Source organism: Loxodonta africana, chromosome 4 (genome assembly GCF_030014295.1).
Source record: "Loxodonta africana isolate mLoxAfr1 chromosome 4, mLoxAfr1.hap2, whole genome shotgun sequence".
NCBI classification, from domain to species: Eukaryota; Metazoa; Chordata; class Mammalia; order Proboscidea; family Elephantidae; genus Loxodonta; species Loxodonta africana.
In genome coordinates this window covers 24,855,839-24,927,927 of record NC_087345.1, presented here as the reverse complement: position 1 = coordinate 24,927,927, position 72,089 = coordinate 24,855,839, and the positions used below count along the sequence as shown (strand labels likewise).

Below are 72,089 nucleotides of genomic sequence, written 5' to 3'. Positions count from 1 at the left end.
ATTGTTGCAGTCACTGTGCCAATCTATCTCATTGAGGGTTTTAAATAGACTTTCTTAAAAAAAATTATGTATTTTTTAAACTACAAGGGAATACGCTTGCAAAGTGTTAAACAATATTGAACTATAATAAAATATAAATTGTCCTCTTCCACTTCTGCCTGTCCAGCCTGGTGACCGGTTGGTACGTATCTATCCACACCTTTCCTTGGCTCACATAAACAGATAACACATTTTGATTTCATTGTTTACAGCAGTGAGATCATATTGTATGCATTACTCTGAAATATGCTTTTAAATTGACTAATATTCAATTGGAGTCCTGGTGGCACAGTAGTTTAAAACTACGGCTGCTAACCATAGTTGGCAGTTCGAATCCACCAGGTGCTCCTTGCAAACCCTATGAGGCAGTTCTACTCAGTTCTATAGCGTCGCTATGTGTCAGAATTAACTTGATGGCAATGGGTTTGGTTTTTTGAAAATTCAAGTAATTAAAATTTTTTTTTGCTGAAATTTCCCATTAACGTCTCTGACTATAGAGTAGATGTTTTTAGCTTGGGGATCGTGGACCCCTAAGAGTTTATGGGTAGAATTCAGAAAGTCCAGGAACTTGGATGGGAAAAATTATATATTATCGCTCACCTCTCACTGAAATTTAGTGTGTTCTTTATTTAAGAGTGTAAACCCTGCTGGCGTAGTGTTAAGACCTGCGGCTGCTAACCGAAAGGTCAGCAGTTGGAATTCCTCAGGCACTCCCTGGAAACCCTATGGGGCAGTTCTCCTCTGTCCTATAGGGTTGTTATGAGTCAGAATTGACTCGATGGCAGTGGGTTTTTTTGGTTATTTAAGAGTATAGGCAACAATCCATAGCAGTATTAGCAAAAACTAGCAAGACTTTGACACCAACCTGAATCACAGGATATAAAATTTTATATCATATCATATTAGAGTGTTTGTACTTACATAAAGGATTTCATGCCCATCAGCACTTTGAAATCACTGTAGTTGTCAGATCTGCTACTAGAGTTTGCTACTTAACTTGTTAATGAAGAAGCACACATATTACTATATTGCAAATTTGCTTTTATCAAATATTTTTGATAACTATTTCCATCTAATTGGTTTTCTTTGGAATCCTATACATTTTCTTTCAAGTATTTAAAAGGATTATTTTGAGAAGGGATCAGTAGGCCTTATCAGACTGTCCAAGGGAACCGTGGTATGAAAAAGGTTCAGAACCCCTGCCACAGAGGGCATGACAGACTAAGGGTGTAACAGTTGGTTTGGAAGTTGAAAAGGACGTGGAATGTGGAACAATATAAAGTTTTTAATGCCCAACCAATTGGGAGGTTTATAAGAGTAAGAACACCCCCCATATGTGAACATCTGTTGGGACTGTACGGGCAAAGTGGGGAAGTGATTTGTTGTCACTTATTTCTATAAGCTTCGTAGAAAATAACATTGAGAATTCCAAGTACAGTTAGTATTTACTGTTAAAGATAATTTTCAAAAAAGGTAAATTTATGACTTGCATGCAGGTATAAAATAGACACATTTCAAAGACTTTATTGAACTCATTAATTTAATGAGAGAACTGGAAACGTCACGAGAACCAAAGTCACAGCTTTCTGTCTACATTAACATGACTTTGGACTATTCTTCTGTCTTCATTAGTAATTTGAATCTGTTGTTTTTTGTTGTTAGGTGCCATCGAGATGGTTCCAACTCATAGCGACCGTATGTACCACAGAACAAAACACTGCCCGATCCTGTGCCATGCTCACAATCATTGTTAGGCTTGAGCCCATTGTTGCAGCCACTGTGTCACTCCATCTCATTGAGGTTCTTCCTCTTTTCCACTGACCATCTACTTTACCAAGCATGATGTCCTTCTCCAGGGACTGATTCCTCCTGACAATATGTCCAAAGTAATTTGAATCTAGGATAGCCTTTATCCCACTCTTCTTCCTGCATCTTATACTCTTCCATTCCCTTCTGCCTCTGTCTCTGCCTCTGATTTGCTCCTCTTCCCTGCTTGACGACTAGAATCTCTTTAAGCTCGATTGTTTCTTAAAGTTAAGCTTTCCTCAGAACAGACAAGAACCCCTTTCTGTTGATTTTAAGTCCTAGTCTCATTTTTTTTTAATAACGGCATATGTTTTATTTTTCTCTTGAAGAAAATTTACATGTAAAGAAATGTACAAATTGCAAGTGTATATTCTCTGAGCCTAGTCTCACTCTAGTTGAAAACCATTCTCAAAGACTTTCCAAAGCCCAGACAGGATAAGGAGAAATTTTCAGGGGAATTTAGAATAATTTTATGAATGTGTAATGCAGGGCTCCTGATCTACACCAATTAGTTCGTGTGTTGGTGGGAACCTCTGATGCTAAGGATTGAATGAGCAAAGCAGAATGGAAAGTCCTCAGGATGATTTAAAGGACCGCAAATTTCACAGGAAGTCAGAGGGGTTTAGAAAAGCTGTAAAGGCTGGAAAAGTCTTTTGAGACATCCCCCAAGTCTCCCTGTGAAAATAGACTCTAATTCGGTCCTGCAAGCAAAGGAAAGATAAGGTCATTGGAGACTTCAGGGATAGGCTCTTTATACTTCAGAGAGTATCATGGCTTGATTTGTGTCCCCCCAAAAGATAGTTCCTCTGAATGTGACCTTATTTGGAAATAAAGTCTTTGCAGATGTAATTAGTTAACATGAAGTATGCTGGAATAGGGTGGATCCTAATCTGACTTGATGGTGTCCGTTTAAAAAGAGAAGAGACACAGACATCACAGAGGGCAGATGGCCACGTGAAGATGGAGGCAGAGATTAGAAAGATGCTGCTACAAGCCAAGGAATGCCTGGAGCTACCAGAGGCTGGAAGAGACAAGAAAGGATCTTCCCCTAGAGCTTTCAGAGAAAGCTGACAACCTGAATTCAGACTTCCAGCTTCCAGAACTGTGAGACCATAAATTCCTGTTGTTTTAAGTCACATAGATTGTGGTAATTTCTTATGGCAGCCCTAGGAAATGAATACAGACAGTATTCGGGAGTAAATCTGGAAGCAGATGTGGCCCCAGCTCTCTCCTCACTTTTTGTAAATGTTGCTAAGCCAGAAATTTAACACATAAACATGGATTAGGATGGAAGAAAATCCCTTTGCCAGAATTCCAGCACCTTGCTGAACATTTTGAAAACACCTTAGAATGAAAACAAAGTAGAAAACAGAATAAATTTATGGCCTTATCGATAAAACAACTTAGATCCTGTGACTTCGAGCACTAAACCCCCCAAGGAGGAAGTTTCTTGATCACATAGCTGTAGATACTGTAAACAGAAAGAACACCGAAAAAAGAATCGCTGTGTCCTGTCTAAGAAAACAGAAAATACGTAAAAAATAAAATGATCGATGAGGTACTCAGAGGGAACCCTCAAGAAGTTTCTCTAAATGTTAAAGGAACTCTTCTCATTGGCTTATAGACATAAAGAAGTGCTTATATAAAGTGAATATTACAACAAAATGCAGACATTAAAGAAATTGAACTAAGACTTTTGATATGTTAAAAAAAAGTATCTATAGAAACTTAAATGTTTTGAATCCACATTCACATACTTTAGGTAAAATTTTGCAATTGAGGATAGTTTATTATTTTTGGTTCAATAAAAAAAAAAAACTGCTATTCTCTAATTTATCAGGGTTAAATATAAAATGGCGCTCTGGTGGCACAGTGGTTAAGAGCTTGGCAGTTTGAATCCACCGGCTGTGCCTTGGAAACCCTATGGGCAGTTCTACTCTGTCCTATAGGGTCACTATGAGTCAAAATGAACTCGACGGCCACGGGTTTTTTGGTTAAGTATAATACATGCTTACATCTTTATTCTACTTAGATATGTTCTTAAATTTATACAGTTTCACTAATGAAATAAAGTAGCATTACTTAAATGTCTAAGGTGAAAAATGTGGATTTGTGTTAAACCAAATTGATGCATTCTGAAAATTGTATTTCAACAGTAATTATGTTTTATAGTACTGTTACAGTCTGGGACCCATGGACCTCAAAAAGTGAGTCTTTCTCTTGCCCATGAGAGAAGAATTATTTGTGGAGACTTGGCTGACTTTTTAAAGCAAAGCCTTTATTAGAAAATGAAACCACTGCGCAGTGGGGCAGCAGCCTAGCGTATAGCACTCTCGCAGGCTACTCCCTCGCACAAGTCTTTGCCTCCAGCTTTTATTGTTCGCCAAGATACGGAAGTAGGATAATAACGAATCAGCAGCTAGGATTTCAGGTAATTTCTTTTTTGGTATAAGCGGTCCTACATGACTCGTTAGTTTCTTATCTGCACGGGCACACTGCCGGTAAAATGGAGCCCGTGAAAAAGGCTTCTGGGAAGGTTCGCAGCACTTATCATGGGGTGTCGTGCCTGCGCAGCCGCTTGTTCCCCCGAGTTCGATTCCCAACTGTGCGGCATCTCCTTACTGCCTCTGGTGGAAGGTCATATAACCGTTGCAGGTGGATGTTCTGCGCATGTCTCTAGAACTGGTTCCATCTGGCTGCTTCTGAAAAACAATTTTAGGGAACTGTATCTTAGGTAATCTGAAACTCTGACAGCCTTTTATGGAGCTTTTTTTCCCGATTGTTCCAGGAAACAGTTTGGACGTAGCCAGATGCTGCGGGGTTGCTTGTTCTAGCCTGCCTGTATGTCAACTAGAAGATTAATTTCCAAGATCTTTAAGACTGATATTAAATTGGATATAATTAATGAATATTCATTGGATGGTATTATGGACTGAATTGTGTCCCACCCACAAAATATACTTAGAAGTTCTAATCCTTGTTGTTCTTAGGTGCCGTTGAGTGGGTTCCAACTCATAGCAACCTTATGCAGAACAGAATGAAACACTGCTGGGTCCTGTGTCATCTTCACAATCCTTGTCATGCTTGAGCCCTTTGTTGCAGCCACTGTGTCAATCCATGTCATTGAGAGTCTTCCTCTTTTTTGCTCACCCTTCACTTTATCAAGCATCCTTCTCCAGGGACTGGACCCTCCTGACAACGTGTCCAAGGTATATGAGACATACTCTTGCCATCCTTGCTTCCAGGGAGCATTCTGGTTGTACTTCTTCCAAGACAGATTTGTTCTTTCTTTTGGCAATCTGTCATAGATTGAATTATGTCCCCCCAAAAATGTGTGTATCAACTTGGTTAGGCCATGATTCCCAGTATTGTGTGGTTGTCCTCCATTTTGTTATTGTAATTTTACATTAAGAGGATTAGGGTGGGATTTTAACACCACCCTTACTCAGGTCACCTCCTTGATCCAAGGTAAACGGAGTTTCCTTGGGGTGTGGCCTATACCACCTTTTATCTCTCAAGAGATGAAAGGGAAGCAAGCAGAGAGTTGGGGACTTCATACCACCAACAAAGAAGCACAAGAAGCAGAGCACGTCTTTTAGACTTGGGGTTCCTGGGCAGAGAAGCTTCTAGTCCAGGGGAAGATTGATGAGAAAGACCTTCCCCCAGAGCTGACAGAGAGAGAAAGCTTTCCCATGGAGCTGACACCCTGTATTTGGACGTTTAGCCTACTTTACTGTGAGAAAATAAACTTCTCTTTGTTAAAACTATCCACATGTGGTATTTCTGTTATAACAGCACTAGATGACTAAGACACAGTCCATGGTATATTCAATATACTTTGCCGATACCACAATTCAGAGGCGTCAATTCTTCTTCAGTCTTCTTTATTCATCGTCCAGATTTCACATGCATATGAGATGATTGAAAACACCATGGCTTGGGTCAGGCACACCTCAGTCTTCAAGGTGACATCTTTGCCTTTCAACCCTTTAGAGATGTCCTTTGCAGCAAATTTGCCCAATGCAATGTGTCTTTTGATTTCTTGACTGCTGCTTTCATGGGTGTTGATTGTGGATCCAAGTAAAATGAAATCCTTGACAACTTCAGTCGTTCCTTCATTTGCCATGATGTTGCTTATTGGTCCAGTTATGAGGATTTTTGTTTTCTTTATGTTGAGGTGTAATCCATACTGAAAGCTGTGGTCTGCATCTTCATCAATAAGTGCTTCAAGTCCTCCCCGCTTTCAGGAAACGAGGTTGTGTCATCTGCATATCAAAGGTTGTTAATGAGTCTTCCTCCAATCCCGATGTCCCATTCTTCTTCATATCATCCAGCTTCTCGGATTATTTGTTCAGCATACAGATTGATTAGGTATGGTGAAAGGATACAACTCTGACCCACACCTTTCCTGATTTTAAACCACGCAGTATCCCCTTGTTCTGTTAGAATGAGAATGACTGCCTCTTGATCTATGTACAGGTTCCTCATAAGTACAATTAAGTATCCTGGAATTGCCATTCTTCGCAATGTTATCCACAATTTGTTATGATCCACACAGTCAGATGCCTTTGCATAGTCAATAAAACATGGGTAAACATCTTTCTGGTATTCTCTGCTTTCAGCCAGGATCCATCTAACATCAGCGATAATATCCCTCGTTCCATGTCCTCTTCTGAATCCTGCCTGAATTTCTGGCAGCTTTCTGTCAATGTACTGCTGCAGCCACTTTTGAATGATCATCAGCAAAATTTTACTTGCATGTGATATTAATGATACTGTTCAATAATTTCTGCATTTGATTGGATCACCTTTCTTGGGAATAGGCTTAAATATGGATCTCTTCCGGTCAGTTGGCCAGGTAGCTGTCTTCCAAATTTCTTGGCATAGACAAGTGAGCACTTCCAGCGCTGTATCTGTTTGTTGAAACATCTCAATTGGCATTCCATCAATTCTGGAGCCTTATTTTTCAACATTCCCTTCAGTGAAGATTGGACTACTTTCTTCAGTACCATCAGTTCCTGATCATATGCTACCTGCTGAACTGGTTAAATGTCAACCAATTCTTTTTGGTATAGTGACTGTGTATTCCTTCCATCTTCTTTTGATGCTTTCTGCGTCCTTTTGTATTTTCCCCGTAGAATCCTTTGCTATTGCAACTCAGGCTTGAATTTTTCCTTCAGTTCTTTCACCTTGAGAAATGTTGAGTCTGTTCTTCCCTTTTGGTTTTCTATCTTCAGGTGTTTGCACAAGTCATTATAATACTTCACTTCGTCTTCTGGAGCCTCTCTTTGAAATCTTCTGTTCAGCTCTTTTACTTCATCATTTCTTCCTTTTGCTTTAACTACTCGATGTTCAAGAGTAAGTTTCAGAGCCTCTTCTGACATCCATTTTTGTCTTTTCTTTCTTTCTTGTCTTTTCAATCATCCCTTGCTTTCTTCATGTATGATGTCCTTGATGTCATTCCACAACCTGTCTGGTCATTGGTCATTAGTGTTCAACATGTTAAATCTATTCTGAGGTGTCTCTAAATTCAGGTGGGACATACTCAAGGCCATACTTTGGCTCTTGTGGACTTATTCTAATTTCCTTCAGTTTCAACTTGAACTTGCATATGTGCAATTGATGGTCTGTTCCACAGTCAGCTCCTGGTCTTTTTCTGACTGATAATACTGAGCTTTTCCATTATCTCTTTCCACAGATGTAGTTGATTTTTTTCCTGTGTATTCCATCTGGCGAGGTCCACGTGTATAGTTGCCATTTACGTTATTGCAAAAAGGTATTTGCAATGAAGTCATCGGTCTTGCAAAATTCTGTCATTGAATTTCCAAATTGTTTCTGTCACCAAGGCCATACTTTCCAACTACTGATCCTTCTGTTTCCAGCTTTCACATTCCAATCACCAGTAGTTATCAATGCATCCTGATCGCATGTTTGATCAATTTCAGACTGCAGATGTTGGTAAAAGTCTTCAATTTTTTCATCTTTGGCTTTAGTGGTTGGTGCATAAATTTGAATGATAGTCGTATTAACTGGTCTTCCTTGTAGGCATATGGATATTATCCTATCACTGACAGCATTGTACTTCAGGATAGACCTTGAAATGTTTTTTTTGAGGATGAAAGCAATGCCATTCCTCTTCAATTTGTCATTCCCAGAATAGTAGACCATATGATTGTCTGATTTAAAATGGCCAATCCCAGTCCATTTCAGCTCACTAATGCCTAGGGCATCGATGTTTATGTGTTCCATTTCATTTTTGACAGTTTCGAATTTTCCTGGATTCATACTTTGTACATTTCATGTTCTGCTTACTAATGAATATTTGCAGCTGTTTCTTCTCATTTTGAGTTGTGCCAGCAAACGAAGGTCCCGAAAGCTTGATTCCATCCATGTCATTAAAATTGACTCTATTTTGAGGAGGCAGCTCTTCCCTAGTTGTCTTTTGAGTGCCTTCCAACCTGAGGGGGTCATCTTCCAGCACTGGATGAGACAGTGTTCCACTGCTATTCATAAGATTTTCACCAGCTAATTCTTTTCAGAAGTAGACTGCTGGGTCCTTCTTCCTAGTCTGTCTTAGTCTGGAAGCTCAGTTGAAACGTGTCCGCCATGGGTGACCCTGCTGGTATCTGAACACCCGCAGCATAGCTTTCAGCATCACGGCAACACATGGATTATAGAATGTGCAAAAAATGAACCAGAGAATATTTGAAAGTGGCCAATGAGCACATGAAAAGATACTTAACATCAGTAGCCATCAGGGCAATGCAAATCAAAACCACAATGAGATATCACTTTGCAACCACTAAAAAAAGCAAACCCACTGTCCTAGAGTCGATTCTGACTCCTAGCAACCCTATAGGGCAGAGTGTAACTATCCCACAGGACTTCCAAGGAGCAGCTGGTAGATTCAAACTGTCAACCTTTTGGTTAGCGCTCAAGCTCATAATCACTGCACCCCCAGGACTGGCAAACACTAGGATGACAGATAATAAAGAAGACAGATAATTTTAAGTGTTGCTGAGGATATAGAGAAGGTGGAACCCTCATATACTGCTGGTGGAAATCTAAAATGGTACATTGCTTTGGAAAACAGTTCAGCAGTTTCTTAAGAGGTTAAACACCAAGTTCCCATTTGATTCAGCAATTGCATGTCTAGGTTAAAGACTCAAGAGAGTTGAAAACGTATGCACACACAAAAACATACATGAATTTTCATAGCAGCGTTATTCGTAACAGCCCAAAGTGGAAGCAACCCAAATGTCTGTCAACTAATGAATGGATAATAAAATGTAGTATATTCATACAATGGGATATTATTCAACCATAAAAAGGAACGAAGCACCAATACATGGTATAACATGGATGAATCTTAAAAACATTATGCCTACTGAAAGAAACCAATCACGAAATACTGCGTATTGTATGATTTCATTTATATGAAATATCCAGAATGGGAAAATCTATAGGGACATACATTATTAGATTACTGGTTGCCTAGGGCTAGGGGAGAACTTAGGGAAGGGAGAAGGGAAGTGACTGCTAATGGGTATAGGAAGTTTTTTGGGGGGAATGATGAAAATATTCTAAAATTTGTAGTGGTGATGTTTGTACAACTCCAAATATACTAAACCTCATTGAATTATACATTTGAAATGAGTGAATTGTATGATATGAATCGTATCTCAATAAAGATGTTATAAAATTAGTCTAAAAATCTATGAAATATGTTAAAATTTTAGCAAAGGTTGCTCAATTTTGATGGTCTTGTTTCCTTGGTTTACTGTTTATTGTAAATAAACAATATAAGGTTTTTTTGTAATGTGTAATCTGCCTAGATACAGAAAGTTGTATGTCTTGCCAGAATAATTTTCTGTGTATAGTTTTGGCTTTATTATGTTCTCGGTTATTTAAGAAAACAAAGCTTCTTCACTTAGGTTCTTGTTAATTATGTTACTTTCTGTATTAATTTTTAAATGTTTTATTGTCACTTTTCAAATGAGTAACCAAATATTATTTCTCAGGCACCCACAACCTATCTTAAATATTCAAATCTCTTGACAACTTTAGATCACTTTTTTCTTCCTAAGATTGAATTCTACATATAAAATGAAGTAAAATAACTTTCGGGATATCGTTTGTACCTCAAACTCTTTTTGGGGATTTTCCAGAATCCCAAAGTCTCTTGACAGAGAGATAGAAGTTTGTATATAAAGCAATGTGTTTTTGCTAAGGGAAAGAAACAGTCCCTGGAAAATCACAAAAACTTGTTATATTGCCTTACAAAGAGGTGCCAGGAAGAAGTAGTATTGTTTGATATCACTATTGAAGTGTTTCATGGGAAGAGTTGCCAAATTGGAAAGATATGTTCAACCTTCTCTAGGATAAATTTGTCAAGGTAAATGTTTAAATATTTCAGAAATTGTATTCTGTGTAGGGAGTTCTTAGAGATTTGTCAGCGTCCTTGTGGTCCATGAAGTGTTTCTAGCTATCGGAGTTCTAGTGGTGCTTCGCATCATGTCAGGTAACAACATTACAGTTACCAGTCATCATTTCAGTTATCATTTAACATTTTTACTTGGTGACAATCTTCTTTAGTTTGAATCTAGCATCATCCAGGTCAGTGTTTTTCAATTTGGAATGTACTTCAAAGTTACGTATGGAATTTTATTAAAATACAGATTTTTAGGACCCGCTCCCAACTCACTGAATCTCTTTATTTGACATTCTTGGTATATTGGTATATTCTTATTTTATCTTGGTATGTTCTTAGAGTGTTATGTACATCATGTATCTGGATAATTATGTTATCTCTCAAGACATTTTCCTCTGTAAAAATTATGTTTGCTGTTGTGCTTATGTGCCATCGAGTTGGTTCTGACTCATAGTGCCCTAATGCAAAACATCCTCACAATCGTTGCTAAGTTTGAGCCCATTATTTCAGCCACTGTGTCAATCCATTTCACTGAGAGTCTCTCTCTTTTTCACTGACCCTCTATTTTCCTAAGCATGATGTCTTTCTTCAGTGATTGGTCCCTCTTGATGAGATGTCCAAAGTACATGAGATGAAGTCTTGCCATCCCTGCTTCTAAGGAGCATTCTGGCTGTACTTCCTCCAAGGATTTGATCGTTCTGATAGTCCACGATATAGTCGATATTCTTCACCAACACCATTATTCGAATGTGTCAATTCTTCTTTGGCCTTCCTTTTTCATTGTCCAGCTTTCACATGCATATGAGGTAATGGAAAGTACCATAGCTTGGGTCAGGCACTTACAAAGCAGATGTAATGCTCATTGTCTATGCAAACATGCCTGATAATTATAGACATTTTGTGTTTTTGTCCATAAACACATTAGATTGCCTTTTGTGTTTGTTTTGCCTGCTATGGAAATAACCAAATTTCCTTGCCAGTTGAATTATTTTAATAAAATTTCATGAGCTCTTTCATTTTTAGAAATTATCAGTAACTCAACCACAACCATTTTAAGTCTGTCATCTACAGATACAGTTTCACTCTGAGGCCTCCCTTAAGCCTCAGTCAGAGTTTTTGTCATCAACAAAGGACTGTCTCAGAACCCAGATTAAAAGGGCTCTTATCAAGTACTGTTAACTATCAGGTACTAATAACAACTAGAAGAGTAGTCAGACTCTTAAGGGGTTGGTCCTTGAATGTGTGTCCCTGGACTAAAGAGACATAAACTACCCTTGAATCACTGAAAGACCATCTTTATTGGAGACCTCAAGTTGAGGGTTCTTAGGAGCCTGCTTGAAGCAGAAAGTCTTTAGATATGGATCACTTCCCCCAAAGATCCACAGAAGAAGAAAGACCACAGATTGTCACTCTTTAATCTGCATTTTTGTTCTCTATTTCACCTGTCTTCTATCTTCTTGTTGATTTAGGCTTCTTTCTTTGACTACCTTACTTACAAATTTTCTATTTCTAATATCGCTTTTTGCATCCTTAGTCACTCCTTGGTATGAGTTCAATACCTAGTTAAAATTTACTCACCAACTGACTATACAACCAAACTGACTAGATTTGTACACATTTTCCTTTGAGAGCCACCCAGCTCCCTTTGGATCCAGTTCCTTTTTATGGGTACTGGACTCAACTATTGGGTGATTTTTTTAGAGGGCAAACACTACAACAGGCCAGGCAACCAGAAATCTAAAACCCCCATCACCTTGTACTTATGAAAGGAGGTACTTGCCTACAGTGCCTACAGTGAAATACTACCTGTAGGCAAGTACCTGAGAACCTTTTGTGGGAGCTAGTCTTTGTAGCCAGACTTTCACCAAAATAGAACTTGGAAGGGGGCTGGGGACAGGTGAGGCATATTTGGAGACTAACTGCTTTCACAGATCTTACAGGCAAAAAATATTAGTTTTTGTTTTTTAAGCCTACCTAATGATCTTGATTTTATTCTACCTGGTTTTAGAGACCATCTCAAGAATAGATTTGACTCATTGAACACTAATGACCTAAGACCAGGCCAGTTGTGGAATGGCATCAAGAACATCATACATGAAGAAAGCAAGAGGTCATTGGAAAGACAGTAAAGAAAGAAAAGACCAAAATGAATGTCAGAAAAGACTCTGAAACTTGCTGTTGGAGTAGCTGAAGCTAAGGGAAGAAATGATGACTGTCATTGATTGAATTATGTCCCCCCAAAAGTGTGTATATCAACTTGGTTAGGCCATGATTCCCAGTATTGTGTGGCTGTACTCCATTTTGTGGTTGTAATTTTATGTTGAGAGGATTAGGGTGGGATCGTAACATCACCCTTACTCTTCCCTGGGGTGTGGCCTGCATCACCTTTCATCTCTCAAGAGATAAAAGGAAAGGGAAGCATGGAGAGAGTTGAGGACCTCATACCACCAAGAAAGCAGTACCAGGAGCAGAGTGCGTCCTTTGGACACAGGGTCCCTGCGCCTGAGAAGCTCCTTGACCAGGAGAAGATTGAGGACAAGGACCTTCCTTCAGAGCTGACAGAGAGAGAAAGGCTTCCTCTGGAGCTGACGCCCTGAATTTAGACTTGTAACCTACGAGACTGAGAGAATAAATTTCTCTTTGTTAAACTTGTGGTATTTCTGTTATAGCAGCACTAGATGACTAAGACAATTACATAAAAGAGCTGGAAAGATTTCAGAGGGGGTCTTGAGAAGACAAAGTATTGTAATGAAATGTGCAAAGACCTAGAGTTGGAAAACCAAAAGGGAAGGACACACTCAGCATTTATCAAGCTGACAGAACTGAAGAAAAGATCGAAGCCTCAAAATGCAAAATTGAAGTATTCTACAGGAAAAATATTAAACGACACAGGAAGCATCAAAGAAGATGGAAGGAATACACAGAATCACTATATCAAAAACAATTGGTTGGTGTTCAGCCATTTCAGGAGGTAGCATAGGATCAAGGACCAATGGAACTGAAGAAAGAAGTTCAAGCTGCACTGAAAGCACTGGCGAAAAACAAGGCTCCAGGAACTGACAGAATACCAACTGAGACGTTTCAAGAAATGGTTGTTGTGCTGGAGTGCTGAAAGTGTTCACTCATCTATGCTAAGAAATTTGGAAGACAGCCACCTGGCCAACTGACCGGAAGAGATCTACGTTTGTGCCCCTTTCGAAGAAAGGTGATCCAGCAGAATGCTGAAATTATTGAAAAGTATTATTAATATCACACACAAGTAAACTTTTGCTGAAGATTATTCAAAAGCCGTTGCAGCATTACATAGACAGGGAACTTCCAGAAATTCAAGCCAAATTCAGAAGAGAACGTGGAACGAGGGATATCATCGCTGATGTCAGACGAAAAGCAGAGAATACCAGAAAGATGTTTACCTGTGTTTTATTGACTATGCAAAGGCATTTGACTATGTAGATCATAACATATTATGGATAACATTATGAAGAATGGAAATTCCAGGACACTTAATTGTGCTCATGAGGAACCTTTATATAGTCCAAGAGCTGGTCATTCAGAGAGAATAAGGGGATACTGCATGGTTTAAAATCAGGAAAGGTGTGCATCAAGGTTGTATCCTTTCACCATACTTATTCAATCTGTATGCTGAGCAGATAATCCAAGAAGCTGGACTATGTGAAAAAGGACAGGGCATCAGGATTGGAGGAAGACTTATTAACAACCTGCATTATGCAGATGACACAACCTTGCTTGCTGAAAGTGAAGAGGACTTGAAGCACTTACTGATGAAGATCAGACTACAGCCTTCAGTATGGATTACACCGCAACACAAAGAAACAAAAATCCTCACAATTGGACCAATAAGCACCATCATTATAAATGGAGAAAATATTGAAGTTGCCAGGAATTTTGTTTTGTTGGATCCATATCAACACCCATGGAAGCAGCACTCAAGAACTCAAATGACATATTGCATTGGGCAAATCTATGGCAAAAGACCTTATTAAAGTGTTTCAAAGCAAAAATGTCATTTTAAAGATTAAGATAAGCCTGACCCAAGCCATGATATTTTCAGTCACCTCATATGCATGAGAAAGCTGTACACTGAGTAAGAAAGACTGGAGAAGAATTGACACCTTTGAATTATGATATTGGTGAAGAATATTGAATGTACCATGAACTGCATATGAAGAATGAACAAATCTGCCTTGGAGGAAGTACAGCCAAAATGCTCCTTAGAAGCAGGGATGGCAAGATTTCGTCTCACATACTTTGGACATGTTATCAGGTGGGGGTAGTCCCTGGAGAAGGACATCATGCTTGTAAATTAGGGGGTCAGCGAAAAAGAAGACGACTCTCAATAATATGGATTGACACAGTGGCTACGCAAATGGCTCAAGCGTAGCAACAATTCTGAGGTTGGCGTAGGACCTGGCAGTATTTTGTTCTGTTGTACATAGGGTTGCTAGGAGTTGGAAGCTGACTGGATGGCACCTAAGAACAACAACAGCAACAGCAATGATCTTGATACCACAAAATTCACTGCCTGGAGCCAAACTATTCTTGGCTGTAGCACCAAAACAGTACATTATTATTTAGCAATTTCAACTGAATATTTTGGCCAAAAACAGATCACTGGGTAGCCCCCAATGACTGGTATTTGTTCTTGGCACAAAATTCTACGAAACTACTACCTGAAAACGGGATAATGACTTCTCTGACATACTCAGGGTCCCTTTTGGCCTATCAATTGTCCCCTAGGAAAAAGAGGTCAGTAGATGTGTAACTACTCCAGCGGAATTCTGGATTTCTTTCTTCTCTCCTTAGACCTCTTCATTTCATACTTTACAAGAGCTCCTAAAAGTTGGGTGAATGCTACATGCTACGGTTGAAAGTATACAGATGATTTAGACAATACCGCTAAGGCTACAGAACTTCTCACTTAAGAGGATCATGAAATTGGACAGGTGGTTCAGAACAGAGCTGATTTAGATAGAATGTTGGTCTCTTGAGGACAATCGTGTGCTGTTTTAGGGAAAGAACGTAACACACCACTGTAGGCATCTCTTAGATCGTTAATATTACCAAAAAGAAATGGGCAGGAAATGTAAGAAATCAGAAAATTAGGTAATTTGGCTAGTGACTACATACCTAGTTCTGTGAACTCTTCAGGTTGGGGAGGGGATCTCTTCTCTTGGTTTAATCTGGGTACTCTTGGCTCCTGGCTGAGAAGTAGACCACCAACTCTGATCAAAATACTTCTTTTAGTATTTGTCTGTGTTGCAGTTCAGATGTTTAATCTCCAAAGTCATAAATGCTGTTGAGCAACTGCTAACACATCAAATGATCCAACAAATAGTCATTCAGCTGAAAGAACTAGAAAATCTGACACATACAGAATCCGAAACAACTACTGCTGGAAACTAGGACAGAACCATTGATGAAAACTTTTTTTTCCTAAATTTTATTTATTTTGTTGTCGTTGTTGAGAATATACGCATAGCAAAACATATACCAATTCAACATGTACAATTTAGTGACATTGATTACGTTCTTCGAGTTGTGCAACCATTCTCACCCTCCTTTTCTGAGTTGTTCCTTCCTCATTAACATAAACTCACTGCACCCTAAGGCTCCTTACCTAATCTTTTGTATTTCTGTTGTCAATTTGATCTCATATACATAGTTCTTAAAAGAGCATAATGCTCAAGACAGGCCTTTTTTTTTTTTTTTAACTAATTAAGCTAAACTATTACTCAGTTTTAAGATGATTTCAGGGGTTATATCTGGTTTAAGATTTAAAGATTATCTCAGGACAATAGTTTCATCTACCCTCCATGGATCCTCAAAGTCTGGAGTTCATGAGAATTTTAAATTATATTCTCTATTTTCCCCTTTTTGATCAGGGTTCTTCCATGGAATCTTTGATCAAAATATTCAGTATTGGTAGTGGGGCACCATCCAGTTCTTATGGTCACATTGCAAAGGAGCAGCTGTTCATGGAGACAATAAGCCACACAGTCCATGTCCTCTTCCTGTTCCTGACTCTCCTTCCTCTGTTGCTCCAGGTGAGTAGAAACCAACTGTTGTGCCTTGAACGGCTACTTGCAAGGTTTTAAGGCCCTAGGCACTATGAAACAAACTAGGAGATATAACAGATGCACTAAACATGTTATTAGGCCAATTAACTGGGATGTCTCATGAAACCCTAACCCTAATCCTCCAAACCAAGGAATCTAATCCCATAAGGTGTTTAGTTGTACGTAAGCAGCCTCAGAAGTTACTCTTTTTTTGTCATTGTTATAAAAATATCCAACCCACAACTTTTGCCAATAAAGCTTTTTAGAAGTCTACGACTTATTATTAACAATTGCAATAATTGGCTGTGCAACCCTACCCTTAATCAGTGTGATTTTTCCATCACCTTTAACTTCCCATTTCCCCTTCCCTCAGAATCCTTGTAACCATTAATATAAACTTTGGTCTCTGTACATTTGCCTTTTCTTGTCTTTTTATATAAGAGAGGTCATACAATATTTGTCCTTTTGTGATTGGCTTATTTCACTCAGCATAATGTCTTCAAGCTCCATCCATATATTAAGACTTCCTTTCTCCTACTGTCTGAGTAGTATTACATGGTATGTATGTACCACATTTTTTTTATCTACTTATCTTCATGAGCATTTATGTTGTTTCCACCTTTTGGCTATTGTGAATAGTGCTGTAATAAACATTGGTGTATAAGTCTCTTTTTGAGTCTCTGCTTTCAAGTCTTTTGGGTATATACCTAGGAGTGGAATTACTGGGTCCTATGGTAATTCTATTTTTAGTTTTTTGAGGAACTGCCACACTGTTTTTCACACCAGCAATGAATAAGTGTTCCAATTTCTCCATATCTTTGTCAAAGTTTGTATTTTCTGTTTTTTTTTTTTTTTTTTATCTTAGCCATTGTTATGGATTGAATTGTGTTGCCCCAAAATATGTGTCAAGTGCTCGCTTCGGCAGCACATATACTAAAATTGGAACCATACAGAGAAGATCATCATGGCCCCTGCACAAGGATGACACTTAAATTCATGAAGGGTACCATATTTTTAACTTTCACTTAAAGCACAACACAAATTAAAAAAAAAGAAATATACTAAAAAAAAATGTGTGTCAACTTGGCTAGGCCATGATTCCCAGTATTGTGTGGCTTTCCACCATTTTGTTTTCTGATGTGACTTTCCTATGTGTGGTAAATTCTACCTCTATAATGTTAACGAAGCAGAATTAAAAGCGGTTATGTTAATGAGGCAGGACTCAATCTATAAGATTAGGTTATGTTTTATATCAATCTCTTTTGAGATACGAAAGAAAGAAGCAAGCAGAGAGACAGGGGGACCTCATACCACCAAGAAAGTAGTGCCAGGAGTACACATCACTTGGACCAAGGTCCCTGTGCTGAGAAGCTCCTAGACTAGAGAAAGATTGATGACAAGGACCTTCATCCAGAGCCAACAGAGAGAGAAAGACTTCCCCTGGAGCTGGCGCCCTGAATTTAGATTTCTAGCCTCATTAACTGTGAAAGAATAAACTTCGGTTTGTTGAAGCCATCCACCTGTGGTATGTCTGTTATAGCAACACTAGATAACTAAGACAGCTATCCCAGTGGAAGTAAAATGGTATTTCCTTGTGGTTTTGGTTTGCGTCTCTTTAATGGCTGATGACACTGAACATCTTTTCATGCGTTTGGTGGCCATTCCAATGTCCTCTTTGGTAAAATCTCTATTCAAGCCATTTGCCCATTTTGTTGTTAAGTTGTTAATATTTTATATATAATTTTGTTATTAGATTTTTATCAGATATATGGTTTCTGAAGATATTCTCCCAGTCAGTAGCTTGTCTTTTTGCTTTTTTTGTAGTCTTTTGATGAACAAAAGTTTTTAATTTTTATGAAGGTCCCACTTATTTATTTTGTCATTTGCTGTTTGTGCTTTTGTTATTAGATAACCCATTGTTAAAAGCTGGGCCTGACAGCGTTGTCCCTGCATTTTCTTCTGAGAATTTTATGGTTTAATTTTCACATTTAGGTCCTTAATCCATTTTGAATTACTTTTTGTGCATGGTGTGAGCCATGGGTCTTGTTTCGTTTTTCTGCATGTGGAAATCCAATTTTCCCAACACCATTTATTGAAGAGACTCTTTTTTCCCCATCGAATGGACTTAGTACCCTTGTCAAAAATCAGCTAACCATAAATGTGTGGGTTTTTTTTTTTCTGGACTCACAATTCTATTCCATTGGTTTGTGTGTCTATTGTTGTACCAGTAACAGGCTGTTTTGACTACTGTAGCTGTATAGAATGTTTTAAAATCAGGAAGTGTGAGTCTTCCTACTTCGTTCTTGAATTTGGACTTTGCTTTAGCTGCATTGATGGAAACTTGATGTGAGGCTATCATTCCTCAAACAGAGGTGAAGATCTAGATTGATTACACAGATATTAAGGTCTGTCCTTCAGCTCAGGCTGAGGATGACCACCAGGGGAGCTGAGAATGGAAATTGTCCACCCTCGCACTCAGCATGGACAGTGAGAACCAAAACCACAAATTACACTCTTCTTTAACATGATTTTATGATACTCCTGTCTTCATTAGCAGGATTTTACTGTTCCTCTGTCTTCATTAGTGTAACTTTTTTCTTCCAGGAGTCTTCTGCCCAGCAGATGATTTGATTGTTCATTGGTTCATTATAGGAACTTCCTGAATATTCTTTGAATCCTTCACCTTGAAATCCTCATCTTGCTGTTTCTACAAATCCTGGATTATTGTACCGTGATCCTTGTTGTTGTCAATGGCCATCAAGTCTGCTTTGATTTATGGCAACCTTATGCACAAGAATGAAACATCACCTGGTCCTGCACCATTGTCACAGTCACTGGTATGCTTGAGTCTATTGTTGTGGCCACTATGTATTTTGAGTGCCTTCCAACTTATAGGCTCATCTTTTGGCACTATCTCAGACAATATTTTGTTGTGATCTACTTTTTTTTTTATAGGGTTTTCATTGGCTAATTTTCAGAAGTAGATTGCTAGGCCTTTTTCCTATTCTGTCTTAGTCAGGAAGCTCTGCTGAAATATGTTCACTCTGGGTGATCCTGCTGGTATTTGAAATACTGGTGGCATAGCTTCCAGCATTATGGCAACATACAAGCTGCCAAAAATGACAGACAGATGGGTGGTGGACTGTGATCCTTACCCAATCCTAATCAAGCCCTTGATTTGGAAGACCTGCTGTAAATCAAACTTCCAGTTCTCAGTAAATTCTGACTTTACCTTCTCTCCTCCAAGACACTGCTAAAGCTTTGTGAGGTGGTGTTTTCCCTTACTGCAGTAAGTGAGGAACTCAGCTTTGTCTTATCCAGAGGTTGTGTTGGGGATATTTGAGGAGCCAGCTTTTGACAGATGTTAAAACTGGTTTATAAAAGCAGAGACTTTCATAGATTAGAAATACTGAAATGAATTTGCAGATGACTGCAAAACTGGCATTTTTGGGGGGGAAGGGGAGGTCATCCCTCCACCAGACAGAATTTATTTGCATGTGTATAGACAAAAATTACTTGCACTGCTATTAGTTAAGGTACAATGTATAGGTTGTAAAAGTCCTCAAAGGCAATGGAAGTTTCAAAGCCCACAGAACCAGAATCAGATGATGTAGAAGGGTGTGCTCTAGACAATGCATAGTATCCCATTGAGACACAAGATTTTTCCTGAACTACTAGGTGTAGGGTGTTTACTGCAGATCCATGGTATTTCCCAAACATTATTGCATTTTGTCTTTACCATATCATGCAAATGAATATCACAACTTCCTTTTGTTGAAATTTGGAAACGAAGACTCACTGAGGTTTTTCAAAAACCACACAAATGTTTAAGTAGCATGTGTAACATATATTTGGTTAGTGAAAACATATACTGAGAGGAAAAATTGTGCAAATCTTAGAAATTTCAAAGAGAAGAAGATATTATGGTTATTGTATGGAATACTGGGTGTTATCCAGTGCACACTTTTGAGTTCTTCGATTTTATACTGGTCAGCACTTTTCATTGTCTTTGAGCTATTTGACAACTCCATAAGTTGAAGACAACTGGTAGTCATGGAAAGGGTTCTTGTCTACAGTCATGCAAGTGAATTTTGTTTGGTGGAGGAAGCCAGTTTTGCATCTATTACCAAATTCATTTTAGCATTGCTGAGAATTTCTGATTGCCTACTTATGTGTCTGCTCTTTGAATTTTCCTTTGAACCAGTTTAACACTGTAGAGTTCTCTCATTAACTGATGAACTAAATACAATCTTTGATAGGTGTTCATTTTATGTTTATATGAGAGTCATGATTTTACTCCTTAAAAAATATCTTTTAACAGAAGAAATGGCTTAGTCTTTCATTTAGTAGCTCTGCGGCCACTTAATGTTTTAGGCCACAAAGGAGAAGATTAGTGGCTCATCTAAGACTCTCTCTACTCTGGAATTATTAGATTTTATGACTACATACCTGACATTCCTAGAGTTGCATGTTAAGCCTTCTGTTGTTTGCTTTCTAGAGCTACCTCATTGCACAGGCTGTCTGTTAAATAGAGTCTGAGCAATTAGGCCTAGCAAACATCTTCCTGACTAAGATGCCAGCACAAATACCTAACAGCAACAAGCGATAGAAAATAAATAGGAGCCAATTAATGGGAACTAATTTGGTGTTACAATGGAAACAGGGTTAGCTGCATACATTCTACCTCCAGTTAAATGTGACTTATCTCCAGAGATATTTGAATTTCAGATACAATTAACTTTAACCATTTGAGTCCTTGGAAGTTTTACAAATGTCACTATAGTTCTCATAAAGCCATCTAGATCCTCGCATGTGTCCCTTGGGTCCTTTTGAGCTTGTAACTCCTACTTCAGTATTCTGAGGCTTGTACCATTAATTACTCAGTAGAGTATATTGAAGTTGGAATTATCAGGTTCAAAGCATCAAACAACTCCGATGTATTTAAAAGATAGAGTATTAGGACCCTCTTGCCTGCAGGTGATAGAAAACTCAACTCACACTAGTTTAAGGAATAACAGACTTTATTAATTAGTTCACATGACAAAAGTCCAGTGACAGGTTGAGTCTGGTTATAGCTAGACTCAGGGACTTCAAAAAAATGTCATCAAGACCTGATCTTTCTCCTCCTTCTGGTTCTGCTTCCTCTGCGTCTACTCTGTTCTAAGAGGCCTTCTCCCCTTGGGCCTCAGGCTGCTCCTGCTCTCAACATTTCTTCCCCAAGACCACTGGAAAACAGAGTGCCTTGTTTCTGATTGTTCCAACAGAAGTCTCAGGATTACCTATTACTGGGTGGAATTAATAGACCCCTCACTGAACTAATCACCATGCCCAGGAGGATATGATGTTTTGGTTGGCCAGGCTTTGGTCACATGTCTAATATTGTTGGCAGAGGTGGATATCTACTTCTGTGTCTCCCAAAGCACAAAGAGTGAGAGTGGGGGAGGGGAGGCTGCCCAGAGGAAAAGTGGGGGACTTGGCAGCTGGACAGCTCAAAACATCACATAGGCCATGTTGATCAAAGCCCTCTTGTTCAAAACCCTTGTCAAGTGGCAGTACTTCTGGAGGACTCTGTCTGTGAAACAGCTGTATTGTTCATTGGTATCTAAAAACATCTATTCATTCTATCAATAAATATTCGTTGAGAAGTTTCTATGAGCCAGGCCATAAACTAAACGTTGGGGATACAGAAATAAAAACCATCGCATATAATAAAGAATTTGATCTCAGCCTACAGAGAGGTCTGGCCATTGTCCCTGGATCCTGGGAGGTAGTCTCTGAACCATACAATATAATCTATTTGCTTTTGCCCTGCATTGTCCAAGTTTCTGTTTCACCCAGCACATCTGTAGTGTCTCTCTTTCATTAGTAATTATCTGTAGTCCATTGTGAAATTGTCATGGTGAAATACTTCTGACAGTGTCATTTTTGATCTGTCAGTTATGACCCACACCATCTGTTCACATTATAGGGAGTGAGTTGATACAACATCACCAATTTGCCTAGCAAATCACTCCATTCCATTCCAAGGTGTCATGCACTTTGAACATTTTTCTCCAAGTGTTTATCAGTAGCATTAAAGAATGCAGGATCATTATATGAAAACAAAATCCATTAGAAGGAATTCCAGTGTTTGGATGTTTCACTATTGGATAAGGGATTGCTTCAGATACTCACAGACTGGTTAGAGCTAGGAATGAAGGGGACCCTGCAATTCTCTAATAGGAGCCCATAAGCTAGGCTGATGACTAGGGTAGGCTTCCCTGAAGGAATTGGAGATAATGTCTGAAGGATGAAGAGGAATGAATCAAGTGAAGGGTGTGGATAGAGGGCTAGCGTGAACAATTTCTTGTGATGGGAGAGGGCAAGGTTGTTCGAAGAAGAAGATGATGTTGCTATTTGGGAATATGCCTGATGCTATGCTAAACGATTTAATCAGGTCATTTAATACTTACAATAGTTCTGTAAAGTGTGAATTATTATTACCATTTTCCAGATGAGGAAATGGACACAAATATACCCCCCCTTCCCCACACACATACATACAGATTAAGTAAATTGCTCAAAGTCACACACACCAAACCAGGATTCAAATGCAGGTGTTTGACTTCAGAGGTCCTGATCTTCACTGTTACATTACAGGGATTTCTGAAAAACAACACTGTGGCTGAGCTCAAGATCTAGGGGCAGAATGGTATAAGATAAGGCTGAAAAAGTACGTGGGGGCCAGGTGATGGGAGAGTCTTATAAGCCAAGACGAGAGCTGGGCCATGTGAGGAGAGTGAAGGGTTTTAGCAAGGCCATGATGTTTCTTGATTATATTTAAAGAAAATCACTGTAGCAGCTGGGCTGAGAATACACTGTAGAGGGCAAGACTTGCACCAGGGAAATTGGTTAGGAGGCTACTGCAATAGTACAGGTGAGAGCTGAGGGCAGCTTGGACTAAGGTGGTGGCAGGAAAAATAGAAATAAATAGATGGACTTGAGATATTTAGGATATAAACTTGCCTGGATTTGGTGAGTGATTGATTATGGGGGCAAAGTAGAGGGAGTTGTCATTGATGATATCCAGGCAGTTAGTGTATGGAACTGGATGGATACTGGTACTGTCCACCGAGTTGGAGACACAAGACGTTGGTGGGGGGGTGGGTGGGTAGGGGGCAGGTAGGTTTGAGAGGATAAGATGTTGAATTCAGTCAGGGATCTGTTGAGTTTAGGTGCTTCTGAGATGTAACATTGTCAGTTGTAGGTACTTGTCTGGAACTCAGAGAGAGGCCATAGAGCTTAGATACACATTTGGGTCCTATCAATTTAGAGATGTCACCAAACCCTGGAGCATAGATGTGATTGCCTCAAGAGAGAATATAGAGGGAGAAGGAAAGAGGGTTAAGGGCAAAGTCTTGAAGGACTCTACCATTTAATGGCTAGGCAGAGGTGGATGAGCCTACAAAGTAGAATGAGAAGAAGAGGCCAGAGTGGTAGAAGGAATACCAGGAGAATGTGGTCCAATGGAAGCCAATAGAAGAGCACATTTCAAGATGGAGGGAGCAATGCCTACAAATTACTAAAGAAGTGTTAGACTCAAAGTAATATTAATTATTGCTGATTTAAGGCTAATATTATAAATTTATTTTAGTTTTCCTCAACTGAACTTGAAGCAGAACTCCAGGCTGAATGCTAACTTTATAGACAGTTCAGTCAGACAAATATATATTTAGTTGGCAGAGCAATTTTTTGGACTCATTTTCCTTTTTTTGATGGAAAGAATCCAAATAGCTTAATCACTTGAATCTTCCCAGCTAACATTTAATTTTCATGTAGTAAGTTAATTTATCCTTTAACCCTAGAGTGAACAAAATATAGTCCTCAATCTTGACTTCATAGCTACATTTTAGGAATAACCCTCTTCTTTTAGTGTCTTTGTGGCAGAATGATATTTATTACAAGTAAGAAGATAAGTTTAGAATATATAAAAATAAAAACAATAAAAACGAACCACTAATCTGTACCAATATCAGTGGACTCAGAAAAAGACTTAACAGCACGTTCCTTTTGAGATAACATACAGGCAAAAATTCTTTGGAAAAATACCACCCTGCTGCATTTACCAAATGAAATTACTTGTCACCCGGTGGCTTGAAAATTGTTCTGTCTTAGCCAAAGGACTCTTCCTCTTTAGAAGTCCATTCGACATTTCCTACCTTTTACTGTAGTGTTTTCCTGGATGTGGAGGGAGCAGAGGAGGGTGAAGAACATTCTGGCTGGAGCAATGCTGGGAGCCGAGGTAGACATGGCATGTGTGAAGGCAAAATCTAGATCTGTCTTACGGGGTCAGAGGGTTCATGTAGGGAGTGGTAGGGCAGAAAGTTGGGAGGGTTGGGTCAAAATCTGGAGGACCTTGAATATCAAGTTCAAAACCTCCCAATGGAGACAGTGGTATCTGTCCCAAAACAGAAAACTCCATTCTCTACTTCTGTAGCTGTGATTCATCCTTGGTTTCCAATGCAATGCAGAAGTAGTTATTTGTGTTCCCTCTGGGCTAATTTGGGAGTTTCTCTGGATTGAGGTCAGATTTTCATAAATCAACCTGGAATTCCTTGGCTAGGAACTGGGAAAAGTAGCTCAGGTAAAGAGCAGCTCGATCTGGGGTCTCCTGCTGCTGCAAGCCCTGTGGGGTCTACCCCCAACATCCTCAACCTTCACATCACGCAGTGTGGCCTGGATTAAATGGGCCACAATGGCAAAGTCCCCTGGAGCCTGTGGGTGTTTTTGTTTTCCCCCCTTCTTTCAGCTCAGGGAAGCTCTGGAGAGCTGCGTTCCTTCTGTTTTTATTAAGTTCCTCTGGTTTGGGGAGTGAAAGCGAAGGGGATCAGGGAGGGGGTTGCAGGGGAGATAGGCTTCAAGGCTGGGGTTTATAAGAACATCCTTCCAGTGGGTGATGTCTGCATGAGGTAGAGGTATGGTTTCAATTCTGCTCTGGCAAGGCGGGCCAGTCCATGTTGCCAGCACATAGTTCTCTTTCAAGTCTCACACTGATTTGAGAGTTTGTAGACAACTTTGTTCTTTGGGTCTCTGCCATGTGTCCTGAAGAAACAACTCCCTTTGGCTTCACGTTTTCTCTCTCACCCTCCCTGCCCCCAACCAAACTTAGGGAATAAAAACTGTTTTCTTAACAAATACCACCCCTACGTAAACCCAAAAAGGACCTAAGCAACTGTATTTTGGGACCAGTTGTAGTCTTTACACATCTTCATGACTTCCTTCCTATTGATCACGTAAGAACGTCTTCTGTTTTGTGCTACCCCATAGATCTTCTGTGGGGAGAAGGTCGCAGTACACTCAGATGTCAGGTCTGGAGGAGTGGTTTTCTTTTTTATTGTTTTATTTTTCGTCTTTTAACTACTAATCCTGTAATTGCCACCACTTTTTCTGATAGACCAAAGAAAGAACAAACAAAACAAAAAACCATGTTTATGTTTCATTTTATTCCCCCAAGTGCCCTTTATTATTAATTAAAATGGTAAACACAGCCCCTGTAGGATCTGATTTACCTGTTCCGTAGCTCTAGTGGTGTGGAAAGGAAGGGAAAAAGGGCAATGGATCTTGTCCCTACATCAGCACATCCTCGACTAGCAGGAGGAAACTGGGTAGAATGCAAGTCTGATCATGTAACCCATTAGCTTAAAACAGAGGCTGGCAACTTTTCCTGTAAAGGGTCAGAGAGTATTTTAGACGTTGCAGGCCATGGAGTCTCTGTCACAGCTACTCAACTTTGCCATTGTAGCATGAAAGAAGCCACAGATAATATATAACATAAGTGAATGGATGTTGTTGTGTTCCAATAAAACTTTATTTATAAAAGTAGGTGGCTGGCTGAATTTGGATTGAGGGCTATATTTTCCCAACCCTTGGCTTAAAACCTTTTAGTATTTTTAGTGTGGCCTTTGATTGAATTCCAAACTCTGAGCAAGGTGTGAAGAACCCAGCATGTTTTGCCCCCCCCACTTTTGGTGCACTTTCCCTCAGGAGCGCTGTGCCAGCCACACTGATTTTGCTTCTGTTCCTCAAACTTGCCTTGTTCCCTCCCACCTCGGGGTGTTCACACAATTGTTCCTTCTGCCCTAAACCGTTGTCCATTCCCTTCTCTTCACCTGCACACATTTTATGTCCAACTTTCCCTTCAGATCTTGGCTTAATCTTCTCTTCCTATATAGTCCTAACCCCTTGAAAACTCAGGGATGAGTTTCAACCCCTTGAAAGCTCCCAGGTGATTCTATTTTGCATTGAGATTGTGAATCACAGGCCTAAAGCCCAAAAACAAAAGCCAAAACCTGTTGCCATTGAGTCTATTCCAATTCATAGTGACCTTATAGGACAGAGTAGAACTGCCCCATAGGGTTTCCAAAGAGCAGTTGGTGGATTTTAACTGTGACTTTCTGGTTAACCACTATGCCACCAAGGCTCCACTTCTCAAATTTCAATATCCACAAAACTCGTCTGTGTTAACATACTAGTTTTGGTTAAAATGCTGATTCTGATTCAGTGGGTCTGGTGTGGGACTTGAGATTCCGCATTTCTAACAGGTTTCCAGGTGATGTTGATTGGTGCTGATGCTGCTTGTTCCTAAAGAAACAAGCTCTGGGCTGAGAGTCAGGTAATTTTTTTTCCACTTGTGATTCGTCCCTGAATTGGTGATAGACTAGGCCTATCTTTTGATCTTTCTTTCTGCCTTTTTAAATAATCTTCTATTCATTTGTTCATATATTCATTCATTCAGCATTCAATAGCTGATCATCCAATAACAGCTGATACTAATTTTTTTTGGTACTTTAGATGAAAGTTAACAGAACAAACTAGCTTCTCATTAAACAGTTAGTACACATATTGTTTTATGACATTGGTTAACAACCCCACGACATGTCAACACTCTCCATTCTCGACCTTGGGTTCCCTGATACCAGCTTTCCTGTCCCCTCCTGCCTTCTAGTCCTTGTCCCTGGGCTGGTGTGCCCCTTTAGTCTTGTTTTGTTTTATGGGCCTGCCTAATCTTTGGATGAAGGGTGTCACTCAGGAGTGACTTCATTACTGAGCTAAAAGAGTGTCTGGGGCCCATACTCTTGGGGTTTCTGCAGTCTCTGTCAGGCCAGTAAGTCTGGCCTTTTTTTTTTTTGTAAGTTAGGATTTTTTCCTACATTTTTCTCCAGCTCTATCTAGGGCCCTCTATCATGATCCCTGTTAGAGCAGTCGGTGGTGGTAGCTGGGTACCATCTAGTTGTATTGGACTCAGCCTGGTAGAGGCTATGGTAGTTGTGGTCCTTTAGTCCTTTGGACTAATCTTTACCTTGTATCTTTATTTTTCTTCATTCTCCCTTGCTCCCAAAGGTGTGAGACCAGTGGAGTGGTACTAATTTCTTAAGCCCTTGTTTTATCCTGGTTACAAAAGCAATAGCTATTCTTGCCTTTTGGGTTTGGTTTAGATATCACTTCCTATGGAAAGCCTTCCATTACTCTTAGAGACTGCCCTCAGGTGTGTACACATAATACCTTGCGTCTCCTCATTAATGCACTCATCACATTGTATGGTAATTGTTCAAGGCCACTGCTACCCCATTTGATGGGTTTGTGTGAATTTAAAAAAGGCATCCCCTTTTTAAGACACTATGCTTCCATCTGCAGGGAAACTGTCAGACCAAATATATAAGTCTGATGCACATGATGGGACCATGACCTTGAGGTTGTACAGGGCAATTTGTCTTTGTACTTGTCCCATAGGTACTTGTACCATTGTATGTGGTAAGTGTGCAAAAACATGTATGAATGAATGTTCAATGTAGAAAATATTGAAAAGCAAAAAAAAATAAAAACACTGAAAGTGAAAAAAAAAAATCATGTGCAGTCCTCTTACACAGAGAAACCCGTTGCCAATATTTTGATTTGATTCCTTTAGTCTTTTTTCCTTTCATAAATATTTGTGTCATTCTTATCTACATTTGCATCCATAGCTGTAACTTCTTCTCTCCTTCTTTTGAAGGAAAATAGAGGCATTTACTGACATTGTGTAAAGTGCTTGGAAAGATCCAGTGTAATAGGCCCTATTCTTGCTCCTGGGAGCCTAGTGAGAGAGATGGAGTCATGGCTGACAAGGCACAAATTCATGCCTCAAATTTTGAGATTTAACTTGGCATCTTCAGTGTGAAGTGGGGAGAACAGTTGGTCTTAACCCTGCCCGTAATGGTGGGACAGACCTCAGTGGACCTGACCTGATGCTGCCCTTACTGAGACCTTCTGGCAGGCCATATAGTTCTCCACCTTATAAAGGTAATACTTTCCTGAAAATCCCTTGTTATGGTTGTTGGGCTCTGCTGAGTCAATTCCTATTCATAGTGACCCCATGCGACAGGGTAGAACTTCCTCATAGGGTTTCCTAGGTTATAATCTTTACAGAAGCAGATTGCCTGGTCTTACTCCTGCAGAAGGGGTCAGCGGGTTAGAACTGCCAGCCTTTCAGTTAGTAGCCGAGTGCTTAACTATTTTGCCACCAGGTTTCCTTGAAAATTCCTTGTTGTTGTTAGGTCTTATCAAGTCAGTTCTCACTCATAGTGACCTTGTGTACAATAGAATGAAACACCGTCTGGTCCTGCGCCATCCTCACAATTGTTGCTATGTTTGAGCCCATTGTTGCAGCCACTGTGTCAATCCACCTTGTTGAGGGTTTTCCTATTTTTTGATGACCATCTGCTTTATCAAGCATGATGTCATTCTCCAGGGACTGGTCCCTCCTGATAACATGTCCAAAGTACTGTGAGATGAAGTCTCTCTATCCTTGAATCCGAGCATTCTGGCTGAAAATCCCTTATGATAGAGAAAATCCTCCTAAATTGAAACATATTATTAATTTCAGGAGGAAAATCTTTTACATCTCAAGCCCTCAAACTAACCCCCATTCTGCTGAATAAAAGAGCCTTGATGGCACTGTGGTAAAAACATTTGGCTGCTAACTGAAAGGTCCGTGGTTGGAAACCACCAACTGCTCCAAGGGAGAAAGATGTGACAGTCAGCTTCCATAAAGATTTACAGCCTTGGAAACCCTATGGGACAATTCTACTCTTCCTTATAGGGTCACTGTGAGTCAGAATCGACTTGATAGCAGTGGGTTTGGTTTTTGGTTTGCTGAATAAAAAACAACAGCAACAACAACAAAAAACTCCACAAAATCTCATTAAGATGGACACAGTTACTTTAATTGTAAACCTAGCCTGCTCATTAATCTAATACACAAAGCACAAATAAGACTCTGTTTTCTCATTAAAAATTATGAAACTACATTTTTAAATAATTCAAATTTTAGTACAAAAAAAACCCAAACAAAACAGTCAAGACAGCAACAATCAATTAAAGCAAAATAAATGATATTACACTCTCTGAAGAGGCTGATCTCACTGGCTGTAATGCACAAGGTGGTGTGTTTTGTAAATAAGTAAACCACCAGGACCCTGAGAGGAAAACTTGGTGAAACATGAGCTAACTGTATAAATGTAAAAACGACCCATGGTGACTCTGAACTATGGCGCTTGTAGCCTGTGATGTGTGCAAAAGATAAATGGATCCTCAATAAATATGTTGAATGAATGAATTTATTTATTAAGGCTAAGGTAAGATGTGATGGCAGTGGGTTTTTGGGAAGGTAAGATGGCTCTTTTTATCTTTTAGGTTGATCAAACATTTTCTCTTTTGTCATGGATTAAATTATGTTCCCCCCCAAAATGTGTCTATCAATTGGGCTGGGCCGTGATTCCCGCTATAGTGTGATTTTCCTGTATGTGGTAAATCCTGCCTCTATGACGTTAATGAGGGAGGATGGGCGGCAGTTGTATTAGTAAGGCAGGACTCAACCTACAAGATTGGACTGTGTCTTGAAGCAATCTCTTGAGATATAAAAGAGAGAAGGGAGCAGAGAGACAGGGGGACCTCATACCTCCACGAAAACAGCACTGGGAGCAGAGTGTGTCTTTAGACCCAGGGTTTCTGAGCACAGAAGCTCCTATTCCGGGAGAACATTGATGAGAAGGCCAAAAGAGAGAGAATACCTTTCCCCTGGGGCTGAAGCCCTGAATTTGGACTTTTAGCTTCCTTTACTGAGGGAAAATAAATTTCTCTTTGTTAAAGCCATTCACATTTGGTATTTCTGTTATAGCAGCCCTAGATGACTAAGACATCCCTTAATCAAGAAGGAGTCTGGGGAGAGGGTGGAAGCAAGAGAGGGGAAGTAGGAGACACTGGTTAGAAGTAGATTGAAGGCTGGGATTCCCCTTTAATCATTACCACTGGGTGGTGTTGTCAGGTGCTGTTGAGTAGATTTTAACTCATAGTGACCCTAAGTGACAGAGTAGAACTGCCCCACAGGGTTTCCTAAGGAAGATCAAAGAAGAAGAGATGCATTTGAATTATGGTGTTGGCGAAGAGTATCAAATATACCATGGACCGCCAGAGGAATGAAAAAATCCATCTTGGAAGAGGTTCAGCCAGAATGCTCCTTAGAAGAGAGGGTTAGCGAAAAAGAGGAAGACCCTCAACGAGATGGACTGACGCTGTGGCTGCGACAATGGGTCAAACATAGCAATGATTGTGAGGATAGCAGGACTGAACAGTGTTTCATTTAGGTGTCCACGGGGTTGCTGTGAGTCAGAACCAACTCGATGGCACCTAAAAACAACAACAACGATCTTCGCAGAAGCAGTTCACCAACCAAGCTCTTCACCGTTGCACCACCAGGGCTCCTACCTCTGGTTGGTACAATGGTAGCACTCAAAGACAGCTTATTACCAGAAGCTCTACTGGGAGCACTAAGGTTTTATCCTGACGCCAGAAAGAGGGGATTTCCACCAGGATTCTGAAGGAGGGAGAAAGACAAAATTGTAATTCTAGCTTTTGCCAGGAAGGAGAAGAATGAGAAGGTGAGATGAGGCACATTTGTTCTGAGTGGCTGGGAGTTGGGGAGTGGGAATGACTGGGATTTAGGTGGTGGGAGAGGTGGCACCCCAGGTACTCTGTCCTTTTCCCATCTCTTATCTCTGGAATATCCCATCTGGGACCATTTGGATCCCTGTAGAACAATGTGAGGAGATTTGCACAGAATGGTATCTCTGCACTTTGCCAAATAATTGCTAAGCCCCAGGGGGCTGGCCCAGCTTCGTTTTTGACATGGGCTTTCATTTGTAGGCAGAGAAGGAAAGCTCCTCAGTGGCTCTGCATCCCTATCTATGGAGTGAAGTACCAAAGCACCTGAGGCTGGCTGTGCCAGAGGCAGGACGCCAAGTCTAGGGCTGCTCAGTGGCCAACTCAAGTTCAGAAGGTATTGCTGGGATGTTGTTGTTCAGCCAGGAATCACTAACCTGACTTCCTTAGAGGTCTGGGTAGCTCACCTGGAGAAAGCCTTTTCCCTGGGCATGGTGTTAAAGCACCATTTTGAAAAGTTAAAAAAACATGTTTCTTAAAAAAAAAAACAAAAACTCATGGAAGTACAAAAATAACAGGCCAAAGATTTTATTCAGCGCATTAATTAACTAGTTGCCATCAAGTGAATTCTGACTTGACTCATGGTGACCACATGTATACTCCATAAGTTTTTCAATGGCTGATTTATCAGATGTAGATTGCCAGGCCTTTCTTCCAAGGGTCTTCTGAGTGAACTTGAACCTCCAACATTTTGGTTAGCAGCTGAGCATGTTAACCATTTGCACCACCCAGGAGCTTCCATCAGTTAATTAGAGAACCAGTAATATGTGGAAACCTACACAAAGAGCATTTGAGAAGCTCGCTCCCTCTCTTTCTATGTATATGTGTGTGTGTACATATATATACATTGTGTATGTGTATATGTGTGTATATATATACACATACATATAAATAAATATATATAAAATCTATGTAAGAGCCATAGGTCTTAGCCACTGCACCACAAGGGCTCCGTATGCACAGACACAGACACACACAGACGCGCACAGACACATACACACACATACACATACAGAGGGAGAACAAGCCCTGGTGATGCAACTGAATGAAACACTGCCCGTTGCTGTGCCATCCTCACAATCATTATGTTTGAGCCCATTGTTGCAGCCACTGTGTCAACCCATCTCATTGAGGGTCTTCCTCTTTTTCACTGAACCTCTGCTTTACTAAGCATGATGTCCTTCTCTAAGGACTGGTCACTCCTGATAACATGTCCAAAGTATGTGAGACAAAGTCTCGCCATCCTTGCTTCTAAGGAGCTTTCTGGCTGTATCTTCCAATACAGAATTTTTGTTCTTCTGGCGTCCGTGGTATATTCAATATTCTTCACCAACACCATAATTCAAAGGCATCAATTCTTTGGTTTTCCTTATTCATTGTCCAGCTTTCCCAAGCATATGAGTTGACTAAAAATACCATGCATGGTTTAGATCAGGCACACCTTAGTCCTCAAAGTGACAATATTGCTTTTGGACGCTTTAAAGAAGCTTTTTGCAGCAGATTTGCCCAATGCAATATGTCGTTTGATTTCTTGACTGCTGCTTCCATTGTGGATCCAAGGAAAATGAAATCCTTGACAACTTCACATTTTCTCTGTTTATCATAATGTTGCTTATTGGTCCAATTGTGAGGATTTTTTTTTGTGTGTGTGTGTGTTGAGGTATATAATCCATACTGAAGGCTGTGGTCTTTGATATTCATCAGTAAGTGCTTCAAGCTCTTTTAGCTTTTAGCAAGCAAGGTTGTGTCATCTGCGTATTGCAGGTTGTTAATGAATCTTCCTCCAATCTTGATGCCACATTCTTCTTCATGTAGTTTAGCTTCTTGGATTATTTTCTCGTCATACAGATTGAATAAGTATGGTGAAAGGATACAGCCCTGACAGACACCTTTCTTGATTTTAAACCATGCAGTATCCCCTTGTTCTGTTTGAACGACTGCCTCTTGGCCTAGGTACACGTTCCTCATGAGCACAAATTAAGTGTTCTGAAATTCCCATTGTTGTCAATGTTATTCATGATTTGTTATGATCCATACAGTTGAATGCCTTTGCATATTCAATGAAACACAGGTAAATGTTTTTTTGGTCTTCTCTGCTTTCAGCCAAGATCCATCTGACATCAGCAATGATATTCCTCATTCCAAGCCCTCTTCTGAATTTGGTTTGAATTTCTGACAGTTCTTTGTCAATGTACTGCTGTAACTGTTTCTGAATTCGGCAGAATTTTACTTGCGTGTGATATTAATGATATTGTTTGATAGTTTCTGCTTTCTATTGAATCACCTTTCTTTGGAATGGGCACATATATGGTTCTTTTCCAGTCAGTTGGCCAAGTAGCTGTCTTCCAAATTTTTTGTCATAGATGAATGAGTGCTTCCAGCATTGCATCCATTTGTTGAAACATCTCAATTGGTGTTCCTTCAGTTTCTGGAGCCTGGTTTTTCGCTAATTCCTTCAGCGCAGCTTGGACTTCTTCCTTCAGTACCATCGGTTCTTGATCATATGCTACCTTCTGAAGAGGTTAAACATTGACCTAGTCATTTTGGTACAGTGACTCTGTGTATTCCTTCCATCTTCTTTTGAAGCTTCCTGTATTGTTTAATATTTTGCCCATAGAATCCTTCAAAATTACACCTCGAGGCCTGAATTTTTTCTTCAGTTCTTTCAGCTTGAGAAATCCCAAGTATGTTCTTAACTTTTGGTTTTCTAACTCCAGGTCTTTGCACAGTTCATTATTATACTTTACTTTGTCTTCTTGAAAACCCCCATGGAGCACAGTTCTACCCTGCAACACATGGGGTTGCTGAGAGTTGTAGTCGGCTGGAAGGCAACTAACAACAGCAGCAACACCACTCAGGTGTGATCAAATTAACATAACAAAGATCCCTATCTCTAAACAGGATTATATCCAGAGGGCAGTGGTTAAGTGCAAGGCTGCTAATTGAAAGATTCACGGTTGAAACCCATCAGCCACGCTTCAGGAGAAAGATGTGGCAGCCTGCTTCTGTAAAGAGTTATAGGCTTGGTAACCCTGTGAAGCAAGTCTGCTATGTCCTATAGGGTCAATAGGAGTCGGAATAGACAGCAATGGGTTTGGGTTTGATGGGAGTTACTATTCCAAAACATATTTTGGGGGGACGCAGTTTAATCTGTAACATTCCTACCATTGGAACTATTTTGGCTGTTGCTCCGGAGTGTATACTCATAGGCTGCTCCGTTTGTGAATTTCTGACATCAGACAACTAGAGCTGTTGCCCTTGTATACTGTTTCCTCAGGGGCCTGCCTCTTCAGGGGTGGGGAGTGGGGGATGGGGGTGAGGGGGTAGGGATAGCGATGAGTTACCTCACTGGGTGATGGGTGACACCAACCTTAGTGACGCCACTGCCTTGGTGGCCCCTCACCTAGCAGTGTGGGTTCACCCAACGCCACTGCCACAGGCCATGGGTGTCATTTTGGTATCACTCCCTCTGACAGGGTCAGAGGGTACAGTCCATGCCCCCCACACCCCGCTAGTGATGCCACTGGATCCAGATGGCCAGAGTAGTAGGTAGGAGAGGGTGGGGGCAGCCCCGGTGCAATATTTAAAAGACAAATCTGGCCATGTCACTCCCTTGTTTGAAACTTGTTACAGTGGGACCAGCACAGGGTCAGACACACAGTGAGTCCTCTTCCCGGTTCTAATATTTATATGTTCTTGGACAAGTTGGAGCCCTGGTGGTGCAGTGGTTAAGAGCTTGGCTGCTAACCGAAAGGTAAGCAGTCCAAATCCACCAGTCTCTCGTTGGAAACGCTATGGGGCAGTTCTACTCTGTCCTATAGAGTTACTGTGAGTTGGAATTGACGGCAATGGGTTTGGTTTGGTTTGGGTTGGACAAGTTACATAACTTATTGACCCTCAGTTTCCTCATCTGTAAAGTGGGACTAAGCGTACTACCTGCCTCATAGAGATGTCACAAGGATTAAAAAGAAAATGAATGTAAAGCGCTTAGACACTGGCACATATAAATCATAAAATAAATATTAGACTATTATTGTTCATGTCAATATTGTAATTATTGTTATGGACTCTGAACTCCATCGCATGGCAGAGAAAGCCCTCAGTGATCTCAGTTTTGTCTATTCTTCCTGCCTTATCTCCCCCCTTTCTCTGTCTCACACTCTGTAAATCCACTGAGGATCACTTATACTACCTCCCAACCCACACACACCTTGTGTGACTAGGATGGCCTTTGCTCATGCTGTTTCTTCTGCCTGGATTACCCTTCCTACTTGCGTAGATCTTATTTACCCCCTTTACCAGCCTGGTGTACCCAATAGCCACAAATCTTCATCTTTCCTAACACTAATTATGGAGTAAACATTTGAGTACTTTCTATGTGCCAGGCCCTCTGCCAAGAGATTTGCACTGACTATGTCCTTTAATCCTTTCAGCTATCCCTGAGAGACAGATATTACCATTGGCCACAATTCGCAGATGAGAAAACCAGGAGTTAGAAACACAAGTAACTTTTTCAAGGATCTCATATAGCTGTTATGTGATAGAGACTGGAGGATTGGAACCTGGGCATCCTGGCTCCACAGCTCATGTAAGTAACCATTTCACCTTACTGCCTCATTTTCTGAGAGGACCCCACTCCTAGGAGTCACTTCTTCCATACCTGTCTCAACTGCCGTCTCCTCCATGGAGTCTTTTGGTTACTTCAGCTAGACGTTTGTTCCCCTTTTACTCATAGCCCGGCACTCTCTAATTCTTTCTTATAATTCCAGCCACTTTCTTCCATTTCTTATAGTTTATTGTGTGTATAGGAGCCCTGATGGTACAATGGTTAAGTACTGAGTTGCTAACCGAAATATGGGCTATTGGAGCCTGCCGGTGGCTTTCCCATAAAGATTAGAGCCTAGAAAACCATACGGGGCAGTTCTATTCTGTTACATGGGACCGCTGAGTCGAAATAGGCTCTATGTCACTTAACAACAACAACATTGTGTGTATATTCCTGAAAACAGGGCTCTCTTCTAATACAGCTTCTCATTTCCCTTAGAAAAGCACAATGGGCTTAATTATAGAAAGGATTCAATGCATTTTGGTTGAATGAAGGGAATTGACTTGTCGCCCTTGAGGTCTAAGCCTTCTGCTTCTGTGTACATGCCTTGCTCAGCATGGTGTGGAGCGAGAGCCTCGGTCAATAAACCCTGCTGACTGACTGACCAGAGAGCTGAGATACCTCCTGAGTAAGGACTGCTGGATTTTACCGTCTTTGACATGTGAAAGGCCTTGCTTTTTTGGTGTTAAGTTTCTCAGTACAGAAGCTAAGGATTTTTTCCCTTCATAAGGTAGGAAATACCTTGTGGAAGGAAAATAAAATCCTGTCAAAACCTTAAGACAATTCTCAGCAAAGTTCCCATCAGAACTCCTGGGAGTTTATCCAAGCCTAAATGCCCCAGGTTGAAACTAGCTACTCCAATAGGCCTTCTTATGGGATCTCACTGTGTCAGATTCTCCTCATGTGTGTGTGTGTGTACATATAGATAGAGGTGCCTTGGAAGAAAGGCCTGGGGATCTACTTCTAAAAAATCAGCCACTGAAAACCCCACGGAGCACAGTCCAACTCTGACACACATGGGGTTGCCATGAGCCCGGATAGGCTCAATTGCAACTGTTTTTATTTTTGGAATAAGGATGAAGAAACAGCAAGCTAACATGTTCTTACCAAAAAACCAACCCCCTTGCCCTTAAGTCGATTCCAACTCATAACGACCCTATAGGATGGAGTAGAACTGCCCCATAGGGTTTTCAAGGAGGTGCTGGTGGATTTGAACTGGTGACCTTTTGGTAAACAGCTATAGCTCTTAACCACTGCACCACCAGGGCTCCTGCCACTTGAGAGTGGTTAATTTTAATAGCAATGAGTTTCATGGGGACGTGGTAGACAGAAGCTGGGGACTTGGGTTACTGGAGATTCTAGAGAAGATGAAGGCATAGGTGCCTTCTGACTCTGGCATGTCTGGACTTTTGCTTTCAGGACTCTTGGCCGTTTCGTCCCTTCCTCACCAAGCCCACCTTCCATTGTCTCCTTGCTGGCTCCTTTGTTCAAAAGGCCCCATACTGAGTGGCCCAACCCTCTTTCCTCCCTGTCAGGACCTTTCTGACCCTCTTCCCTCTCTGCTGAAATGTGGACATCCTGTCTCTGTTTTCTGAGGGCCTGTCTTGGAGTCTAGCTAATCTGCTAATGTGATAATGAGAATGCCTCCGTTTCTCCTTACCCCAGATAATGTATTTGTATTTTATTTGACTCACACACAGACAAGCAGGGAGGTTGCGGGAGCAGGGTCAGAGCTATTCGATAGCATCAAAGTTACTGCAGTTCAGCCTTCTTGTTATTGTTTTGTTTTAAGAGAGCAAAGAACAAGCCAACCAACAAACACAGCAGAAGCTCCTTTGCAAATTCAGGTCCAACTGATCACTCACTGTGGCTCTGAAGTTTATTCCTGGTTACATAACAAAGTTTTCCCTCATTTGTATGTTGTACACCATGCTTTTCTGGATGATTGGCATAAACAAGAAAGATGTGTTAAAAATACTGCCCCCCCATCCTAACAATGCAGATAAGGTGCCCGTTTCTGTCCATCTCCTTCTTTTTACTAAGAGCCTTCCTCATTGACAGGGTTATGACAGAGGAGAGATGACAGGGGCCACAACTTCTGAACCCTGATCCAGTCTACCCTCACCTCATCCTGCTTAGGATTCTGGGAAAGTCTGGATAAGTCTAAAAATGCAAGTTATTTCTAGCCAGAGCTCTATTCCTTGTTCTTCTCTGGCTTCCCTCTGACCAGACAGCTGGGACATGAGCCTGGAGGATCTCCGTGGCACATTTTCCCAGAGCCACCCATTCCTTGTTTTCTTCCTCCTAGTTCTTCTTCATCTTCAGAGATGCAGGATCCTCTGACTAAGAGGGTTATCTCATTTCCTTAGCTACTAGGGAGGAAAGAGAGGAAGAACTCATTTCCAGGAAGAAAGCTGCCTCTGCTTCAGCCTCCCACCAAAGCTACACTGCCTACTCTAGCAGTTCGATGTTGACCATCCTGTGTCCCATCCATATAAGAATTCCTTCCCCTTTTTAATTTTTTTCGTGGAGAGACTTGATCTTCCCCTAGAAGTTGACAAAAACAAAGTCAACTTTCTGCAATTCTTGTTTTCAGGGGACATGGCAGACATCACTAATCAGTTGTGGTTTTCTATGGAGCCTTGGCTAAGGCAGTGCCCCAGTAGGCATTATCAATTTATTGGAGTTTGCACTGGAGAGCAAACACATCTGCTGTCTTGCTCACAGTGATGCTTTGGTCATCCATGCAGGAGTATGGAAGCAGGGACAGTCTTTCAGCTGCCTGCAGCTAGCAAGGCATGAAATCTGGGGAGGGAGAAAAAAGATTTCACATGGATTTAGCTTTATGAATGAAAGTTTTACTTGCACTGAGCCTGAATGTGGCATCTCCATTCACTTTCCCTGATGAACAGAAAACAAGAAGTGCAAGAAACCACTTCCCCTTAAGGAAGCAGTAGACTTGCTCCTTGGGGAGGAATAAGTAATGCATTGCAGTTACTCAGGAATCCCTAGGTGGTGCAAATACCTGAAAGATTGGAGGTTCAAATCTACCCAAGGACACCTTGGAAGAAAGGCCTGGCAATCTACTTCTAAAAAGTCAGCCATTGAAAACCCTGTGGAGGACAGTTCTACTCTGACACACATGGGGTTGCCCTGAGTCAGAATTGACTTGATGGCAATCTTTTTTTTTTTTTTTTTTACAGTGACTTAGGCAGCCAGAGAGTCTCAGTGGAGGAGGAAGATTGTTAGAGGCTGGTGCTGGGTGGGCTGAGCTGGAGATATCAGGTTCCCTGGCAGTCCTGGCAGCCCGGGGTGATCCTGCAGAACAACACATAGTCTCCTTGTCTGCTGCTGGTATTTAGACACCGCTGGAATGTCCTGGCAGGACTCTATGTCCAAATCCATTTGAAATTGATTTTTGTGTCTTCGCCCCCCATCCAGTTAGGCCTTCTCTCTCTTCTTCAGCATATTATCTGCCTCTCTGTGGGAGTCTGGGCCTTTGTCGGTCCTCTTGAGCCAGTTCAAATGATCTGAAACTGTAGGAAGGATTGAGGTGGGTCTGAACTGCAAGTCTGAAATGCCCAGATGCATTTATTTAAAGCAGCAGCCTCTCAGCAGGGTTGACACAGCCTAAGGCTGAGAAATTGGGTTCTCAGCCAGCAACTCCCCACTTTGCTAGAGAGCCAGGAAATGGGTAGGAACGTCCAGAGCTAAAGCAGAGAAAAAGAAGAAGAGTCAGAAAAGAAAAGCAGAGGCTCCATAGGAAAGATCCTTGGAGGGTTTACTACCAGGCTTGCTCCGCTACTCCATGTGCCTTCCTTGAGGGCCTGCTGCCTGCACAGTTGCTCACACAGTCAGCAGCTGATGGAGCACCTATGTCAACCAGGAGCTCTTAGTGGCTGGAAAATGGAGTGGGGGGAAGAAGACCAAATCCTATTCTCCAGAAATTTAAAATCAGGCAGAATAGATGATAAATACAAACATAATCAAAATGTGGAGAAGTTACAACCTGCTAAGAGGAGTTCAGAGGAAGTGAAGATACAATTTTCTCTGCCAGATCTTAAGAATTAGGTTAGAGTAGGTTTAGTGTGGTTTTCCACCACCTGTTTGTCAATTTGTCATACCGTGGTGGCTTGTGTGTTGCTATGATGCTAGAAACTATGCCACTGGTATTTCAAATACAAGCAGGGTCACCCATGGTGGACAGGTTTCAGTGGAGCCTCCAGACCAAGACAGACTAGGAAGAAAGGCCTGGCAATCTACTTCTGAAAACTAACCAATAAAAACCCTATGGATCACAATAGAATATGTCTGTATAGTGCTGGAAGATGAACCCCTAGGTTGGAAAACAAAAAAACAAACCAAACATTCTGCCATCAATATCATCACATAGCTACCCTATAGGACAGAGTAGGACTGCCCTATAGGGTCACTGTGAGTCAGAATTGACTCAACGGCAATGGGTATAGGGTTTCCATGGCTGTAAATCTTTACAGAAGCAGACTGCCACATCTTTCTCCTGCGGATCTGCTGATGGGTTTGAACCGCCAGACTTTTGGTTAACAGCAGAGCACTAGAACCACTGTGCCACCAGGGCTCCTTGCTAGGTTGGATGGTACTCAGAATACACAGTGGCAACAACAATGGACTTGAGCATACCAACAACTGTGAGGATGGTGCAGGACCATAAAGCGACTAACATTTTGTTCTGTTGTACATTGGGTCACCATGAGTTGGAGTCGACTCAACGGCAACAGATTTTTTTTCCCTACCTGACAAACTTGGTGAGGCTTTTCACGTGCTGACAGCAGCAGAGAAAAAAGGCAAGTCTGTCTACCAGGGTTTGAGGTCACCAACAAAAGGCACAGACCACAAACACTATTAGGGCATGGGTAAATGCTTTACTTACTCAGAGGGGAGACAGAGCAAGATTAGCTTCACTAGTGGCACTGGTCTCCCACGGCCAACAGGATCACCCTATATATGGCCAGTCAGGGCAGATGTTCTATGTTCACCTCTCACACTGTAGTCGAGAGACCCCATTCCTCCCCACCAGGAACAGATATAGAATTGGGGCTCACCAGGTGCCATATGGTGCCTGCACATGTGCAAGAGACAGAGAAAGTTACTGTGTGCCCAGAACAGGGGGAAGTCTTATCTGATAAGAAGAAGGCACTGGGAGAGAGAGAGCAACCCAATTCTCAACCTCCTTATCAGAGAATATTCTGGGCCCAACGCCTTTACTTTGGCAGCCTGGATGCGAAGAATAGAGGCAGACCGATCCCCCAACAGAGCCCAACTGTACGAGCATGTTGCAAGGCTTTTGCTTGGGTTACATCCACTAAGATTCCATAGACCAAGGCAAGTCACATGACCAAGTTCAAAGTCAAGGATCAGGGAAGAACATTCTTCCTATGGAGCTGGCAGGGAGATAATTAATATTTTTGAAGAATAATTAAGTCTACTATATACATGCTAGAAAAATGTTCTATAAAGGTTATCAAGTGATACTTTTGTTAGGCTACAAATAAGTGTGTTTTATTTTTTCCAAATCATTTATGATTTCCAAAGTATTTTCCTAGGAGTACTGCTACTGCTAGGGAGTCGGGAGACTCAAGTCCAAGTCCTGCCTCTGTTTTTAACCAGTCGTATCTCCTCCGCGGATCTCAGTTTTCTCATCTCTAAAATGAGGAAGTTAGACTTTGTACATTCCAGTTCTAAAGTTCTGCATTTAGAGCCTTGGACTCCATGTTTAATCACCTGCAAGTTTTGAACTGAGTTGAGCATTAGATTACAGGCAGTCCCTGGGTTATGAATGAGATCCGTTCCTAAGCATGTCTTTAAGTCGAATTCGTAGGTAAGTCGGAACATGTGCATAGGGTTCTCATTTAGCCTCAGTTTAGCGCAGGAAACGGCTCGAAACCTTTTCAATGATTTGAAAGCTGCATGTGCAGCTGTGATGAAGAATTTATTGTGAGTAGGGGTTGATTCAGTCATTTCAAAATGAGGGCAAAATTACATAACATTGAAGGGCAAGTACAAGTTGTCCATAAATCCGGCATTTGTAACCTAGGGACTACTGTAATTGAATGAGCTGCTGGAGGTTGGAGATGGGTGAACACAAGGAGAAGAAGCCTTTTAATTGAGGCTGAAATCAGTTCCATCAAACATGCAACTAAAGAAGCAGTGGAATTTAACCACACACCAGATGGAGAGAGCCTTGGAGAAAGAGAAGGAAGGAGATTTGGATGATGAAATAAAAGAGAGAAAAGAAAGAAAATGGACCCGAAAAATGACAAGCAGACTGTTATTATCCCAGCAACTAGGTGGTTTTCTGTTTTCTGGTGAAGACATTTTACAGTACTGGGGTTTCAATTGTTTATTCATTCATTTTCTCATTCATTCATCCATTTATTTATGACTGTGCTAAGCACTGGGGCAGAGTCAGAACTGCAAAAGATCCAGTACCTGTTCTTGGAGAGCTCACTACGGAGAAGGATATAGCCCACTGGTGCGCCCCAAATTAAGGTTCAGGGCATCATAGAACAGGGAGGCAATTTAGTTCAGTGGTTAGGAGAAGAGATTCTAGGAAAAGTCAGCCAGGCTTAAAATCCTTTACTTGTTCTGTGCTGAAGCTGGCTTATAATAGCAACACATTTGTGTTCATCTCTTCCCAATTGTGTGTTCAGTGACATCACATTGGTAGCTTGAAGTTGTTGTTGTTAGGTGCCATTGAGTCAGTCCTGACTCATAGCGACCCTGGGTACAACAGAATGAAACACTGCCCGGTCCTGTGCCATCCTCACAATGCTTGAGCCCATTGTTGTAGCCACTGGGTCAATCCATCTCATTGAGGGTCTTTCTTTTTTTTTGCTGACCTTGGTTTTTTTTTTTTTTTTTTCCCACTTTACTGAGCATGATGTCCTTCTCCAGGGACTGATCCCTCCTGATAACATGTCCAAAGTACGTGAGATGAAGTCTCACCATCTTCCCTTCATTCTGGCTGTACTTCTTCCAAGACAGATTTGTTCTTTCTTCTGGCAGTCCGTTGTATATTCAATGTTCTTTGCCAACGCCATAAACCAAAGGCATCAATTCTTCTTTGGTCTCATTCACTGTCCAACTTTTGCATGCATGTGACACAACTGAAAATACCATGGCTTGGGTCAGATGCACCTTAGTCCTCAAAGTGACATCTTTCCTTTTGAACACTTTAAAGAAGACTTTTGCAGCACATTTGCCCAATGCAATATGTCTTTTGATTTCTTGACTGCTGCTTCCATTGGCATTGATTGCGAATCCAAGGAAAATGAAATATTTACAACTTCAGTCTTTTCTCTGTTTATCATGATGTTGCTTATTTGTCCAGTGGGGAGGATTTTTGTTTTCTTTATGTTGAGGTGTAATCTGTACTGAAAGGTGTAGTCTTTGATCTTCATCAGTAAGTGTTTCCAGTCCACTTTCAGCAAGCAAGGTTGTGTCATCTGCATATCACAGGTTGCTAATGAGTCTTCCTCCAATCCTGTTGCCCTGTTCTTCTTCATATAGTCCAGATTCTCGGATTATTTGTTCAGTATACAGATTGATTAAGTATGGTGAAAGGGTACAACCCTGATACACACCTTTCCTGATGTTAAACCATGCAGTATTCTGTTGTTCTGTTCAAATGACTGCCTCTTGGCCTATGTACAGGTTCCTCATTAGCACAATTAAGTGCTCTGGAATTTCCATTCTTTGCAATGTTATCCATAATTTGTTACGATCCACAGAGTTGAATGCCTTTGTCAATAAAACACAGGTAAAAATCTTTCTGGTATTCTCTGCTTTCAGCCAAGATCCATCTGACATCAGCAATGATAACCCTCATTCCATGTCCTCTTCTGAATTCGACTTGAATTTCTGGTGATTTTCTGTCTATGTACTGCTGCAACTGTTTTTGAATTGTCTTCAGCAAAATTTTACTTGTAGGTGATATTAATGATATTGTTCAGTAATATCCACATTCTGTTGAATCACCTTTCTTTGGAATGAGCACATATATGGATCTCTTCCAGTGGGTTTTCCAGGTAGCTGTCTTCCAAATTTCTTGGCATAGATGAGTGAGTGCTTCCAGCATCACATCTGTTTATTGAAACATCTCAGTTGGTATTCTGTCAATTCCTGGAGCCTTATTTTTCGCCAATGCCTTCAGTGCCACTTCGGCTTCTTCCTTCAGTACCATAGGGTCTTGAGCATGTGCTGCTTCCTGAAATGGTACGTTGAAAATGGCCATGAAAAACACATTGCTGTCAAGCCTATTTCCACTCATAGTGACCTTATAGGACAGAGTAGGACTGCCCCATAGGGTTCTAAGGTTGTAAATCTTTACAAAAGCAGACTGCCACATCTTTCTTCTGTGGAGTGGGATGGTGGGTTTGAACCACTGACCTTTTGTTTAGCACTCAAGCATTTAACCACTCTGCTACCAGGGCCCAGAAAATGGCCATAGTTAGGGCATTTCCTTGGTGAGGGCATATAAACCATGGAAATTGGCAAATGCTACAAATCAGATGAGTTTTGATGCACAGCACAGTGTATGAGACCCTAGACAAGTTATATAGTCTCTCTGCTCTTTGGTTTCCCCATCTTAAAATGGAGATATAGTAGCATCTACCTCATAGAGATATTGTAAAGATTAAATAAGATAACCAGAACTGTCCCTGGCACCCAGTGAGGGCTGCTAGGTAAGGCTTTGCCATGATTATATTGGAGTGTAATTGTATTTCCCTGTAACTAGTGTGGTGGTTGAGAATCCCACAGAGTCAGCAGTTTTGGCTCCACATTGGCCTTGTGCTGCTCAGGAGCATGTATGAATGACTCAAGTGAGAATATGCTGCCTGATACATTCTTGTCCTTTATCTTCTATGTTTTGTAGACTCCTCTCCTCTTCACAATGTAGGCTGGGTCCAGAGCCTGGTTTCCCCATTGAGTCCAACATAGAGGGAACAATGTTTACTCTCCTAGACTTCAAGAACTGCATTTTTTTTTTTTTTTTTTGACACTGGTTCTTATCTCCCTGCTGTGGAGAACCAAGTCCTGGTCCCACTGAGGCTGTTCTTTTTTTTTTCTCAACAGCTTTACTGAGATACAATTTGCATACTATAAGATTCATCTGTTTCAAGTGTACATTTTGGTAAGTTTTAGTATATTCATAGAGTTGTGCATCCATCACCACTATCTAATTTCAGAACAATTTCATTACCCCAGATAGAGATCTGGTACCTATTAGCAGTCACTATCTATCCCCTCCACCCTTCCACTTTAGCCGTAGGCAAGCAATAATCTATATTCCATCTCTATACATTTGCCTATACTGGACATTTCATATACATGGAAACATATAATCTGTGACTTTTTGTGTCTGACTTCTTTCACTTAGCATAATGTTTTCAAGGTTCATCCGTGTTGTAGCGTGTATCAGTACTTCATCCCTTTTTATGGACAAATAATATTCTATGAATATACCGCATATACCGCATTAAAAAAAAAATCATTTATCAGTTGATAGACATTTGGGTTGTTTCTACTTTTTGGCTATTATGAATAATGCTGGTATAAACATTTGCGTGCATGTTTTTGAGTGAATATATGTTTTCATTTCTTTTGGGTATGTATCTAGGAGTGAAATTTCTAGGTCATATGGTAACTCTATGTTTAACATTTTGAGGAACGGCCAAATGTTTTCCACAACAGCTGCAGAGTCTTATACTCCCACCAGCAATACATGAGGGTTCCAGTTTCTCCACATCCTCACCAACACTTGCTATCACTGCCTTTTTTTTTTTTTTTCTGACTTAAAACAACAATAGCTCTGGGAGGTGGAGCCAACATGGCAGAATAGACACTTCTGTTGAGCCCTCTTTACAACAAAGACCCCAAAACACAAATGAAAGGAGTATGTTTGTGACAAGCTGGGAGCCCTAAGCATCAAAGGCAAGCTTAGACAACAAACTGTGGGGCAGGGGAAGGAAGAGACCGTTCAGAAGTGGAGAGGAGTTGCCGAAACTGAATCGTGGGGAGCCCTCAGGCACCATTCCTGGAGCGGCAGCGGAGGTGGCGGGCTGGTTCTAGCGTTCGGCCACAGTTTCCTCAGAAAGAAGCAGCCAGCCACACAGCCCACTCACACCTCCGGAACCTGAGGAGAAGGGCGCTCTTGGCCAAAGCTAAGTACTTGTGTATACTTTACCGCACCCCCTCACCCCCAAGCCGGCTTCAGCAGCTGAATCCTTGGGCCTGAGATACACCCTGGTGAACACCTAGAGCCATCCTCCCTGCCTTGACGAAGGAAAAAATTTGCAACCGGGGGGGAAAAGATAATTTGCTTCTCCATGAAGCGGGGGAGCTCAGGACAGAAGCAGCTCCTGTCCAGGCATAAACCGTCCGTGGACCTTGAGCACCTTTCCCTTCTGCATGGACCTGTGTGGGCCTATTTCGGGAGAATAGGCCCTTGTTGGAAAACTCCAGCCATTTCAGCTGTGCGGTGGAGAGGTGGGTGTTTGACATTTGACATTGCTTTGCCTATTAAACAAGGTCCTCACCTACCCACATCAGGGATCTAAGGACTGGTAGCTCCACTCGGGTCACCCAGCCACCCACGACAGGGGTCCAAAGATAACTGGTACCTCCAAGTCCTTAAAACCAAAAACTTTGGGTGCCATGGTCCCACTGCAGAACCCATCCACCAGCACACTGTAGGGAACAGAGACACGTTTTCCTCAGAGACACTTGGGGGTCGGTTCTCAGCCCCCTGTTGTCAGAGCATAACCCCCTGCTGCAATCAGATACTGGTATATATGCCAATCACTCCTGCCCCTCTTAGACTGTAGGACAGAGCCTATACCACACACTTGATGATCTGCTACCTGGAAACCTGAGCTGAATTCATACAAGAAAACTGAATAGACTCCTAGACTGATACACCTGATAACAGCTCTAGCCAGCTGGGGACAGGACACCAGAGCTCCAAAGGTGAAAATAAACAAGCTAGCTCACTCAAGCAACCCACAGGGGTATACCAAAACAAAACAAAGCAAGCAGCTATGACACAGTAAGCAAGCATAAACTAATACAATAACTTATAGATGGCTTGGAGTTAACAGTCAATATCAAGTCACATAAAGAAACAGACCATGATCACCTCAATAGGCTCTCAAAACAGGGATCTTCTAGATGAAAGTGCATTCCTAGAATTACCAGATGCAAAATACAAACCTTAATATACAGAACCCTTCAAGACATCAGGAAGGAAATGAGGCAATATGCAGAACAAGCCAAGGAACACACAGATAAAGCAACTGAAGAAATTAGAAAGATTATTGAGAAACATAATGAAAAGTTTAATAAGCTGGAAAAATCCATAGACAGCGATCAGAAATTCAGAGGATTAACAATAAAATTACAGAATTAGATAACTCAATAGAAAATCAGAGGACCGGAATTGAGCAAGTAGAAGCTAGAATTTCTGAACTCGAAGATAAATCTCTTGGCACTAATATATTTGAAGAAAAATCAGATAAAAGAATTAAAAAAAAAATGAAGAAACCTTAAGAATCATGTGGGACTCTATCAAGAGAAATAACCTACGAGTGATTGAAGTACCAGAACAGGGAGGGATAACAGAAAATACAGAGAAAATTGTTGAAGATTTGTTGGCTGAAAACTTCCCTGATATTGTGAAAGATGACAAGATATCTATCCAAGATGCTCATCGAACTCCAAATAAGGTAGATCTTAAAAGAAAGTCACCAAGACATATTATAATCAAGCTTGCCAAAACCAAAGACAAAGAGACAATTATAAGAGCAGCGAGGGATAAAAGAAAAGTCACCTACAAGGGAGCGCCAATAAGAATAAGCTCTGACTACTTGGCAGAAACCATGCAGGCAAGAAGGCAGTGGGATGACATATTTAAAAAATTGAAGGAAAAAAATTGCCTGCCAAGAATCATATATCCAGCAGAACTGTCTCTTAAATATGAAGGTGAAATTAAGACATTTCCAGATAAACACAAGTTGGGGGAATTCGTAAAAACCAAACCAAAACTACAAGCAATACTAAAGGGAGTTCTTTGGTTAGAAAACCAATAATATCAGGTATCAACCCAAGACTAGAACACTGGACAGAAGTCAACCTAGACAGGGAAATCCAAAAAAACAAAGCAAGATTTAAAAAACAAAACAAAACAAAAAAAACAGCCCAACACAGGGTAACGGAGATGTTATTACATAAAAGAAGGCAACATTAAAATAATAAAGAGGGACTAAGAAATATAATCATACACCTTCTATATAGAGAGGAAGATATGGCGATACAAAGAAATAAAAGTTTTAAATTTAGAAAAATAGGGGTAAATAATAAGGTAACCACAAAGGAGACAAACTATCCTACTCATCAAAATAAAATACAAGGGAAAAATATAGACTCAGCAGACACAAAACAACAACAACAAATATGAGAAAAGGACAATGTATAAAGAAAATCCACTCAGCACGTAAAATCAAGTGGGAAAAAGAAACTGTCAACACACAAAAAAAGACATCAAAATGATACCACTAAATTCATACCTATCCATAATTACCCTGAATGTAAATGGACTAAATGCACCAATAAAGAGACAGAGAGTGGCAGAATGGATTAAAAAACAAGATCCATCTATATGCTGCCTACAAGAGACACACCTTAGACTTAGAGACACAAACAAACTAAAACTCAAAGGATGGAAAAAAATATATCAAGCAAACAACAATCGAAAAAGAGCAGGAGTGGCAATATTAATTTCTGACAAAATAGACTTTAAAGTTAAATCCATCAGAAAGGATAAGGAAGGACACTATATAATGATTAAAGGGACAATACACCAAGAAGATATAACCATATTAAATATTTATGCACCCAATGACAGGGCTGCAAGATACATAAAACAAACTCTATCAGCATTGAAAAGTGAGACAGACAGCTCCACAGTATATAATAGTTGGGGACTTCAACACACCACTTTCAGTGAAGGACAGCACATCCAGAAAGAAGCTCAATAAAGACACGGAAGATCTAAATGCCACAATCAACCAACCTGACCTCATAGACACATACAGAACACTCCACCCAACAGCAATCAAGTACACTTTCTTTTCTAGTGCATATGGAACATTCTCTAGAATAGACCACATATTAGGTCATAAAGAAGCCTTAGCAGAATCCAAAACATTAAAATATTACAAAGCATCTTCTCTGACCGTAAGACCATAAAAGTGGAAATCAATAACAGAAAAATCAGGGAAAAGAAATCAAACACTTGGAAACTGAACAATATCCTGCTCAAAAAAGACTGGATTATAGAAGACATTAAGGATGGAATAAAGAAATTCATAGAATCCAATGAGAATGAGAAAACTTCCTATCAGAATCTTTGGGACACAGCAAAAGGGGTGTTCAGAGGCCAATTTATTCCAATAAATGCACACATCCAAAAAGAAGAAAGGGCCAAAATCAAAGAATTATCCCTACAACTTGAACAAATAGAGAGCAACAAAAGAAACCCTCAGGCATCAGAAGAAAAGAAATAATAAAAATTAGAGCAGAACTAAATGAAATAGAAAACAGAAAAACAATTGAAAGAATTAACCAGACCAAAAGCTGTTTTTTTGAAAAAATCAACAAAATTGATAAACCACTGGCCAAATTGACAAAAGAAAAATAGGAGAGGAAGCAAATAACCCAAATAAGAAATGAGATAGGCGCTATTACAACAGACCCAACTGAAATTAAAAGAATCATATCAGATTATTATGAAAAACTATACTCAAATTTGAAAACCTAGAAGAAATGGATGAATTCCTAGAAACACATTACCTACCTAAACTAACACAAACAGAGGTAGAACAACTAAATAGACCCATAACAAAAGAAGACATTGAAAAGGTAATCAAAAAACTCCCAACAAAGAAAAGCCCTGGTCCAGACAGCTTCACTGCAGAGTTCTACCAAATTTTCAGAGAACAATTAACACCATTACTACTAAAGGTATTTCAGAGCATAGAAAAGGATGGAATACTACCAAACTCATTCTATGAAGCCACCATATCCCTGATACCAAAATCAGGTAAAGACACCACAAGAAAAGACCTATATCCCTCATGAATGTAGATGCAAAAATCCTCAACAAAATTCTAGCGAATAGAATTCAAAAACATATCAAAAAAATAATTCACCATGACCAAGTGGGATTCATACCAGGTATGCAGGGATGGTTCAGCATTAGAAAAACAATTAATGTAATCCACCACATAAATAAAACAAAAGACAAGAATCACATGATTTTATCAATTGATGCAGAAAAGGCATTTGACAAAGTTCAATACTCATTCATGATAAAAACTCTCAGCAAAATAGGAATAGGAGGAAAATTTCTCAAGAAAGGGCATCTATACAAAGCCAACAGCCAGCATCACCCTAAATGGAGAGAGCCTGAAAACATTGCCACTGAGATCGGGAACCAGACAAGGATGCCCTTTAACACCACTCTTATTCAACATTGTGCTGGAAGTCCTAGCCGGAGCAGTTACGCTGGATAAAGAAATACAGGTCATCCAGATTGGCAAGGAAGAAGTCAAAGTATCTCTATTTGCAGATGACATGATCTAATACACAGAAAACCCTAAGGAATCCTCAAGAAAACTACTGAATCTAATAGAAGAGTTCAGCACAATATCGGGATACAAGGTAAACATACAAAAATCAGTTGGATTCCTCTACACCAACAAAAAGTACATCGAAGAGGAAATCACCAAATCAATGCCATTTACAGTAGCACCCAAGAAGATAAAATACTTAGGAATGAATCTTACCAGAGATGTAAAAGACTTATACAAAGAAAACTACAGTATACTTCTGTAAGAAACCAGAAGAGACTTACATAAGTGGAAGAACATACCTTGCTCATGGATAGGAAGACTTAACACTATAAAAATGTCTATTGTACCAAAAGCGATCTATACATTTAATGCAATTCCGATCAAAATCCCAAGGATATTCTTTAAGGAGATGGAGAAACAAATCACCAATTTCATATGGAAGGGAAAGAGGCCCCAGATAAATAAGGCATTACTGAAAAAGAACAAAGTGGGAAGCCTTACTTTACCTGATTTTAGAACCTATTATACTGGCACCGGCACAGTAGTCAAAACAGCCTGGTACTGGTACAACAACATATATATGGACCAGTGGAACAGAATTGAGAATCCAGACATAAACCCATCCACATATGAGCAGTTGATATTTGACAAAGGCCCCAAAAACAGTTAACTGGTGAAAAGACAGTCTTTTTAACATGGTGCTGGCACAACTGGATATCCATCTGCAAAAAAAAAAAATGAAACAAGACCCATACCTCACTCCATGCACAAAAACTAACTCAAAATGGATCAAAGACCTAAATATAAAATCTAAAATGGTAAATATCATGGAAGAAAAAATAGGGACAATGTTAGGAGCCCTAATACATGGCATAAACAGTATACAAAACATTATAAAGAATGTAGAAAAAAAACTAGATAACTGGGAGATCCTAAAAATCAAACGCCCAGGCTCATCCGAAGACTTCACTGAAAGAGTAAAAAGACTACCTACAGACTGGGAAAAAGGTTTTACCTATGACATTTCTGATCAGCGCCTGATCTCTAAAATCTACATGATACTGCAAAAACTCAACTGCAAAAAGACAAATAACCCAATTAAAAAATGGGCAAAAGATATGAATAGACGCTTCACTAAAGAAGACATTCAGGTAGCTAACAGATATGTGAGGAAATGTTCACGATCATTAGCCATCAGAGAAATGCAGATCAAAACTATAATGAGATTTCATCTCACTCCAACAAGGCTGGCATTAATCCAAAAAACACAAAATAATAAATGTTGGAGAGGCTGTGGAGAGATTGGAACGCTTATACACTGCTGGTGGGAATGTCAAATGGTACAATCACTTTGGAAATTGATTTGGCGCTTCCTTAAAAAGCTAGAAATAGAACTACCATATGGTCCAGCAATCCCATTCCTTGGAATACATTCTAGAGAAATAAGAGCCTTTACACGAACAGATGTATGCATACGCATGTTTATTGCAGCACTGTTTACAGTAGCAAAAAGATGGAAGCAACCAAGGTGCCCATCAACGGATGAATGGATAAATAAATTATGGTATATTCACACAATGGAATACTATGCATCGATAAAGAACAGTGAGGAATCTGTGAAACATTTCATAACATGGAGGAACCTGGAAGGCATTATGCTGAGTGAAATCAGTCAGTTGCAAAAGGACAAATGTTGTATAAGACCACTATTATAAGAACTTGAGAAATAGTTTAAACTGAGAAGAAAACACTCTTTTGTGGTTACGAGAAGGGGGAGGGAGGGAGGGTGGGAGAGGGGTGTTCACTAATTAGATAGTAGATAAGAACTACTTTAGGTGAAGGGAAAGACAGCACACAATACAGGGGAGGTCAACACAATTGGACTAAACCAAAAGCAAGGAAGTTTCCTGAATAAACTGAATGCTTTGAAGGCCAGCATAGCAGGGGCAGGGGTCTGGGGACCATGGTTTCAGGGGACATCTAAGTCAAATGGCATAATAAAATCTATTTAGAAAACATTCCGCGTCCCACTTTGAAGAGTGGTGTCTGGGGTCTTAAACACTAGCAAGCAGCCATCTAAGATGCATCAGTTGGTCTCAACCCACCTGGCTCAAAGGAGAATAAAGAACACCAAGGACACAAGGTAACTATGAGCCCAAGAGACAGGGCCACGTGGACCAGTGACTACATCATCCTGAGACCAGAAGAACTAGATGGTGCCAGCCTACAACCGATGACAGCCCTGACAGGGAGCACAACAGAGAACCCCTGAGGGAGTAGGAGAGCAGTGGGATGCAGACCCCAAATTCTCATAAAAAGACCAGACTTAATGGTCTGACTGAGGCTAGAAGGACCCCGGTGGTCATGGCTGCCAGACCTTCTGTTGCCCCAGGACAGGAACCATTCCTGAAGCCAACTCTTCAGACATGGATTGGACTGGACAATAGGTTGGAGAGGGACGCTGGTGAGGAGTGAGCTTCTTGGATCAGGTGGACACTTGAGACTATGTTGGCATCTCCTGCCTGGAGGGGAAATGAGAGGGTGGAGGGGTTAGGAGGTGATGAAATGGACATGAAAAGAGAGAGTGGAGGGAGAGAGCAGGCTGTCTCATCGGGGGAGAGTAACTGGGAGTGTGTAGCAAGGTGTATATGGGTTTTTGTGTGAGATGCAAGGTGTATATGGGTTTTTGTGTGAGAGACTGACTTGATTTGTAAACTTTCCCTTAAAGCACAATAAAAATTATTAAAAAAAAAAACAAAAAAACAACATCAAGAGTTCTGTAAGTCAGAACTCCATGCACAGTGTAAGTGGGTTCTCTGCTTAGGGTCTCACAAAGCTGAACTCAAGGTGTAGAATAAGTTTGAGGTCCTCTTCCAAACTCATTGAGGTACTTGGCAGAATTTAGTTCCTTACAACTGTAGCACTAAGCCCCCTACTTTCTTGCTGGCTATCAACAGGGAGCCGTTCTCAGCTCCTAGAGACCTCTTGCCATTCCCTGCCACATGGCCCTCTCCATAGCCGGGCAGTTTTTGCCTTAAAAGCCAGCAGGGGAATTTTCTATGGTTTGAATCTTTCTGATTTCAGGAAGGGCCCAATCCCTTTTAATGGATCAACTGATTCTGTCAGGCTCACCTGGGATAATCTGTCCTCTTCAGCTGATTAGTAATATAATCATAGAAGTGATATTCCATCATATTTATCGGTTTTGGCCTTACTTAAAGGGAGGGGACTATATAGACTAATAGTTTGGTGGCCATCTTAGAATTCTACGTACTGTAGAGAATTTTGAGCTGAGGGGTAACATGATGAAGCCTATTTTTGGGACCTAGTAGCAGAGTGGAATATGGATTTGAGGAACAAAATGCTGGAGTCCAGGAGACCTTCCAGGAGGTTGCGGTCATTACAGAGAACAAGTGTTACTATGAAAAGGATGCTTAGATAAGTGGGGAAGAAATCATAATGTATAAATTGACAGGACCTGCTGTCCTTCTGCCTGGAATGCTCTTCCCTGCGTCACCTCATGGCTGGCTCCCTTTTTTTTTTTTATTGTGCTTTAAGTGAAAGTTTACAGCTCAATTAGTTTCTCATACAAAAATTTATATACACATTGTTATGTGACCTTAGTTGCTCTCCCTACAATGTGACAGCACACTCCTTTCCATCCTGTATTTCCTGTGTCCCTTCAATCAGCTCCTGTCCCTTTCTGCCTGCTCACCTCACCTCCGGACAGGAGCTGCCCATTTAATCTCATGTATCTACTTACGCTAAGAAGCCCACTCTTCCCAAGTATCATTTTATGTCTTATAGTCCAGACTCGGAAACCCTGGTAGCATAGTGGTTAATAGCTACGGCTGCTAACCAAAAGGTCTGTGGTTCGAATCCACCAGGAGCTCCTTGGAAACCATATGGGGCAGTTCTATTCTGTCCTATAGGGTTGCTATGAGTTGGAATCGACTCGACTGCAGCGGGTTTAGTCCAGTCTAATCTTTGTCCGAAGAGTTGGCTTTGGGAATGGTTTCAGTTTTGGGCTAACAGAGGGTCCAGGGACTATGTCTTTTGAGGTCCCTCCAGTCTCAGTCAGACCATTAAGTCTGGTCTTTTTATTAGAATTTGAGTTCTGCATCTCACTTTTCTTCTGCTCTGTCAGGAATTCTCTGTTAAGCTCCCTGTCAGGGCGGTCATTGGTGGTAACTGGGCACCATCTAGTTGTAGTCTCAGGCTGATGGAGTCTCTGGCTTTTGTGGACTTTTCTGTCTCTTGGACTCATATTTTCCTTGTGTCTTTGCTGTTCTTCATTCTCCTTCGCTCCAGGTGGGCTGGGACCAATTGATGCATCTTAGATAGCCGCTTGCTAGCTTTTAAGACCCCAGGCACCACTAACCAAAGTGGGGTGGAGAACATTTTCTTAATAAACTTTGTTAATGCCAGTTGACCTAGATGTCCCCTGAAACCTATGGTCCCCAGACCCCTACCCCTGCTACTCTGTCCCTCAAAGTGTTTGGTTGTATTTAGGAAACCTCTTAAATTTTGGTTTAGCTCAGTTGTGTTGACTTCCCCTGTATTGTGTGTTGTCCTTCCCTTCACCTAAGATAATTCTTGCCTACTATTTTTTTTTTATCTAGTTAGTTAGGGAATACCCCTATCTCCCTTCCCACCCTCATAAACATCAAAGAATGTTTTGTTCTGTGTTTTAGGCTTCTCTTGAGTTCTTATAATAGTGGTCTCATACAATATTTGTCCTTTTTCGACTGACTAATTTCACTCAGCACAATGCCTTCCAGATTCATCCATGTTATGAGGTGTTTTGTGGATTCATCGTTGTTCTTTATCATTGTGTAGTATTTCGTTGTGTGAATCCATAATTCGTTTATCCTTTCTTCATTGATGGGCACCTAGGTTGTTTTCACTTTTTTGCAATTGTGAACCGTGCTGCAATGAACATGGGTATGCACATATCTATTTGTGTGAGGGCTCTTATTTCTGTAGGATATATTCCAAGGTGTGGGATTGCTGGATCATATGGTACTTCTATTTCTAAGATGTGGGATTGCTGGATCATATGGTACTTCTATTTCTAGCTTTTTAAGGAAGCATCAAATCGATTTCCCAAGTGGTTGTACCATTTTACCTTCCTACCAGAAGTGTGTAAGTGTTCCAGTCTCTCCACAACCTCTCCAACATTTATTATTTTGTGATACTGTGAGATGGTATCTCATTGTAATTTTGATTCTCATTTCTCTAGTGGCTAATGATTGTGAGCATTTCCTTATGTGTCTGTTAGCCACCTGAATGTCTTCTTTAGTGAATTGCCTGTTCATATCCTTTGCACATTTTTTAATTGGGTTGTTTGTCTTTTTGTTGTTGAAGTTTTGCAGTATCTTATAGATTTTAGAGATTAGTCCCTGATAGGATATGTCATAGTTAAAAATTCTTTCCCAGTCTGTAGGTAGTCTTTTAACTCTTTTGGCGAAGTCTTTGGATGAGCATTTAAGTGTTTGGTTTTTAGGAGCTCCCAGTTATCTAGTTTTTCTTTTCTGGTGTTTGTGCATAGTTAGTAATGTTTTGTATTCTGTTTATGCCATGTATTAGGGCTCCTAGCATTGTCGCTATTTTTTCTTCCATGATCTTTCTCGTTTTAGATTTTATATTTAGGTCTTTGATCCATTTTGAATTAGTTTTTATGTATGGTGTGGGGTATGGGTCTTCTTTCATTTTTTTGCAGATGGATATAGTTATGCCAGCACCATTTGTTTAAGAGACTGTCTTTTCCCCCAATTAACAGACCTTGGGCCTTTATTAAATATCAGCTGCTCGTAGGTGGATGAATTTACATACAAATTCTCAATTCTGTTCCATTGGTCTATGTATCTGTTGTTGTACCAGTACCAGGCTGTTTGGACTACCGTGGTGGTATAATAGGTTCTAAAATCAAGTAGTATAAGGCCTCCCACTTTGTTCTTCTTCAGTAATGCTTTACTTATCTGGGTCCTCTTCCCTTTCCATATGAAGTTGGTGATTTGTTTCTCCACCTCATTAAAAAATGCCATTGGAATTTGGATAGGGAGTGCATTATATCTGTAGAACGCATTGGGTAGAATAGACATTTCACAATGTTGAGTCTTCCTATCCATGAGCAAGGTATGTTTTTCCACTTATGAAGGTCTCTTTTGGTTTCTTGCAGTAGTCTTGTAGTTTTCTTTGTATAGGTCTTTTACGTCTCTGGTCAGATTTATTCCTAAGTATTTTATCTTCTTGGGGGCTACTATAAATGGTACTGATTTAGTGATTTCCTCTTCGAAGTTCTCTTTGTTGGTGTAGAGAAATCCAACTGTTTTTGTATGTTTATCTTGTATCCTGACACTTTGCTGAAATCTTCTATTAGTTCCAGTAGTTTTCTTGTGGATTCTTTGGGGCTTTCTGTGTATAAGATCATATCATCTGCAAGTAGAGATACTCTTACTTTTTCCTTACCAATTTGGATACACTTTATTTCTTCTTCTAGTCTAATTGCTCTGGCTAGGACCTCCAGTACAATGCTGAATAAGAGTAGTGATAAAGGGCATTCTTGTCTGGTTCCCGTTCTTAAGGGGAATGCTTTCAGACTCTCTCCATTTAAGATGATGTTGGCTGTTGGCTTTGTATAAATGTTTTTTATTATGTTGAGGAATTTTCCTTCTATTCCTATTTTGCTGAGAGTTTTTATCATGAATGAGTATTGAACTTTGTCAAATGCCTTTTCTGCATCAATTGGTAAGATCATGTGGTTCTTGTCTTTTGTTTTATTTATGTGGTGGATCACATTGATTGTTTTCCTAACATTGAACCATCCCTGCATAGCTGGTATGAATCCCACTTGGTCATGGTGAATTATTTTTTTGATATGTTGTTGAATTCTATTGGCTAGAAGTTTGTTGAGGATTTTTGCGTCTGTGTTCATGAGAGATATAGGTCTGTAATTTTCTTTTTTTTGGGGGGGGGGCGCGTCTTTACCTGGTTTTCATATCAGAGTTATGCTGGCTTCATAGAATGAGTTTGGGAGCATTCCATTCTTTTCTATGCTCTGAAATACCTTTAGTAGTAGTATTGGTGTTTGGAAACCCTGGTGGTGTAGTGGTTAAGAGCAACATCTGCTAACCAAAAGCTTGGCAGTTCAAATCCACCAGGTGGTCCTTGGAAACTCTATAGGGCAGTTCTACTCTGTCCTATAAGGTTGCTATGAGTCGGAATCGACTCAATGGCAACAGCTTTGGTTTTTTTGGTTTTTAGCAGTGGTGTTAATTCTTCTCTAAAAGTTTGTTATAATTCTCCAGTGAAGCCATCAGGGCCAGGGCTTTTTGTTGTTGTTGTTAGGAATTTTTTAATTACCTTTTCAATCTCTTCTTTTATATAGGTTTTTTTAGTTGTTCTACCTCTGCTTGGGTAAGTTTAGGTAGGTAGTGTGTTTCTAGAAATTTGTCCATTTCTTCTAGGTTTTCAAATTTGTTAGAGTACAGTTTTCATGGTATTCTGTTATGATTATTTTAGTATCAGTTGGGTCTGTTGTGATTTCACCCATCTCATTTCTTATTCAGGTTATTTGCCTCCTGTCCTGTTTTTCTTTTGTCAGTTTGGCCAGTGGTTTATTGATTTTGTTCATCTTTTCAAACAACCAGCTTTTGGTCTTGTTAACTCTTTTTCTAGTCTCTATTTCACTGAATTCTGCTCTAGTTTTTATTATTTGCTTTCTTTTGTCGCCCAAGGGCTTCTTTTGCTGCTCCCTTTCTATTCTTTTGAGTTGTATGGTTAATGTTTTGATTTTGGCCCATTCTTCTTTTTAAGCATGTGCATTTATTGCTATAAATTGACCTCTGAGCACTGCTTTTGCTGTGTCCCAAAGGTTCTGGTAGGATGTGTTTTCATTCTCATTTGATTTTGTGAATTTCTTTATTCTGTCCTTAATTTCTTCTGTAACACAGTAGTTTTTGAGCAAGGTGTTGTTCAGTTTCCATGTGTTTGATTTTTTTCCCTTGCTTTTTCTGTTATTAATTTCTACTTTTACGACTCTATGGTCAGAAAAGATGCTTTGTAATATTTTGATGCTTTGGATTCTGTTAAGTCTTACCTTATGGCCTAATATGTGGTCTATTCTGGAGAATGTTTCATGTATGTTGGAAAAGAAAGACTACTTGGCTGCTGTTGGGTGGAGTATTCTATATATGTCTATGAGGTCAAGTTGGTTGATTGTGGCATTTAGATCTTCCATGTCTTTATTGAGCTTCTTTCTGGATGTTCTGTTCTTCACTGAAAGTGGTGTGTTGAAGTCTCCTACTATTATTGTGGAGGTGTCTATCTCACTTTTCAATGCTGTTAGAGTTTGTTTTATGTATTTTGGAGCCCTGTCATTGGGTGCATAAATATTTAATATGGTTATGTCCTCCTGGTGTATTGAGTCTTTAATCATTATACAGTATCCTTCCTTATCCTTTGTGGTGGATTTTACTTTACAGTCTATTTTGTCAGAAATTAATATTGCCACTCCTGCTTTGTTTGATTGTTGTTTGCTTGATATATTTTTTTCCATCCTTTGAATTTTAGTTTTTTTTGCATCTTTAAGTCTAAGGTATGTCTCTTGTAGGCAGCATATAGACGGGTCATTTTTTAATTTGTTCTGCCACTCTCTGTCTCTTTATTAGTGCATTTAGTTGATATACATTCAGTCTAATTATTGATAGGCATGAGTTTGGTGATGTCATTTTGATGTGTTTTTTTTTGTGTGTGTGTTGTTAACAGTTTCTTTGTTCCAATTAATTTTCTGTGCTGAGTCGTTTTTCTTTATGTATTTTCTTTTCATGTTTTTCATCATTGTTGATTTTGTATTTGCTGAGTCTTTATGTTTTTCTTGTTTTTTATTTTGATGTGTAGGATTGTTAGTTTCCTTTGTGGTTACCTTAATACTTACCCCTATTTTTCTAAGTTTAAACCAATCTTTTATTTCTTTATATCGCCTTGAATTCCTCTCCATAAGAAAGACCTATGACTACATTTTTCATCCCTCTTTTTTGTTTTAATGTTGTCATCTTTTACATATTGACGTCTCTGTTTCCCTATTTTCGGTGTTTTAGCTTTGATTTATTTTTGTGATTTCCCTATCTGGGTTGATATCTGGTTGCTCTGTCCTGTGTTTTAGTCTTGGGTTTTTATCTGATGTTACTGATTTTTTAATCAAATGACTCCTTTTAGTTTTTCCTGTAATTTTGGTTTGTTTTTTTGCAAATTCCCAACTTCTGTTTACATGGAAATGCCCTAATTTTGCCATCATATTTGAGAGACAGTTTTGCTGGATATGTAATTCTTGGTTGGCCATTTTTCCTTCAAAGCTTTATATATGTCATTCCGTTGCCTTCTTGCATGCATGATTTCTGCTGAGTAGTCCAAGCTTAGTCTCATTGACTCTCCTTTGTGGATGACTTTTCGTTTATCCTTAGCCACTCTTAAATTCTCTCTTTATCTTTGATTTTGGCAAGTTTGATTATAATATGTCTTGGTGACTTTCTTTTGGGATCTACCTTGTGTGGGGTTCGATGAGCACCTTGGATAGATATATTCTCATCTTTCATGATATTAGGGAAATTTTCTGTCAACAAATCTTCAACAATTCACTCTGTATTTTCTGTTATCCCCCCATTCTGATACTCCAATCATTCGTAGGTTTTCCTCTTGATTTATTCCCACATAATTCTTAGGGTTTCTTCATTTTTTAAAATTCTTTTATCTGATTTTTCCTCAAATAAGTTGATGTCAAGAGCTTTATCTTCATTCTCACTGATTCTGACTTCAATTGCCTCAATTTTGTTCCTATTGCTTTCTATTGAGTTGTCTAATTCTGAAATTTTATTGTTAATTTTTTAGATTTCTGTTTGCTGTCTTTCTATGGATTCTTGCAACCTCTTAAGTTTGTCGTTATGCTCTTCTGTATTCTTCTTAAGTTCCTCTATTGCTTTGTATGTGTGTTCCTTGGCTTGTTCTGTGTTTTGCCTGGTCTCCTTCCTGATCTCTTGAAGAGTTCTGTATATTAATCTTTTGTATTCTACCTCTGATAATTCCAGGAAATTCTCTTCATCTGGAAGATTTCTTGATTCTTTGGGCATTTGCTGAAGCCATCATTGTCTGCCTCTTATCTTAGTCATCTAGTGCTGCTATAACAGAAATACCACAAGTGGATGGCTTTAACAAGGAGAAATTTATTTTCTTACAATCGAGTAGGCTACAAGTCCAAATTCAGGGACTCAGCTCCAGAGGAAATCTTTCTCTCTTGGTCGGCTCTGGAGAAAGGTCTTTGTCCTCAATCTTCCTCTGGTTGAGGAGCTTCTCAGGCACAGGGACCTTGGGTCCAGAGGACGTATTCTCCTCCTGGTGCTGTTTTCTTGGTGGTATGAGGTCCCCAGCTCTCTGCTTGCTTCGCTTTCCTTTTATCTCTTGAGAGATAAAAGGTGGTGCAGGCCACACCCTAGGGAAACTCCCTTTACATTGGATCAGGGAGGTGACCTGAGTAAGGGCAGTGTTACAATTCCACCCTAATCCTCTTAACATAAAATTACAATCACAAAATGGAAGACAACCGCATGATACTGGAAATCATGGCCTAACCAAGTTGACACATATTTTTGGGGGGACACAATTCAATCCATGACACTCTTTATGTGATTTGATATTGACTGTTGTCTCTAAGCCATCAATAAGTTATTATATTTATTTATTTTATGTTCACTTACTGTCTTAGCTTTTTGTTTTGCTTTGTTTTGACATGCCCAAAAGGCTTCTTGTGTGGGCTAGTTCGGTTTTTGGTGCCTTTGAAGCTCTAACATCCTGTTACCTGGTGGTTACATCTATTACTAGGTATGTGAGTCCAGCAGTCCTTTTACTTTTCTTGTATGGATTCAGCTCAGGTGTCCAGGTTGTTGGTCACCAAGTGTGTGGTGCAGGCTCTCACCTACAGTCCTAGATGGCCAGGGGTGATTGATGGAGGCACAGGTATTTGGCTGCAGTAAGCGGTCCTATGCTGAATAAGGCAGGGGACTGACAGCAGCCCCTGAGTGTCTGGGAGGAAAGCATGTCCATGTTCCCAAGAGCATGTAGATGGGTGGGTTTTGCAGCCAGACTATGGGCACAATGCTGTTGGACTGGGAGGTACCACCACTTATTCTTGGACTCCTTTCTTGGGTGGCTGCATTCGTGGGGGGAGTCACCAGTCCTCAGGCCACTGATGTGGGTAGGTGAGGACCCTGCTTAATAGGCAGAGCGGTGTTAAATGACACGAACCTGCCTCTCCATCATATAGGTGATACAGTTGAAGTTGGGCTTCAGGTATATACCCTTTTGTACTGTGCTAATGAGGGCCTATGCTCTTGAAATGGGCCCACACAGGTCTACACAGAGGTGAAATGCATTTAAAGTCCATGGACCCATTATGCCTGTGCCTGCCCTGAGTTCCTGGCTTAGAGAGCTGGCAGATTATTTTTTCTTGCTTGTTAATTTGTTCCCTCTCCAAAGCTGGAAGAATGGCTCAGGACTTGCGATGGGTCCTACTTCCGGCCCAGGGAACACGGCTATCACGAACCTGGCTCGGGACTGGTGCAGAGCGGGGAGGGGTCAAGTAAACGGGAGAGAGTTTTTTCCAGAGGGATTTTTTTGATCCGTGCGTTAGGTTAGACGTATGTACTTATCTTTTGCCAATTGAGTGCTACTTTTCACTGGTTCTGGAGGTGTGAAGAGACTATCCACTGCTCGGTCCCTCCTGATGTGGAAAATGCATCTCGAGTGCCACTGCTTGCCTCACCATGCACAGCCAGTGCAGCCTACAGGGTGCCGGTTCCTAACGGGTCAGGTCTGGCAACTCCTTGCTGCTTCTGAACCATCTCTCCCTCCCGCTGCTGCTCAGTCTGATTCCTCAACTTTGCCTTTTTTGTTTAGGGCTACTAGGTTGTCATATGTAATCAATTTACTTGTTTTTTCATGTCTTTGTTGTAAGAGGGACCACAGAAAGCATCTGACTACTCCACCACTTTGGCCCTGCTCCCTCTATCACTGCCTTTTTGATTATAGCCAACCTAGTGGCACCTAACAAAAACAGTGAGTATGAAGTGATGTCTTATGATTTTGATTTGCGTTTCACTAATGATTCATTATGTTTTGCGTCTTTTCATGTTTTTATTGGTTATTTATATATCATCTTTGGCGAAATGTCTCTTCAAAATTTTGCCTACTTTTAAATTGAACTATTTGTCTTTTTTATTGTTGAGTTGTAAGAATGCTTTATGTGCTCTGGATACTAATCCCTTATGAGGATTTGCAAATATTTTCTCCCATTTCATGTGTTGTCTTTTTACTTTCTCAGTTCAACTCTATTATTGGTGTTGTTAGGTTTTGGAACACTATCTAGGCCCTGATACTTCTGACATTTATCAAGTCAGAGAACGTTACAGAAAGGAACATTTTACTAAGTACCCTTCATGAGTTTTCCACTTTAACCCCTACAATAGGCTTGTGGTATGTATGATTGGTCCTATCTTATAATGAGAAAACTGAAGTTCAGAAATGTTAAGGCACCGTGGCTAAAGTTCCCCAACTAATAAGAATGGAGAAAGAGATTTAGCCCCATATCCTTCCTATTCTAAATTCCTGCTCTTTATTGTCTAGCTCCTGGGTCCCCTATCACAATAAGTTGACACCAGATTCATCAGAACTATAAAAATAAAATACTGATATCAAAGAAACAATGAAAGTCCTGGCCTGAGAGACCATTCCCCTAACGTCACCTCCATTGAAATGAGTGGGAATTGTGTGTATCTGGGAGCCTGGCCTGGGAATGAGAACTCTCAAGTCAAGGCACATGAACATCGTTGGTCAGCCATTGTGTTTGTTCTTCCTTTTTGTGGGTGTCGGGACAGCCCCACCTGGCAACGGGCAACTCTTTATTATTACACTTGGCATTGCAGCCTGGGAGCAGACAGAGTCAGGTCCCACAGCATGCTGGGATACTCATTATCGCAGCAGATAAAGGAGCTAGAAATCACCAGTCGGTCTGAATTTCCCAGTGAGATGGGGAGGGCAGATATTTTTGGGAGGGAAAAAGGCCTGGGAGTAATGTCTTGGGAAAATGGCTGGCTGTGGAAGGCCAGGAGGGCCAGCTTTAAACAATCCTCTTTCTCTGGGACCTGACAAAGGGGATATTTCATTAAATAGGGTCTCAAGTCAGAAATGATGTAATAGCGTAGAAAGGAATCCTGCTGGAGATGAGGTCGTTTACTCCAGCCCACGATACCTTTTAGTTTTCTGGAAAAATAACCAGGCGATCTCTTTTTTTAGGGAGAAAGAAACAAATACTCCAAGTAGGCATTTCGAAAAGTCCCAGGGCAGTTGGTAGTGGTCAGTGTTAGAGATAAGAATTCAGTAGTTGGCTTTTCTTTCAGCCCAAGATCCCTCTCTGTTTCTAGTCACCTTTATTTATTTATTTGTATTATGCTTTAGGTGAAACTGTACAGCTCAAGTTAATTTCTCATTCAAAAATTTATACAGGTCCAGTCACCTTTTAAATCTGGAACCACTGGCAGAGGGGAGCAGCAGAGCAGATCAGGTATCAGCCGACCAGTGGTGTCACTTGGTCAGTGGGGCAGCTTCAGAGAGAGGGTTAAAGAGCTGTCAAGTGCTGGTCTTTCCAGCCCTCGTGTCCTTAGAGAGCTGCACAGGGGTCCAGGGATGATTGTTCACAAAATGGTGATATAACTAAGGGAGTAGGGCTTGCCAAGTTTCAGAAACCAACCAGCTGCCGTTGAGTTGATTCTGACTCATGGTGACCCCATGTGTGTCAGAGTAGAACTGCGCTCCCTAGGGTTTTCAATGGCTGATTTTTGGGAAGTAGATTGCCAGGCTGTTGTGCTGAAGTGCTTCTGGGTGGACTTGAACCTTCAACCTTTCAGTTAGCTGCTGAGCGCGTTAACTCTTTGCACTACCCAGAGACTCCAAGGCTGAGTTCCTATTCAAATCAAGTATTCTAAATCACTAACTCTTCCAACAGACATTTACTGTACACGTGGTATAGCCCAGGCACTGTGTCAGGTGCTCTGAATAACAGTGGATTTTGAGACATGGCCCCTGCCTTCATGGAGTTGACTATACAGTGGGTAGGGTGTGAGGTGGAGGGGAAGTAGATGAGTCTTATAGTTTAGCGCCTGTGGTCTGTGAAGGAGGTAAAGTGGTTAGAATCTCTGAGAAGGCAGATCCAAATCAAATTGCGGGGCAGGCTGGTAGGGGCGGGGAAGGAGTGTTAAGAGAGACTTCCATGTATGGCTGACTATGCAGCACACCAGTTTGGCTTTTGGAGGGGTGGGCCATTCAAGGTGAATTTTAAAAATCTATTCAGTGGAGCTTCAGGAAGGAAGAGGCCTATATGTGTGGTTTCTGTATTAGCTCAGCTCTGGATGGTTCTCCTGTTTAATAAACTGTATTACCTTTACTAGCACTTGTTTTTGGCTCTACTACATAGCAGTGGTTTAAGCAATGAGTTGGAGAAAAGTGCTAATTACAGGCTTTAATTTTCTGCCATCTTAAAATAAATACTTGGCATTCTAGTACTTGGAGAGAGGAATGACTTGTGGAGGAGCTGGAGGAGGTGCAGAGGTTCAGGACTGACAGGGAGGGACGGGAGGGACTGGAGGGCACAGGAGCAGAATGGGGCAAAGGCAGAAAAACAGGAAGACCCTAGGGCCCGGGGTCTGTTGAATGAGATGGGTGTGTACCGCTGTGTGCAGGTGGGAGGCAGAGATGCGGGGTAGGGAGAAGGAGGCAGAAGGAGGTAGTAAAAAGTTCCAAGAGGATACTGCCAATGCTCTGTTGTACAAGAAGAGGAAATTTGATAGTTTACAGACCTATTGATACTGGCAATTGTAAAAAAACAAAAAAACAAAAAAACACATTGCTATTGAGTTGATTCCGACTCATAGTGACCCTATAGGACAGAGTAGAACTGCTTCATACGGCTTCTAAGGAGCGCCTGGTGGATTCAACGTGCTGACCTTTTGGTTAGCAGCTAAACTCTTAACCTCTACAGCACCATCGGCAAATATAAGTAGGTGTAAAGTCATGAGTTGCATAGATTATAAAATTATGCTGTCATTCAAGAAGTGGTTTCTGAGCACCTGTATGCTCCAGACCCTTTATTTGATGCTGGGCAGATAGTGGAGACAAGGCACACATGGCAGTGGAGCCCCAGAATACTAGAGCTCCATGGGACCTTAATGATAGTTTCTTCTAGCCTTTTATTTTACAACGGTGGAAACGGAGGTCCAGGGGGAATGAGCAAGACTCACATCACCCAGTTATTTAGGGGCCGAGCCCAGGCTAGAATCCAATTCTTTTGATTCCAGGCCCAGCCTTCTTTTGACTCAAATCCTCTTTGTTGTTGTTGTTGGCCTCTGTCAAGCCAGCCCCGACTCATGGCAACTCTATCCACAGTGGAATGAAATACAGCCTACTCCTGTGCCATCCCCATGGTTGGTTATGAATCAGGCTGTTGTGGTCCACAAGATTTTCATTAGATAAATTTCAGAAGGCTTTTCTTCCTAGTCTGTCTTAGTCTGGAATTTCTGCTGAAACCTGTTCAGCATCATAGCAACATGCAGCCCTCCACTGACAAACAGGTGGTGTCTGCACATGAGGTACACTGGGCAGGAATTGAACCTGGGCCTTAGTGTAGAAGGTGTGAACTTTTCCACTGAATCACCAAACCAAAAACCCAACCCGCTGCTGTTGAGTTGATTGTTCCGACTGTGCTCCATAGGGTTTTCTTGGGCTATAATCTCAGTGGAAGCAGATTGTCAGGCCTTTCCTCCATTGCACAACTGGGTGGGTTCAAACCACCAACCTTGGGTTAGTAATCAAGTGTAAGCCATTCATGCCAGCCAGGGACCTCTTCGTTGTTGTTGTTAGGTGCTGTCAAGTCAATTTTGACCCATAGTGACCCTGAGTGACAGAATAGAACTGCCCTATAGTGTTTCCAAGGCTGTAATCTTTAAGGAAGCAAACTGTCACATCTTTTTCCTGTGGAGCAGGTGGTGGTTCGAACCACTGACTTTACAGTTAGTAGCTTAATGCTTAATCACTGTGCCATCAGGGCTCCTTTACTGCTGTTCAGGATCAGGAGCTATAGATATGTGAAAGTATGTTACATTGTATTTGTTAGGGCAATGCTATTTGACAAAACCGAAAAAAGCCAAACCCCTTGCCGTCAAATCGATTCTGATGGAAATAAATTGCCCAATCTCAGTGGCTTAAACAATAGAAGCTGACTTCTTTCTCATGTAAAGTCCTTTCTGTAGTTGTCTGACTGCTCCACACTGTGAGGTTGTTATTTTTAAAATATGACTTCCAAGGTCATCTGGAAAGACCTAGATTTTGCTAAAGGGAAGTTTTCATGAGCTCAGGCCTGGAAGTAGTGCTCACAATCCATTGGCTAAAACTCAGTCACATGGCAACACTTGACTGCAAGGGTTGCTGGGAAATCTTGTTTAGTATACTAAGGAAGACGAAGAAATGGGCTTGATGAGCACTTAGCCAATCACTGCCGCATACATTATCTATGAATTTTGTATCAGGATAGTAAAGGGAAAATTACAAAATACTTCAGAATAATTTCAAAATTACAAAAATGTTATTAAAAAAGGACATTGGATCTGAGACAACTGAGAATCATTGTGGTATGTAAAAGTCCTTTGGAGGCAATGTTCAGCAGATATTTCCATTTTTTCCTTTCTTGTGGTTTTCTAGTTTATTCCTAACAAGACTTTACTTTGACCTGATGGGAAGTCACCTAAGTGGTTTGTCCTTCAGCCTGATTCTGAAGGGCTAAAACCTGGCTCTGAAGAAGAGGGAGAGATGTTGGGAACAGGCTTTCAGCAAATGCTCCTTGTGTCTTGGGTATGCGAGGTCCTGGGCTGAGCGATGTCAAACCTGACACCATTGACTCTCTTACGCCTTAGTTGAGCTATAAGCCCTTAAAACCCCACAGGTTTGGAGAGTGCCTCCTGGCATACGAAGTACTTTCTGGAACACTATCTCCCTTCACATCACAATAATCCTTTGAGATGGAGGGGAGGGGGGAGGAGAGTTCCAAGAGAGGGGAGATTATTTCCAGCTGAGGAGGTACCCAAGGAGACCTTGTAGAGAAAGTGGCATTGCAGATGGGACTTGAAGAAAGCATAGAAGAGGGGAGGAAAACATTCCAGAGGGAGGCCGCATTGCGGGCAAAGGCACAGAGGCGTGAAAGTATGGGCATGTCTGGGACTAGTAGAGAAGGTCAGCTTGCCTGGAGCGTAGACTGCCTGAAGGAGTATTGTGGGCATCGGGACTTAACTGGGCCCAGAGTACAGCACTGTCATTTTCATTACCATTATCAACAGTGTCTTCTTTAAAACACATTTCTAGATCACCTGCTATATACCAGGCACTTTGCTAGGTATGAGAAACACAATAAATATTGTACACAGTTTCTGCTTTTAAGGAGCTTACAAGCTACTGAAGGAGCCCTGGTGGAGCGATGGTTAAGCACTCTGCTGCTAACCTAAAGGTTAGCAGTTTGAGCCCACACAGTGGCTCCTTTGGGGAAAGACTTGATGATCTGCTCCCATAAAGATTACAGCGAAGAAAACCCTATGGGGCAGTTGTACTTTGTCCTGTATGGTCGCTATGAGTTGGAATCGACTCAAAGGCACCCAACAACAACATAACCCACTGAGGAAAAATGCCACACACAGGAAGCTTTAACAAACATAGGCGCTACTCGTAAAGTTTGCACTTCTATTTAATGTATGTGTGTTTTCCTGCCCAAACCAGAACACAGAAGCCTCCAAAAATTCACCTTTGACGTGTACCTGGATTTTTCCCTTGAAAAACCCATAAAACTAAACCCATTGCCATCCAGTCGATTCCGACTGACAGTGACCCTAGAGGACAGAGTAGAATTGCCCCCTAGGGTTTTCAAGGAGCCGCTGGTGAATTTGAACTACTGACCTTTTGGTTAGCAGCTGAGCAGTTAACCACTTCGATACCAGGGCTCGTCTCCCTTTGAAAGGCCCTATAATTAGGGCTTTGGGGGAGGCAGTATAGCATAATGGATAAGATCATAGTCTCTGGAGTCTGAAGGCCTGGGTTGAAATCTGGGCTTCACCTTTAATGACATACGACCCGTGGGGAGTCTTCAGTTCTCTAGCCTTTGTTTCCATGTCTATAAAATAGGGATTGGATAGTCATGGGTATCAGCTGAGACAATGTGGGAAAATACTTAGCATTGTGTGTGGCAGACAATAAATCATAAATGCTAACAAATAAAAAAGATGCTGTTGTCTGTGGCTTATATAACCTGTGAGCAGCAGTACAGTTTCTAGTGAGGAGAGCACCAAGGAGCATGGCTTCCAAGAGTTCTGCTCAGGAAGCAAAGATGGGCAGGTGGGCCAGCTCATTGTGGGGCCTTGGTAGTGTATCTTAACTTGAAGAAGTAGGAATTTCTTAATAAGCCAGGTGGTCCGTGGGTGGTGCAAATGGTTTGCACTTGGCTACTAACCTAAAGGTTGGTGCGTTGAATCCACCCAATGGCACTATGGAAGAAAGTCGTGGCAATCTGCTTCCATAAAGAAAAAAAAAAAAGCAACCCACGTGTGTCAGAATAGAACTGCTCCACAATGTTTTCCTGGCTGTAATCTTTACCAAAGCAGATCACCAGGCCTTTCTCTAACAAGTGTCTGGGCTGTAAAAATGGCACGGAGGTGGTGTCTGACCTCTAACTTCATAAGGGGGAAGGAGAATCAAGGTCAACAGTGCAAGGCTTATTCCTATGAGGTGGAGGTCAGGCATGTCTCCACTCTCTACTGTCTTTACCAATTCTGACACCAACTATTCCCCCCATGGAACTCTCTACTTCTCTGCTGGGTTCTATAATTCATTGCGATAGCCACACAGAACTCACAGACGATACTTGCAATTATGGGATTTATTAGGGAAGTAACAGGTTGAGGAACACTCAGGATACAGCTCGTTCATCAGGACAGCTTCTCCTCAGCCATGTGTCACCACTGATTACCACATATTGTCCCGGTGCAGTGTGTTTCTACCAGCTAAAACAAGCCCAGCACCAGGCAAATGCAAGGGATACACATGCTAGGAACCCAGCTTTGCAGCAACAAATGATGCATTCCTCTGAAATTCTCCGGCTCCTTGAGAGCTTCCTTCAATTATACTGCCCTATGTGAGTTTGCACACCCTCACACACAATCAGCTTTCCTCTCTTAAGAGTTTGGAATATTTCAGGCCTTGCGAATCAACTGTGTTTATTAGATAGTCTTTGTTTTCCTCTTCCAAGATAGGAAGCTCATTAGAAACAAGCACAATCAAGCTTTCACCCAGAGTTTAAAATGTCCCCTGAGAACCAGAGATATTTTTTAAAAGGGCGTGTTCAGAGGTGCAGCCCAGCTCCGCAGAGTAGTTCAGCATGGCAAGTCGGGTCTGAGGTAAAGCTGGGCTGATGCTAAGATAGGCACTTTACATCCCGAGGACTTCAAGAGCACTGCAAGGTGAATGCTTTCCCTCTGTGATCCCATCTCAGAGATATAACTATGAGGAAAAACTAGGGTAAAGTATAATACAGTCATTAATTACACTGGCCCTGGAGTCTGAGGACATGGCCTCCCATTCTGGTTCAGCTACTTGCTAACCATGTGGCCTTGGGCAACTTCATTAACCTCAGATTTCTCATCTTTAAGATAGGGATACCAAAAATATCTTCTTCGTAGGATTATTGTGAGGGTTTATGTACATAATGCATGGTTCGTGGTCAGGTGTTAGCTATTATTATTTATAGTAGCATTAATTCACTCACCTGATAGTGATTCAGAACTTTTTTTTGCCAGGTGCCTTTTTGACAAAATCAGCTGCAAAAGACCTCTTCACTGTGTTAAAAAGCAAAAATGTCACCTTGAAGACTAGGGTGTGCCTGACCCAAGCCATGGTGTTTTTCAGTCACCTCATATGCATGCAAAAGCTGGCCAATGAATAAGGAAGACCAAAGAGGAATGGATGCTTTTGAATTATGGTGTTGGCGAAAAATATTGAATATACCATGGACTGCCAAAAGAACAAACAAATCTGTCTAGGAAGAAGTACAGCCGGGATGCGCCTTAGAAGCAAGGGTAGCAAGACTTCCTGTCACATACTTTGGATGTGTTATCAGGAGGGATCAGTTCCTGGAGAAGGACATCATGCTTGGTAAAGTAGAGGGTCAGTGAAAAAGAGGAAGACCTTCAATGAGATGGATTGACAAAATGGCTGCAACAATGGGCTCAAGCATAACAACAATTGTGAGGATGGCACAGGACTGGGCAGTGTTTCGTTCTGTTGTACAGAGGGTCACTATGAGTCTGGACTGACTCAACAGCACCCAACAACATGTTGGCACAAAGAGCCCTGGTGGCGCAATGGTTAACCACTTGGCTGCTAATTGAAACGTTGACAATTAGAACTCATCAGCTACCCTGCAGGAAAATGGTGTGGCAATCTGCTTCTGTAAAGATTACAGCCTTGGAGTACTACTCAAACTATTACAGAGCATAGAAAAAGAATACTTTCGAATTCATTCTATGAAGCCAGCAGAACCCTGAAACCAAAGCCAGGCAAAGACACCACAAAAAAAGAAAATTATAGGCCAATATCTCTCATGAATATAGATGCAAAAATCCTCAAAAAAATTCTAGCCAATAGAATTCAGCATCATATAAAAAGAAAAAATAATACAGCACGACCAAGTGGGATTTATATCACGTATGCAAGGATGGTTCAACATTAGAAATCAAGCATCTTAATCCACCACATAAATGTTGTTGTTGTTGGGTGCCATCGAGTCAGTTCCGACTCATAGCGACCCCATGTACAACAGGATGAAACACTGCCCAGTCCTGCGCTATCCTCACAATCGTTGTTATGCTTGAGCCAACTGTTGTAACCACTGTGTCAGTTCATCTTATTGAGGGTCTTCCTCTTTTTCACTAACCGTCTGCTTTACCAAGCATGATGTCCTTTCCAGGGACTGGTCCCTTGTGATACCATATCCAAAGCATGTGACCGGAAGTCTCGCCACCCTTGCTCTAAGGAGCATTCTGGCTGTACTTCTTCCTAGACAGATTTCTTTGTTCTTTTGGCAGTCCGTGGTATAGTTAATGTACTTCATCAACACCACAATTTAAAGGCATCAGTTCTTCTTTGGTCTTCCTTATTCATCGTCCAGCTTTTGCATGCATATGAGGTGATTGGTTCAGGTGTACTTTAGCCTTCAACGGGACATCTTTGCTTTTTAACAGTTTAAAGAGGCCTTTTGCAGCAGATTTGCCCAGTGCAGCGTGTCCTTTTATTTCTTGACTGCTGCTTCCACG

At 40.9% G+C, this 72,089-nt stretch overlaps 1 long non-coding RNA gene and 1 other non-coding gene across 2 annotated transcripts; both read left to right on the top strand.

Moving 5' to 3' along the window:
* The first annotated feature begins 15,997 nt into the window (after positions 1-15,997).
* LOC135231172 (uncharacterized) lies at positions 15,998-45,420 on the top strand. Its single transcript, XR_010321712.1, has 3 exons — positions 15,998-16,341; positions 35,799-35,953; positions 45,086-45,420. It is a non-coding gene; the product is annotated as an uncharacterized LOC135231172 (long non-coding RNA).
* On the top strand, positions 17,263-17,369 carry LOC111748450 (U6 spliceosomal RNA). Its single transcript, XR_002784167.1, has one exon. It is a non-coding gene; the product is annotated as a U6 spliceosomal RNA (small nuclear RNA).
* Positions 45,421-72,089: the final 26,669 nt, after the last annotated feature.